Source organism: Scyliorhinus torazame, chromosome 16, assembly GCF_047496885.1.
Source record: "Scyliorhinus torazame isolate Kashiwa2021f chromosome 16, sScyTor2.1, whole genome shotgun sequence".
In the NCBI taxonomy this organism is placed as follows: Eukaryota; Metazoa; Chordata; class Chondrichthyes; order Carcharhiniformes; family Scyliorhinidae; genus Scyliorhinus; species Scyliorhinus torazame.
Genome location: NC_092722.1, coordinates 47,385,222 through 47,457,310, shown reverse-complemented (window position 1 = coordinate 47,457,310; position 72,089 = coordinate 47,385,222).

Genomic DNA, 72,089 nt, shown 5'->3' with positions numbered 1-72,089 from the left:
GAGCATATATTTAGACGGCAAAGATGTAAATATCATTCATCAACGAGATTCACCTTGTCCAGATGAGCTGCTCCAATGTTCTTTCAGCTCACAAGAGCTTTCATCAGACTTCGAACTAATGCCTGAGTCACCTTGAGTACAGCATATTGCTGGATGTCACTGGTAGAATAAACCTTTACTGCAGCTTATCTTATGGTCTCTAAAATGGAATTAGATCAAGGTTACATTTGAAGCTGAGTGAGGGTGTCATATATCAAATGATAGTTTATTCTTCCCGCAGGTGACGAAGAATGTGATTCTGTTCCAATCTGCCAGCCCGTTATCTCCGAACCATCAGCCAATTCTGTTACAGCAGTGTGTGATCCGACCCGCAGGCGACGAAGAATGTGATTCTGTTCCAATCTGCTGGCCCGTTATCTCCGAACCATCAGCCAATTCTGTTACAGCAATGTGTGATCCGAAGGGAATGTATTCTCATCTTAATTTATTTGGGTTCTGTTAAGAATTCAGACCATTCCTAATTTAATGTTTGTCGACCTTGTTCTTGGCCGAGTCATCAAAATGCGATTGAAACCCCTTCCCCGCAGTTAACCACATTCTGACTGTAACCCAATTATAGCTGGAAATTGTTTGACGAGGACAAACAATTAACCTGTTCCTATGACAATCCCTCATCTGCTACTCCAATGGGGGTGTTTAAAACCATTCAAAAGTCTACATTAAAACAGTAGATGGAGTGGTGCCTGAACAGGTTACATATGATTTATTCCACGAGATCAATAAGTGTATTTGTGGTGTAGAATTGAGCTGTACCATCCCAGATTTGAATTCCAGCTTTTGCTCACTTAACAATCTGACCAGGTTTCCTTGAAGCTGTCTTCTTCAATGTTAGGTTACTTAAGTGCTCAGATGGCACTCTCCTGCTGTTTTTGATGGAGGGGTCAGCCTGATTATTTTAACCTGGTAAGTGCCTCTGTTAGATAGGATATAAAGACATTTCAAACTGATGCCTGTCGCATGATTCATGTTCAGAGTCCAATTCAAAGTAATGTTTTCCCTTCGATTCCACGGTAAGGATGGGGCGAGGGGGGGTGGGGGTGGGGGCGCTGCGTGAAGGGGGGAGCGGTGAAATTCAACCCGGAATCCCATTCCTGATTGTTTTTTAGTCACTCAAAATGGTGAGTGTGTGAGAGAATGTGTGCAAGTAAGAATTACAATTGATGAATGGATCCATCCTCAGTTCTGATAGACCCCATGATGAATAGTTTAATATCCCACACAGGACCTATGGGGTGGGAAAATATCTCAATTACCCAGTGTATATGAGGTCGGCCAGTAAGGCACCGACCAAAAAGATCCCGGTAGAGGTCGACCGGGAAGCGTGTGTATATATATATATATAAAAATTGTTTGTAAATAAAACTTTATTCTTAGTTTTATTCGCTGTGGACTCTGTTGTGTTTGATGTCTAGCAAGGAATCCACAGAGCTGCTTGTGACTTGTCCAAACCAGGATCTTTATTAATATACACGTGGTAAGGTAATGATCAAATACAGAGCAAGTTATCATGGGTTTCTTTAGACTCCCCTGGAACTACCTCTATGCACGACTGTCCTCATGTACAGCTTACAACCTTCCCGGCATCACCGGATCTGCCCTGCCTTGTATCTGAGTGTCTTGTCACATGACCACTATCTCGAGACTACAGGGTGGATATGTACCGCCACCTGCTGGTTGGAGGTTGCACCAGCAGCTATCTACAATATTGTTTACAGGCATGTCACCACAGTCTCCCCGTGACCCTATTAAAAATAGCTGTCACTATTCACCCTCTGAGATTACATGATGTGATGACCACGTAAAAGGTGGTCTGTGAGCTAAAAACCTATGTATGTGTGTAGTGCCCTTTTAATTGTGAGTGGTTCAATTTAAAAATAACACAGCAGACAAGCTCTATTCTTAAACAAGATAAAGGATAGTTTACCAAAATACTACGGCTGATAGCTTTTTAAGTAAAAATCTATTTGCCAAAATATGGATGCAAAGATTAAACTGCATATGAAGGAAAAAAGATATTTAAAGATGAGATTTCAAATCAATCTCTTGAGATATCATTGTGGGCCCGTTGGTCACACTCCTTTCCAAAATGAAGGGGTTGAAACTTGAGATTCAGTTTAGCAGCTGCATCGGCTTTTGAAACCGAGTGAACTCAAGAGGTAAAGCAAATGCTGGACGAGAGAAAAGACTCTTTTCCTTACTGGAAGCTGCAAGTACAAACACTTGAAGATTGCCTGGTTGTTCTCAGAAGACCAGTGAAGGTTTTCTGGAAACCTTGCTCTGCTGCTCCCAATGGCAGGGAACTGCAGCTCTCGTATGTAGCTCATGGCTGGTTCAGCTGAGAGCTGTGTACTGGTATTGTCTCTCACACTACCATACAAAATGGCTTCTTACCGCTCCTTTATACAGTTCAAGAATGCAAAATGGCTGCTTTCCCAAACTATTGAATCATGCTTCTATATTAGGTACTGGGTAGCTCAGGTCTGGGGGAGTAGTCCCACCCATTGCCTATAGTCAAGGTAAATAACCTTTAAAATGTCTCAGCTGATGTGTTAGGCAGGTTGGTTCGATGTGGACTGCATTCGATCAGGGAAGTTAGAAACAGACGTCTAACACAGGAGAAGATCCAACACTGTTTCATTCAACTAGATGAACTGCTGTACATATTCAGCCATGGGTCAACACTATACTGATCTGACTAGTGACCTTGTAGTAGCCTGACCATACTTACTAGCTACCGCATGGCGTTTGTGCTTGCTAGCTCGTGGACTCTGACTGTCTCAGTAGCTGGGTCCCGAGAGAGCGGGAAATCTAGTGCCCTCTGGCTTTATAGTGGTAGTGTCCTGTCTGGTGATTGGCTGTGCTGTGTTGTGTGCTTACTGGTCATCCTGTGTGTCAATCACTGCCTGTCTGCACTTCATTATATACATGAGTGGATATTATGACATCAGCTATTAACTTGAATGGCTCCCATTCTTCCAGGCTTGGTGAAGGTCATAACCCCCATGAGAACCAAGAGGAAACCATTATTGATCTCTCCGTGGGACTCATGGAGTATGAGCTTCCCAGATAGGGGACGGAGGCCACCCATCTGCAGCTTGTTATGAAGAAAGATAAAAGCAGGCCCAAAGCAGGCCTGGTGTTGTCGAGACCTCCCAGCATGGACTGTCCTGGGAGTGACATGCTGCCTCAGCAGGTCTTTGTAAATAGTTTAAATAAAGTTATGTTCATTTACCGCTAGCTTCCTCTGAGTCATTAAAGTGAGATAGGAATTAACTATTCACACCTTCAGGGAAGCCATTGTTAATTAGTTTCTGTTTACCCTTGTAGAAATACCTATTGGATTTCAAAAGTCTCCACCCTTCTGGATGTCTGCTTGCAATCCACTTGCAAGTCTTCTAGAAGCTTGACAGACATTGAAGTTGTAAAAGGACAGGTGACTAGAGCAGCTGTATTTTAGGCACCTTGGGCGAAATTCTCCCCCAACGGCGGGATGTCCGCCGACTGGCGCCAAAGCCGGCGCCAATCAGACGGGCATCGCGCCGGCCCAAAGGTGCGGAAGGCTCCGCATCTTTGGGGGCCGAGCCCCAACATTGAGGGGCTAGGCCGACGCCGGAGGGATTTCCGCCCCGCCAGCTGGCGGAAATGGCGTTTGTTTCCCCGCCAGCTGGCGCGGAAATGCGGCGCATGCGCGGGAGCGTCAGCGGCCGCTGTCAGTTTCCCCGCGCATGCGCGGGATCGTCAGCGGCCGCTGTCAGTTTCCCGTGCATGCGCAGTGGGGAGAGTCTCTTCCGCCTCCGCCATGGTGGAGGCCGTGGCGGAAGCGGAAGGGAAAGAGTGCCCCCACGGCACAGGCCCGCCCGCGGATCGGTGGGCCCCGATCGCGGGCCAGGCCACCGTGGGGGCACCCCCCGCGGTCAGATCGCCCCGCGCCCCCCCCAGGACCCCGGAGCCCACCCACGCCGCCTGGTCCCGCCGGTAAATACCAGGTTTGATTTACGTCGGCGGGACAGGCAATTCCTGGGCGGGACTTCGGCCCATCCGGGCCGGAGAATCCAGCGGGGGGTCCCGCCAACCGGCGCGGCCCGATTCCCGCCCCCGCCCAATCTCCGGGAGCGGAGACTTCGGCGGGGGCGGGATTCACGGCGGCCAAGGGCCATTCTCCGACCCGGCGGGGGGTCGGAGAATGACGCCCACTGTGTCCATTTAAAAGAAAGCTTAGCCATTTTACAAAATCTATAACATCACAACTGCATGTTTGTGGCAAAGTAAAGAACACCAGAGAACAGTCCTTGGCGCCTTACCCCAACAAATATTGGTAGCTTCAGGAGAAGATCGGAAGAGAAAGTGATCCATATTGCTCTCGACTTCTTTTCTGAGGGGCCGCTCTGAAACCCAAAAGGCGGCGGCAGGAAGGGCCTCAGCCCACAATCGGCACATGTAAAGGTAGCATTATCCCTCACAGCCGCTGGTATGAGCGGCTATAAACTGACAGATCGACACAGACGTTCAAGCACTGCACTCACTGAGACATTCCCGCAGCAGGCCGCGGCATTGCGGCTGAAAACCACTGCTCTAATAAGACCATAACCATAGTAAATGTAAATAAATGTGATGATTTTGAGCAATCGATTCAGCTGGGAAAAAATTGGGTGTGCCGATGTCTCATTGAAGCGTGATGTGTTACTGAACCATTTTGGGGACCACTGATCTAGCAGCCTGAGCAAAGATCAGGTGGGGCGGATTCTCTGATCCTGGGGCTAAGTGTTGATGCCCGTTGTAAATGCTGGAGCGTTTTATGACGGCATCACCTGGCCCCTAGGATCAGCGAAACTGCGCCGCACAGGGGGCCAGCATGGCACTGGACAGCCTCACGCTGCTCCAGCTGCCGATACGGGCGTCAGAACGGGCGCCGTGGGTCTGCACAAGTGCGCTACGGCCGGCGCGTGTTCGCGCATGCGAGCTATGGCCGGCACGAGTTCGCGCATGCGCGTGGGTTGCCTTCTCCGCACCAGCCCCGACGCAACATGGCGGAGAGCTACAGGGGCCCGGCGCGGAGGAACGTAGGCCCCCACCAGGATAAGCCCGCCCGCCAATCGGTAGGCTCCGATCTCGTGCCAGGCCACCGTGGAGGCCCCCCCCGGGCCGGATCCCTCCTCCTCCCCATCAGGCCGCCCCCTGCAACATGAACGCTGAGGTCCCGCCGGGTAGGACCAAACGAGAATGGCGCCGGCGGGACTCAGCCTAACTTGGCGGACACTCGGTCCATCCCGCGGGGAGAATCGCGTTGAGCAGCCCCCGGCGGACCAGCGTCAGAGCGGCATCGCGTGAATCGTGCGCCCTCACACCCCCGGCGATTCTCCGATCTGGCGCGGGGTCGGAGAATCCCGCCACAAGTACATTTTCCTCAGGATGTGTGTTATTTTGCAATGGTTGATATTTTTTTCTGGTTCTATTATGACTTACTATTTAGTCATAGATTACAGTCCTGTGAGTGCCGCATGTTGGTTGATTTAATCTGACAACCTCTAGATGTGTAAATAATGTTATCATGGCTAACTTCAGAGTAAATCATTAAATAGCCTGGAAACTACTTGAGGCAAATTACTCTACAGTTTTCTCATTAACCTCTGTGACTGTTGTTCTTTCCTTGCCTGCCTAGTTTTCTCCCACAACCCAGAAGAAAGCAGCAATATGTGCTTCAAATGGTAACTTGACAGATATCACCTACTTAAAAGTGTTAATTGATTAGGATCCCCCAGTGTGCTCCTTGTGAGTTCAAGTAATGAGGTTTTCCGGTATCTGGTACCAATGGAAAGGGATTTTGCAAAACTTACACAAACATATGAATTAAAAGCAGAAGTGGGCCACTCTGCCCCTCGAGCCTGCTCCGCCATTCAATGAGATCATGGCTGATCTGATTTTAAATTCAACTCCACATTCCTGCCTACTTCCAATAACCTTTCAGCCCTTTGCTTATCAAGAATCTATCTCCGTATGCCTTAAAAATCTTCAAAGACTCTGTTTCCACCACTCTCTGAGGAAGAGAATTTCAAAGACTCACAACCCTCTGAGGGAAAACAAATTCTCCTAACCCCTCTCTTAAATGGGCGACCACTTATTTAAAGCAGCGACCCCGAGTTCCAGATCTCCCACAAGAGGAAACATTCTCTCCACATCCACCCTCTCAAGACTCCTCAGGATCTTATATGTCTCTTACTCTTCTAAACTCCAGGGGATACAAGGCTAAACTGTCCAACTATTCTTTGTATTACGGGCCAGGGTTTAGAGAACCCCAAAGCATATCATGGAGTTCACCTGACCCACAACTTTTAATAGATTTTGGTTATGGGGAGCCCAAGGGCCCACTTTACAGGTGTGGTGCAACAGAGAGCTAAAGTATGTTTAAACAAAAACAATGTTTAGTTTATTCTATGAATCCAGTTAACATTTTTAAACACACACAGTAAACATCGTAGCAACTATCAACTCAAATACTCCCCCAAAGAATACAGTACTCTATAAACTTAAACTTTCCTCACAACATCCATAAGACAAAATACCCTTTTTACAGAAAGACAACAGGTTTAAATTCTCTACTGAGAGCAGTTATCACTGTTCAATTAGCAAGTGATCGGAAGGCATTATTTTCATACAGAGAGAGATCAGAATTACACCTTGTTTCTCTGGATGCAGCCCCAATCTGCAAAACAAAACAAAACCTACCCTGTAGCTGACAGCCCAAAGCAAAAGTAAAAAAGACAGATAGCCCAGCTCCACCCACACTCTGACATCACTACAGCTATTTGACAAACACCATTTCTTTTTTTTTTTTAATTTAGAGTACCCAATTCATTTTTTCCAATTAAGGGGCAATTTAGCATGTTCAATGCACCTACCTTGCACATCTTGGGTTGTGAGGGCAAAACTCATGCAAACACGGGAGAATGTGCAAACTCCACATGGACAGTGACCCAGAGCCGGGATCTAACCTGAGACCTCGGCGCCGTGAGACTGCAGTGCTACCACTGCGCCACTGTGCTGCCCTCACAAACACCCATTTCTTAAAGGTACACCCACTATAGCTATTTGATAAACACCCATTTCTTAAAGGTACTCTCACAGGACATTGTGAGACAACCCACCCATTCCAGGTTATTAGTCTGGTAAACCTTCTCTGAACTGCTTCCAAAGCATTGACATCCCTCCATGAATAAGGTGACCAATACTGTACACATTACTTCAAGTGTGGTCTCACCTGTATAATTGAAGCATAACCTCAGTTCATTTGTATTCAGTTCCTCTCACAATAAATTATAACATCCTATTAGCTTTCCTAATTACTTGCTGTACCTGTGCACAGCCTTTTGTGATTCATGCATCAGGACACCCAGATCCCTCTGCATCTCAGAGCTCTGCAACCATTTAGATAATATGCTCCTTTTTTACTTTTCCTACCAAAATGAAAAATTTCACACCTTTCCATGTTATACTCCAATTGCCAGGTCTTTGTCCACTCACGGAACCTGCCTATTTCCCTTTGCCTCCTTGTGCCCTCTTCATATGTAGATACTACATTTGAACATCAGAATTAGGAGAAGGAGTAGGCCATTCAGCCCCTCGATTCTGATTCGCCATTTAATAAGATTGTGGCTGATCTGATCATGGCCGTAATTCCACACTCCTGCCTACCCCCTATACCGATGGGCAACGTGTAGCCTACCGTGGGGAACCTTATCAAACGCTTTACTGAAATCCATATACACCACATCAACTGCTTTACACTCATCCACCTGTTTGGTCACCTTCTCAAAGAACTCAATAAGGTTTGTGAGGCACAACCTACCCTTCACGAAACCATGTTGACGATGTCTAATCAAATTATTCCTTTCCAGATGATTATACATCCTATCTCTTATAAACCTTTCCAAGATTTTGCCCACAACAGAAGTAAGGCTCACTGGTCTATAGTTACCAGGGTATTGTCTCTACTCCCCTTCTTGAACAAGGGGACAACATTTGCTATCCTCCAGTCTTCTGGCACTATTCCTGTTGACAAAGATGACTTAAAGATCAAAGCCAACGGCTCAGCAATCTCCTCCCTAGCTTCCCAGAGAATCCTAGGATAAATCCCATCCGGCCCAGGGGACTTATCTATTTTCACCCTTTCCAGAATTGTTAACACCTCCTCCTTATGAACCTCAAGCCCTTCTAGTCTAGTAGCCTGAATCTCAGTATTCTCCTCGACAACATTGTCTTTTTCCTGTGTGAATACTGACGAAAAATATTCATTTAGCACCTCTCCTATCTCCTCTGACTCCAAGCACAACTTCCCACTACTGTCCTTGATTGGCCCTACTCTTACCCTAGTCATTCTTTTATTCCTGACATATCTGTAGAAAGCTTTAGGGTTATCCTTGATCCTACCTGCCAAAGACTTGTCATGTCCCCTCCTGGCTCTTCTTAGCTCTCTCTTTAGGTCCTTCCTAGCTAACTTGTAATTTGGTCCGTCTGTGTCCAAAGTGAATGTTTCTTTTGTTTTTACCAATTGAAGTTGATGATAGTTCTATTAATATATAGATGATTAACCACTTTCTCTGACTCATTATGAAATATTCATCATGTTTTAAATGTATTTAATCTTAGTCATGGGGCCATGGTTAGTAAACAAGCCTGACTTCAATCATGCAGCCCACTGGGATGAAGGAGGGCCACTCATGAAGCCCACTCACTAGTCTAGGCTGTCCATCACTATCCTCTTTTCTTTAACTCCCTTGTTACTCAAGAAAAATGGCCAAGATTTTATAGCCCATCCCACCCAGTGTATATCACAATCCTGTTGAATTAAATGGCAATTTAAATGGCTCGCCGCATCTGCTGGGGTTGACTCACCACAGCGGGTTCCAAAAACTCTGGCCTATCTACGACTGCCTTAAAAATATTTAATGACACTGCCTTTACTGCTTTCTGGGAAGGAGCGTTCCAAAGATTTACGGATTTCTGAGGGAAAATATTTTTACTCATCTCTGTCTTGAAGGGACCAAATTGTGGTCACCCCCGCGCCGTCGGTGAACCTGCGGGCATGTGTGTGCTGCCGACGAAGCGGAGGATTCCGCCGATGGAGAATCCCGCAGCCGGTCTCTCCCACAAAGAGAAACACCCCCTCACTGATCAGTCTGTCAAGTCCCCTCAGGATCTCGTGTGTTATAAATTCTCTGATTCTGAGGCTATGTACCCACGCTGGCATGGGAACGGTGGCGTTTTCCGCCAGAATAAATGGTATAAAATGACTACTGATCCTCCGTTTGGCTGGGCGCTAGCATGCCGGCAGCATAGAGCACCCGGTTCTTGCTGCTGATACGGCCCGGAGAATTGCCGGGTCCATGACCGTGCATGCGCATGGCGATGGACTGCAGCGGCCGCACCGTGCTACATGGCGGAGGCCGCTCACGGACCGGGCCGGCGAAATAGTGTCCCCCATTTGGCTGGCTCTCGCGCTCCGGACCATCCCCAACAGTATCCCCAGCTCCTGATATTGGCCCCCCTGCCTGTGGATTGGCCCACCCCTGACTGTTGAGGCACTGGACTGAGTCCGCAGCCACCACGGATGAGACCACAAGTGGCCGACGGCGTCGGGAAGTCGGCCGGTCGGGGGCGGAGCATCAGGGGGTGAGCCTCAGGCAATGGCCTGAGGCTGTCGATAAGTCATGTGGCGTACACGGAGAGTACGGCGCTTTGGAGGGGCAGAGCGTCATGGAAGCGGCGCCGCCCCTGATTCGGTCAGGAACTTTGGTTCTCCGGCCGATCGCCAAACGCGATTTTGGCATCAGCGACCGGTGAATCTAGCCCCCCTTATTTTTAAACCCCCGAGTCCTGGGATTGGATTCTCCGTCCTGCCAGCTCCGTTTGGTGGTATGGCAAGCCCCCGCCGGCAGCGGGATTCTCCATTCCTGCAGCCAGCCAATGGGGTTTCCAATTGTGGTCACCCCCGCGCCGTCGGTGAACCTGCGGGCGTTTGTGTGCTGCCGACGAAGCGGAGGATTCCGCCGATGGAGAATCCCGCAGCCGGTCTCTCCCACAAAGAGAAACACCCTCTCACTGATCAGTCTGTCAAGTCCCCTCAGGATCTCGTGTGTTATAATAAGATCACCTCTCAGTCTTCTAAAGCCCAATGGCTACAGGCCCAGTCTGTCTAACCTTTCCTCATGAAATAACCCCCTCATCATAGGGATCAGTAAGTGAACCTTCACTAAACTGCGTCTCAATAAATAAGGAGACCAAAACTGTCGACCAATGTTTTTCAAACTTTTTTTCCGGGGACAAATTTCTACCAACCGGCCAACAATCGGGACCCAACCCGGCTGACCTTCGCGACCCACGCAGGCCAACCTTCGCGACCCACGCAGGCTGACCTTCGCTACCCACACCGGCCGACCTTCGCGACCCACGGGGGCCGACCTGCGCGACCCACAATTTTCGCTTACCTTGTTTGTTGCAACCAAAAATGGAGGAAATGGTTTTTATCATAGGATTTACAGTGCAGAAGGAGGCCATTCGGCCCATCGAGTCTGCACCGGCTCTTGGAAAGAGCACCCTACCCAAGGTCAACACCGCCACCCTATCCCCATAACCCAGTAACCCCACCCAACACTAAGGGCAATTTTGGACACTAAGGGCAATTTATCATGGCCAATCCACCTAACCTGTACATCTTTGGACTGTGGGAGGAAACCGGAGCACCCGGAGGAAACCCACGCACACACGGGGAGGATGTGCAGACTCCGCACAGACAGTGACCCAAGCTGGAATCGAACCTGGGACCCTGGAGCTGTGAAGCAATTGTGCTATCCACAAGGCTACCGTGCTACCGTTTTGGGTCCCTTTGGCCCCAATGGTCCCTTTGTCCGTTTGGTCCCTTTGGCCTCCCCGAACTTGACTGCGACTATATAAAAACAAATGCGGCCGCACTGCGCACGCGTGCCCGAATTTCTTTTATCTGTTTCTGGCCATCTTGAAAGCCGCTCGCAGCCGGCATTATTAAAAGCCGGCTGCTGCGGCTGCTGCGCACGGAATTGCGCGATCGGGAGCGCCGTGACGGATGGCTCCGCGACCCTCCCGACACCCGCCCGTGAACCACCCACGGGTCACGCCCCCGTGTTTGACAATGCCTGCTGTACTCCCGATGTGCTCTCACCAATGCCCTGGACATGTGTAACAAAACGTTCCTACTTTTATATCCCATTCCCCTTGCAATAAATTACAACATTCTATCTGCCTCCCTCATCACTTGCTGTACCTGCGCACTAACATTTGGGGATTTGTGTACCAGGACACCCAGATCCCTCTGTACCTTTAGGTCCACAATTCCCAACTACAGGTAGGCAATAAATGCTGGCCTTGCTAGTGACACTCATGTCCCAAGAATTAATGAAAATAAACATTCCAAATCTATTTGCTGCACTCATTCCCAACAATGTTCCATGCAAGGACACATGTTTAGGTCAGATTCTGAGAGATCGGCATCTGTGAACCGGAACTTGACATTTACATTCTGTAGAGTAAAGGGTTAACATCGGAAGCATCCATGATGCTGATATAATGATGTCAGATCACATGTGACTGAGGAGAGAGATATGGAGGTCCGAACGCATAAATACTCAAATAAATAGTTCTGGTTAAGGAGATTATGGACTCGAGCAGCATAATTCTAGGCGACGAGACAATCCCCAAACTCCAACTAAACCTCTGCCACACAATAAAGCACATTCCTTCAACCTGATTCCCTCATTTTGGAGGCAGACGCAGACCCCAATTTCTGTGTTATTAATTCAGCAGCAAGAGGACGGAAATAGGATATAGACATTCCATTGTGAAGGGTTGGCGTTTTGCTGACATCAGGGGCAAGATTCTCCATTCCTGAGTGTTCACCCCAGCGCAGGATTCGTGGACTTCTACGACAGCAAAATTGGCAACTCACCGGGACCAATTCACCAACCGTTACGGGGCTAGCAGCGGCGCCACATGGAACACGACTGATCCCAATGGAAAACGGTGTCTGATTTGCGGGATTCGGGATTGGCACTCGAGAGGCTGAGAAACGTTAGCCGCATATAACACTCCACTCCCCACACACACCATCCCAGCCAACAAGATGGCGGCCAGACAAGTGGCACCACTATTTGGCGATGTTGAACTGAAGACCCTGCTAGACGCCATAGAGGAAAGGCGGCCACCCTGTACCCTGGGTGGGAAGGAGCCTGCAAGCCGCCACCGTTCACCGGGCCTACACGCAGGTGACAGACTTCGTTAGCGTGTTGACCTCGGGCAACACTGCGTGGACCAATCAGAAGTGTCAAAAAAATTGCACCACCTTCTCAGGGCTGCCGGGGTGAGTAGTCAGCACTGTGCCCCTAGCACCAACACACCCGTACCCCACCTCACCCCACCCTCCCTGGGGTGGTGGTCGAACACCCACCCTGCACCACCCCATCACCACCCCCACACCACCGCATCACCACCCCCACCCCCACACCACCGCATCACCATCCCCACCCCCACACCACCCCATCACCACCCCCACCCCCACACCACCGCATCACCACCCCCACACCACCGCATCACCACCCCCACACCACAGCATCACCACCCTCACACCACCGCATCACCATCCCCACACCCACACCACCGCATCAGCACCCCCACACCCACACTACCGCATCACCATCCCCACCCCCCACACCATCCCATCACCACCCCCACACCACCGCATCACCACCCCCACACCCACACCACCCCATCACCACCCCCACCCCCACACCACCACATCAGCACCCCCACACACCACCGCATCACCACCCCCACCCCCACACCACCGCATCACCACCCCCACACCACCGCATCACCACCCCCACACCACAGCATCACCACCCTCACACCACCGCATCACCATCCCCACACCCACACCACCGCATCAGCACCCCCACACCCACACTACCGCATCACCATCCCCACCCCCCACACCATCCCATCACCACCCCCACACCACCGCATCACCACCCCCACACCCACACCACCCCATCACCACCCCCACCCCCACACCACCACATCAGCACCCCCACACACCACCGCATCACCACCCCCACCCCCACACCACCGCATTACCACCCCCACACCACCCCATAAGCACCCCCACCCCCACACCACCCCATCACCACCCCCACCCCCACACCACCGCATCCCCACCCCCACCCCCACACTACCGCATCACCACCCCCACACCCACACCACTGCATCCCCACCCCCACACCCACACCACCGCATCACCACCCCCACCCCCACACCACCGCATCACCACCCCCACACCCACACCACCGAATCACCACCCCCACACCACCGCATCACCACCCCCACCCACACACACCGCTTCACCACCCCCATCCCCACACCACCGCATCACCATCCCCACACCCACCCCACTGCATCACCACCCCCACACCCACACCACCGCATCTCCATCCCCACACCCACACCACTGCATCACCACCCCCACCCCCACACCACCCCATCACCACCCACACCCCCACATCACCGCATCACCACCCCCACCCCCACACTACCCCATCAGCACCCCCACACCCACACCATCGCATCACCACCCCCAACCCCACACCATCCCATCACCACCCCCACCCCCACACCATCCCATCACTGTGGTGTTGGGTGTTCTGACACACAGATGAGCCAACACGGTTGTATATGGTACAACGCTATTTTATTTAAACTTACTATGTACAGTTTTGTCTTGACACTCTGCACGTGGGGATTCCCTGTTTGTGATTTTGTAACAGCTCTTCTCCGTGTCTTTGTCCCCAGACCTACTGACCACCAGGTGTCGTGCTCGTGCTTTTTATGTGGTTGGTGTTCTTGTGTGTGATTGGTTGTGGTGTTGTGTGCTCTGATTTGCCTGTTGGTGTGTCCATCATGATGTGTGTGTTTGAATATCATGACATCCCCCCTTTTTACAAAGATATGTGCCTACGTGGTAATAAATATGATCGTGTCGTGAGTGCATCTAAGAGTGTGTCGTGTACAGCATGTGCATATGGCGGAACTATTTACATGGGGCGATGTCGGGTGCGTCACATGAACCAAGTTGTACCATAACATAACATGAATGCGAACGAGAGAAAAAAAAACTTGAACAGTTGTCCAGTCAGACGATATCTGGAACGATAAACAACAACAGGTTATCATGTAAAATTGTGCAACTTGTTAGACATATGAACGGTATTATAAGTCCAGTCTAATGGGCTTGTGACGAGTTCGGGTTGACCGCCTCAAGGGTGGATCAAGAACCACCGGCTGCTGTGCAGGCATGGCCATGGGTGGCGATGGAAAGGGCGTGATGTGCGGCAGCTCCACAAAGTCATCCTCGGAAGCCTGTTGAGGATCTGGCGTGTGCGTACTGTGTGGCTGTGAGCGTGGAAGTCGGCGAAGGGCGCGCCGATTGCGGCGACGCACTGAACCATCCGGCATGCGAACCAGGAACGAGCGGGGAGCCACTTGTCGGAGGACTTCGGCCGATGCTGACCAGCCACCATACGGTTGATGGACGCGTACTTTGTCTCCGGAGGACAGGGGGGGCAGGTCCGTCGCTCGTGTGTCGTACCGACTTTTCTGGCGATCACGCTGCATTTGCATGTTCCGAAGAACCGTCTCATGGTCTGTTGTTGGTGCCAGGATGGAAGGTACCGTCGTTCTGAGGGAGCGACCCATTAGTAGCTGCGCTGGCGAGAGACCCGTGGATAGCGGGGCCGATCGATAGGCCAGCAAGGCGAGGTTAAAGTCCGATCCGGCAGCAGCCGCCTTGCACAGGAGCCGCTTGGCGATGTGGACACCCTTTTCAGCCTTCCCGTTCGATTGTGGATGTAGAGGGCTGGATGTCACATGAGTGAAACCATATGCTGCGGCAAAGGACGACCATTCACGGCTGGCGAAACAGGGTCCATTGTCTGACATGACAGTCCTTGGAATGCCATGGCGAGCAAATGTTTCCTTGCAGGCCCCAATGACTGCGGACGACGTCAGATCATGGAGAGGCATGACTTCCGGGTAGTTTGAGAAGTAGTCTATAATAACGATGTAATCTCTGCCGAGCGCGTGAAATAGGTCAACACCCACCTTCGCCCAGGGGGACGTCACCATCTCGTGTGGTAGAAGCGTCTCCGGAGGATGCGCCGGCTGAAACCTCTGACAGGTTGTGCAGTTGAGCACCATGTTGGCTATGTCTTCATTAATACCCGGCCAATATACCGCCTCTCGGGCCCTTCGTCTGCATTTTTCGACGCCCAAGTGGCCTTCGTGTAGTTGATGAAGAATCATCTGGCGCATGCTGTGCGGAATAACGATCCTGTCTAATTTCATAAGGACCCCGTCTATGTTGGTAAGGTCATCTCGCACATTATAAAACTGGGGGCACTGCCCTTTGAGCCACCCTTCCGTCATGTGGCGCATCACTCGCTGCAGAAGGGGGTCAGTCGCCGTCTCTGCGCGTATGTGGGCCAGACTAGGATCATCAGCTGGCAGATTTGCTGCTGTCAGAGTTACGAGTGCCTCAATTTGACGCACGAACCCCTCCGCATCTGGTGGTGTGCTCACTGCTCGGGAGAGAGTGTCCGCCACGATGAGATCCTTCCCCGGAGTGTAGATCAGTTCGAAATCATACCTCCTGAGTTTAAGTAAGATGCGCTGGAGGCGAGGGGTCATGTCGTTCAGGTCTTTGTTAATGATGTTGACCAGGGGGCGGTGGTCAGTTTCAACCGTAAATCGTGGCAGGCCATACACATAGTCGTGGAACTTGTCCAGTCCAGTTAACAAGCCCAGGTATTCTTTTTCTATTTGCGCGTAGCGCTGTTCGGTAGGGGTCATGGCTCGTGAAGTATATGCAACCGGGGCCCATGACGACGTGCTGTCTTTTTGCAGGAGTACCGCTCCAATACCAGATTGGCTGGCGTCTGTTGAGATCTTTGTAGGGCGAGTCGTGTCAAAGAACGCCAGCACTGGTGCCGTGACCAGTTTGTGCTTGAGCTCCTCCCATTCCCGCTGATGCGATTGGTGCCAGTTGAATTCTGTCGATTTTTTTACGAGATGGCGCATATTCGTTGTATGAGAAGCCAGGTTGGGAATGAACTTCCCAAGGAAGTTGACCATGCCCAGGAATCTTAGGACAGCCTTCTTGTCAGCCGGCCGTGGCATGGCTGTGATGGCGCTAACTTTGTCTGCATCGGGACGGACCCCTGACCGTGAGATGTGGTCCCCGAGGAATTTCAGCTCCGTCTGGCCGAAGGCACACTTCGCACGGTTGAGACGCAGGCCATTTTGTCGTATGCGGGTGAAGACACGTCGTAGACGATGCATGTGTTCCTGCGGAGTGGTGGACCAAATGATGATATCGTCCACATATACACGTACCCCTTCGATGCCTTCCATCATCTGCTCCATAATGCGGTGGAAAACTTCAGATGCTGAAATGATGCCGAATGGCATCCGGTTGTAGCAGAATCTGCCAAAAGGGGTGTTGAATGTGCATAGTCTTCGGCTGGCCGGGTCCAATTGGATCTGCCAAAATCCTTTGGACGCATCCAATTTGGTGAATATTTTGGCTTGCGCCATCTCGCTGGTGAGGTCCTCTCGTTTCGGGATGGGATAGTGTTCCCGCATGATGTTGTCATTCAGATCTTTAGGATCTATACATATGCGGAGCTCGCCAGAGGGCTTCTTTACACAGACCATGGAGCTGACCCATGGCGTGGGCTCCGTGACCCTGGATAGGACCCCTTGGTCCTGAAGATCCTGCAGTTGTAACTTGAGGCGGTCTTTGAGTGGCGCAGGAACCCTGCGAGGTGCGTGAACGACAGGGATGGCGTCCGGTTTGAGTCGAATCTTGTACGTGTATGGCAATGTCCCCATGCCTTCAAAAACCTCCTGGTTGTGAGCAAGGAGGGAATGGAGATTTGCGTGGAACTCAGCATCCGGGAAGTCGGATATCTCATCTGGAGAGAGACATAATGCGCTGTACCAGGTGAAGGACCTTACACGCCTGTGCGCCCAGTAACGAGTCTTTTGATGAGCCGACAACTTCGAAGGGGAGTGTGGCCATGTGCATCTTGTGAGTTACCTGTAGCTGGCAAGATCCTATGGACGGGATGACGTTCCCGTTATAGTCAACCATCTTGAGCCGGGATGGCGTGATGGGTGGTTTGACCTTCATGGCCTGGACTGCAGAATATGCAATCAGGTTGGCGGATGCGCCGGTGTCCAGACGGAAGGTGACGCGCGATCGGTTGACCGTCAGGGTGGCACACCACTCATCGGCTGGATTGATGGCATTGACCTTGTTGACATCGATGACGGAAACGCGGAAGGCATCCTGGTCATCTGCATCACTTAACTGGAAGTCTTGATGCGTGGGCTGGACGGTCCTGACTTGTCTGCGAGATTGTCGGGGATGTGCCGGATCCATGGGTTGAGCCGAACGACAGTGGGCAGCGTAGTGGCCCATCTTGCCACATCTGAGGCACTGTCGGTTTTTTGCAGGACATTGCCCTTTTAAATGTAGAGCTCCACAATTGCCGCACGTCATGACGTCACGGCGTTCGTTGCGCCACTGCGCATGCGCAGTGCGATCTTGCGGTGGGCGCGCCTGCGCAGTGCGTCCCTCGATGTGGCCGTTATTTTTGGCGCGCACCAGCGCGGGAGACCGCGAAAAGCGCGGGAAGCGGCCGCTGTCGTCCGGGCCGTGGGTCGGGAAGTAATCGACGGCCTGGATGCGTTCGACGTCGTGGGCGGCCTGGCTTGCCGATTCGACGGCTGGGGACCCCCTCCGTGCCAACTCGGACGCCTGAAATCGGGCAAAACGGCAGGTAGCATTTTCGTGGAGGACACAGGCTTCCACAGCAGATGCTAAGGTGAGGCTTTTTATTTTAAGAAGCTGCTGGCGTAGGCCACTAGAGGCAACGCCAAAAACAATCTGGTCCCTGATCATGGACTCTGTGGTGGTGCCGTAACCGCAGGACTGCGCTAGAATCCGGAGGTGCGTCAAAAAGGGTTGAAAAAGCTCCTCCTTACCTTGCAGGCGTTGCTGAAAGAGGTATCTTTCAAAACTTTCATTTACTTCAACTTTAAAGTGCTGGTCCAGTTTGAGGATGACCGTGTCATATTTGGATTGGTTTTCGCCTTCTTCGAACACCAGTGAGTTGAAGACGTCGAGGGCGTGCTGACCTGCGTAGAAGAGTAGCATTGCAATCTTCGTTTCATCCGAGGCACTCTGTTTTTCGGTGGCTCGGATGTACAGGTCAAATCGCTGCCTGAAGAGCTTCCAATTGGTACCTAGGTTCCCCACGACTTGCAACGGCTGCGGTTTGTCGGTGCGGTCCATGTCCAGAATGGCAGGTTAGTTGGCAGGTATCGATCCACTCCTGTACCATGTGGTGTTGGGTGTTCTGACACACAGATGAGCCAACACGGTTGTATATGGTACAACGCTATTTTATTTAAACTTACTATGTACAGTTTTGTCTTGACACTCTGCACGTGGGGATTCCCTGTTTGTGATTTTGTAACAGCTCTTCTCCGTGTCTTTGTCCCCAGACCTACTGACCACCAGGTGTCGTGCTCGTGCTTTTTATGTGGTTGGTGTTCTTGTGTGTGATTGGTTGTGGTGTTGTGTGCTCTGATTTGCCTGTTGGTGTGTCCATCATGATGTGTGTGTTTGAATATCATGACAATCACCACCCCCACACCACCGCATCACCACCCCCACACCCACACCACCACATCACCACCCCCACCCCCACACCATCGCATCACCACCCCCACCCCCACACCACCCCCACCCCCACACCACCCCATCACCACTCCCACCCCCACACCACACCATCACCATCACCACCCCCACACCACCGCATCACCACCTCCACACCCACACCACCGCATCACCACCCCCACACCCACACCACCGCATCACCACCCCCACCCCCACACCACCACATCACCACCCCCACCCCCACACCACCACATCACCACCCCCACACCACCCCATCACCACCCCCACCCCCACACCACCACATCACCACCCCCACACCACCCCATCACCACCCCCACCCCCACACCACCCCATCACCACCCCCACACCCACACCACCGCATCACCACCCCCACCCCCACACCACCGCATCACCACCCCCACTCCCACACCACCACATCACCACCCCCACCCCCACACCAGCGCATCACCACCCACACCCCCACCCCCACACCACCCCATCAGCACCCCCACACCCACACCATCCCATCACCACCCCCACACCACCGCATCACCACCCCCACCCCCACACCACCGCATCAGCACCCCCACCCCCACACCATCGCATCACCACCCCCACCCCCACACCACCCCATCAGCACCCCCACACCCACACCATCCCATCACCACCCCCACACCCACACCACCGCATCACCACCCCCACCCCCACACCACCGCATCACCACCCCCACACCCCTGTTCCACTACCACCAACCTCGCACCCTCTTTCCACCACGAACCCCCCTCCTCAATCCCCCCCCCCCGCCCCCCCCCTCCCACCCGTGATGCAATCATGCGTCTTGTCTTGACTGGTAATGACGTGGGCCCTTCTGGTGTCCCCCGACCCCAAACGCAGTGGCGAGCAGTGAGGACAAGGACACAGACATGGATAGGAGCCCTCGACCTACATTCCGCGATACCCTGGAGCTTGAGTCCAGGGAAGATACTGATTTCCCATCATAGCTGTCTCCAACACCCTCCACCATCCTAGAGACACTTACCTCAGTTGGGCACTTTAGTGAAAAGTCTCCTCGGACATTCTCTGGTGCGCACCACACACGTGCTGCGGTACATCAGGTGGAGATAGAAAACCCCGAAGGGGGGCGGTTGGTGGAGGGCGGGCCGACCCCAGGAACTAGCTGCCGTCCAGATGGGTTTTGGGCTTCTTGAACGGACGGTCCCATCGATCGTGGAGGTGCAGTCGCTGAAGGGGTGTCGGCGAGCATCCAGCACCTGCAGCTGCAGTTGGAGGTGTCCAGCCATGTGCAGGAGCAGGAGATTGTGCCCACCATGGATGCCACCCATGCCAACCCGCACGGGTGGCGTCTCCAGTAGAGGCCTTGGGGGGCAACGGTTTTGGCTATGGATCAGTATGTCCAAAGCCTGGGGCAATCTGTGCAGGCACTGGTCGAGGCCCAGGACAGGGCCACCCTATCACAGGCAGCCATGTACCAGAGCCACCCGGACATTGCAGCGGCGCTCCAGAGCGTGGCCCAATCTCAGCGGGTCATGGCTGAGAGTGTCGGCGGCAGTGCCAAGGCACTGGCCAATGTGGCACAGGCAAAGAGGGAGGTGGCGCAGTCAATGGCTGATGTGGCACAGACTCAGAGGTAGTGGCGCAGTCAATGCGTGATGTGGTGCAGTCCCAGATGGAGGTGGTCCACTCCTTGTGCCCCATGGCTGCGAGCATGCAGACCCGAGTCGAGACAAGAGCAGACCTACAGGACTGGCAGTGCCAAGTGGCGGGGGCGCCTCAGGGGTTAGGTCGGCTTGTATCCCGTCCCATGGAGTCGCCCGGGAGTCATCGAGCACCCCGAGGGAGGAGGAGGTGATGGGGCCCGTGCCGGTGACTCCCACAGGGGAGTTGCCAGAAAACAGCAGCGCCTCAGAATCTCCCCCTCCCTCCTGTCCCTGGTGCGTCACATGGGCAGCGGGCAGAACAAGGCAGACACCCGAGCATCAGCCGGACCCATCCAGGCCCGGTCGCCCCAGAAGACAGCTGCTAAATGGGACCCAGGTCACAGGGTGAGAACCGCAGCAGGCCGCCTCCACTCTTGATGTGCTGCCTGGGGATCCACCGAGGTGTAGCGTTTGGGCCGTAAGGCCAGAAAGGTACACACAAGTTAGGATGGCACTGGTGTAGCACGGAAGATAGTGATAGGGGCTCGGGCAAAATCCTGTACATATATGTTCACAATAAACACCTGTGTGGGATGGGCGGACGTTCTGGGTGGCTTGGCCCAATTCAGACAGTGCTCACCACTCCGGTGTCCCACCCCCAAACCGCATCTTCAGGATGCCGAAGCACCACTCGATCACGCCACTGGTCACGGCGTTGTTGTAGCGGGTCTCCGCGTCAGCCTGTGGCCTCTAGATAGGCATCACCAGTCACGACCGCAGCAGATACCCCCTGTCACCCAGGAGCCAAACCCCCAGCCGAGGGGTGCCTTGAAGAGGCCAAGAACCGTCGAGTGCGTCAGGATGAAGGCGTTGTGCACACTGCCTGGATATCGGCCACAGATGTGCATGATGCACATCTCATGGCCACACACCAGCTGAACGCTCACCGAGTGGAACCCCTTTCGGTTTGTGAAGGTTGGCCTGACATCTGTAGGGCAACATGCATCCCATTGATCACCCCCTGGACCTGGGGCATCTTGGCATTGGCAGCGAACTCCACTGCCCAGGTATTCTGGTGGGCACGGTCCACATTGAACTGGATGCATCGTGCCGACCGGGCATATAGGGCCTCCAAGATGCTGTGATGCACCTGTGCACCGAGCTCTGTGACATCCCGGACAGATCCCCACTCGGCGCCTGGAAGGATCCCGTTGCATAGAGGTTCAGGGCGACCGTCACCGCGACAGCTACCGGGAGCGGGTGTTCTCCCCCATACCCCACGGTGCCAGCTGTGCCATGATCTGGCAGATATGTTGCACTGCTTCACTGCTCAGCCGGATTCTTCCACGGCATGCCCGGTCCGGCAGATCCATGAATGACAAGCGCTACCGGTACACACGAGGCCTCATGTGGCGCCTCCTTTGTACCTCCTCCTCTTCCTCGCCCTGTTGGGTGGCTGGCTCTTCATCCTCACTAGCTGCCTCCTATTCCTCTGAGGCAGCCTCCGCTGCTGCAGCTTCCTCCTCCTCGAGCAGCTCCAGCTCGTACAGCTGCAGTTCATCCCCCAGGGCTGCAGCGGCTAGGAGAAAGGCCACCATTGTTGGTTAAATTCCAATATCCATTGCCTGCAGGGGATGAAAGTCAGACGTGTTAGCATGGTGCGTACCGCTGTTCCCAACCAGGTCCAATGGGCTAGATGGTGGCCCCAGTTGGCACTGCGGACCCTGCCCCTGCATGTCCCCCTCCGCCTCCTTCTCCCCCATCTTTGCACCCCGACCCCATCTGTGCCCGGTACCATGAGGGACTCTGGCCTTGGGCCCATCCCTACTGCCAGGCATACCATTGGATGGCACTGCCATGCCAACGGTACGCTCCGCGGACCCCCCTCACCCACTCCCGTAGGAATTACTGTGGGCGTTGACCTTGGATGGGACACGTGCTGCCCCACTGCTGAGTGGTGGGTGTTTAGGGCGGGGGGGTTGCAGGTATGGCGGAGGGTGGGATGCACGGCGTGGTGGGACGGGCGGGTGGAAAGCCGGTATGGAGTGGAGGGTGGGGCGGGTGGGCACCCATACGCCAGTGTCACTCTGCAGAACCACGGGCAAAGGTAGGCGGTCAGTGGGGTGTGCAGCAAAATGGCTGCCTTGTAAGCCGTGGCAATGGCAGACCATGCCTGGACACCCCTGTCCTTTGGGAAGTCACCCCGGCCACACGGCACGTCCCCTGGTCACCCCCCTCAGCCAGTCCAGCCTGTGTCAGGACCCTCTGCATGTCCTACCTCCTCTCTCTCCCTCATCAGCCACGGCACTGTTCCCCCATTTTCAAAAGCACAAGTGAACCTTGTCATCGGGAAATCCCCCTTGTGGAGGCGGAGAATGGTGTAAGCCCCGGAGAATACCGGGTCAAGCCCACTAATGATATGCAAACGGCGTTTACTGTACGCGCGGAGTGGAACGCATTGACGCCGCTGTCGATGCATCGGAGAATTGCGATGATGCATGACCCAACGCCCGTCCAATTTTGGCATCCAGGACCGATTTTGCTGTCAGCTGATGGAGAATCCCACCCCGGGAATTTGGACACTTGATGACAAAATGTCTTTGATGGGCAATGTCATCTGGTGCGGAACTAACCCAAACTAAAGATCAAGATATTCCCACCTTTGAATTCTGTCTTGAATTCATTGACCTTAGCCATGATGCGCAATCAATTGCACAAAGACGCAGATTGAGTACAACTGTGGCTTTATTGCAGTCAGATGTGTGGCCTCCTGCTGCAGCTGGCGAAATGGCAGGGCACTGGAGGTCATGCATATTTATACAGATCTTAGTGGGCGGAGCCAGCCGGCAGGGGCTACTGGCGAACCTGTAGTGCAGGTCCTACCTCGCATCCCCTAATACAGTGGTTCACCACAAGCCACAACTGTGATCGAGAAAGACATAACGGGAGTGAGGGAAGGAACAGAATCCCGAACAGCTCCTGCTTTTAATTCCTACCTTACTCTAAAGTGTATGTGTATCAACTGTGCCGTCTTATCATTGTCAAATATTCTGCCAATATGAACTGTCTTATCTCACATGCAGAAGGGCTACAGGGAAAGAAAGGGGTAGATCTTGTCCTTGTTTGGATAATGGAAAGTAAGATGGCAGTTTTTACTTCCACTGAATTCTACCATTTGCTTTACACTATTGTACAGTAAAGAGCTAACCCACTGTGTTTTAGGGTGCTGGTCATTGTGGGGAGAAGGCAGGGGTATGGGGATGAGAAAATATCAGCCATGATTGAATGGCGGAGCAGACTCGATGGGCCGAGCAGCCTAATCCTGCTCCTATGTCTTATGGAACCAATGCCCCCAGCAATGTCAGCATAGAAAGGAAAGTGAGTGGGGTAAAACATTTATAGGATTGACCGGCTATTCCTGCTGGCGGGATCTTCCCGTCTCGCCGATGGCAACCACCACCACCCCCCCACCCCCACCCCCCACCACCCCCACACCCACACCCCCCCCTCCACACCCCCACCACTGTGGGTTCCACGGCGCAGAGGGTGAGAACGACGAGAAACCCCGTTGACAGCAGTGGGATCAGAAGATCTTCCACCAGCCAATGGCGGCTGTATCCACCATCGCAGAACACACCGCACTGGGGGGTTGGAGGGGAAAATCCCGACCAAGCCAAGTGACAATGCGGTGATATTTCTTTGCCTTGAAGTCAGATTGAATTTTAATGTACTTAACTTGTCTCAAGTTCCCTTCTCTATTATTTCAATAGAGGCAGCATCCCATTTATTTTAAGTGAGCTACCTCCTGCATTAAGATAGCAAGCTAAAATGTCTCACATGAACACTTTAAGCATTTATATGCTAATATACAAGTTTAATTGCAAGTTAGTTATCTCAAGTCAATGCCAGAATGCCATACCATGCTAGCCAATTTTGAGCTGGTGTATTTTCTGAATTACTTGAGACTTAATTGCCCAAAGCTACTGATCTCCTGGGAATGATCCACTGGGATGGTGATCCTATTGCTCCGCCACACTCAATATACACCAAGCATCCTTTGGGATTTTTACTAAGAGCCTGGCCTGCAGGAACATAGACACACCTCTTCAACAAAAAAAGCACAATGACCCATCTATAACCGTATAAATAGACCCTGTATGCAGAAGATTCTGCCAGTGAAATTAGAATAATCATGAACCATGTCTTCAGCCCAAAGCCATTGTTGCCCACGAGCTGATCTGAAGTGATCCATTCGTTGCTGTGAAGCCATCTTATTCACAGATAACTGAGTCAGAATTTAGTCATGCTTCAAGCTGGATAATTACATTTTTGGCATCACATGCCACTCGAATATTCATTGAATAAAGGTTCATTATGATTTAAATATGCCAAAGAGCGGTGTACAGACTTCCATATCTCTACATGTGTGCAGCTGATAGCTCCCAATGTTACTGACAACTTGACAATATTAACACTGTTGAGTGCCCAGTGCCAGTCAGCTACTACATCCCCATGTCTGGAAATTATCACAGCACATTCTTCTCAACTCATTCCTATATATTGAAGCTTTTAAATGCTTTTTCCCCTTTATTATTCACTTCCTCCTACAATCTTTAAAATGCACGGGCTAAATTCGCCGCCCCTCGATGCCGGAAACGCAAACTGCGAATCGGGCACCTCGCCAAAATCGAAGTTCGCGCCCAGTGCCGAATCGACCGCCATGTGCCGGTCCCTCACTGGTGGTGATAACGAGGTTTACGCCCCGTGCCGGCGGTGGTATGCAAACCCTCCATTTACATTTGTTTACATGTCATTAGCGGGTTGGACACCACATGCTCCGGGCCCCCACAATTCTCCCCCTCCCCTCTCAGGCGGAAGTCAAGCGGGCACGGATTATTACAGGTATTTGCAAACGGGCACTGGTCGTCATGGCTGCTGAGGGGGAGAGAGAAGGTAAGCAAAGTTTTAAAAACTGTTAGAAATTGTACCGCTAGCTGCGGGTGGCTTCCAGGGCCAGGCGGAGTTGCGAGGAGTGACTTGGTGGCTGATCTATGGATTTGGGATGTGCCCCTTGGGATCGGGGTGGCCTGGCTCAGACTGCCATTGCTGCAGTAAACGCAGGTTACAGGCCCCGGCTGTTCACTCTGCTGACTGCTCACTGTGTCCTGCGAATGTTCACAGAGCCTCTGGTCATTTGGGAGCCCACCCAGGACACCCCTCTGGAAATCCTCAGACCCCAGCTGACCAATCAACGGGATGGGTGTGGCCAAGCTCAATCAGTGGTCCGCCAGGTGCTGCCACTCCTCAGTTCACTCATCAGAAGCACAGCCCCACTGCAGGGGAAGCAGGGGAATAGCAAAGTCCACCCCAAACAAAGGACACATGCACTGTGGCATTTGACAACCTCGCTGGCACACGGGAGAGGCCTCACCAATCACACTGTCAGCCAGCCCACTCCACACGACCACCAGCTGTCTCCAAGCCCTGCCTGTCCACCGCGCTCCCATCCAAAATGCCCCCTGACAGGTTGTCACAACTTGTCTGTCACACCCAGGAGCCACGTCACACTGCAGCTACACTCCCAACAGATGCACACTTCCCTGCCTCACTCCCATCCGTAGGACCTGACCACACACAGGTCTCTAAGCATGGGGGTGGTGGTGGCACATAGCGACCCTCTCCACTGCACAACCAGGTGACATCTTCTTGTCGGCATAACACACAGCCCACCCAATGAGGAAACCCACAGTAGACCCTGCTGGGGAGACAAGACAGGGGCCAAAGAGGCGATCGGGGCCATGGGTTGAGGCAGTCACCGGTACCCCTGTTGCCAGGGACATGTGGTGAGGATAATGGCTCCCCACATTACAGGACCGGTGTCACTCACTGATGGCGACAGGATGGAAGGCAACAGATCGGGGGGAACGGCTGAAGGGTGGGGGTGAATTTGGGCGAGCATGTTAGTGGGCGGAACTGAAGCGCAACTCAGGGTCCCCTTGTAGCCTGTCAGACCCGGGCAAGGGAATACGTGTGTTGCTAACATGTCTTCTATTTTCCCCTCCTGCAGAAGATGGATTTCGGACTTTAGCCAGGAATTTTCGGAGTCCACCTGGCCGCAGCTGCCATCGGGGATGCATGCAGGCTTGAGGCATTGAGCCTGCTCAGAGAGGACCCTGCACAGATGGAGACTGCCTCAGAAAAGCAGAGGCCAACAGGTCAAGGAGGAGGAGGTGCAAAGGAGGCGTCACATCAGGCTACGTTTGCACCTCCAGCGCCTGTCCTTTGAGGACCTGCGGATCGCGTGAGCCTCCAGAGATTCTGGTTATCCAGGGAGACTGTATGCCACCTGTGTCAGATTATGGTGCACCTGGCACCTCAGGGTGTGGAGGAGGACACCTGTTCCCGGTGGCCCTTAAGGTCACCCTGAACTTCTCCGTCTCGGGCGCCGAGCGGGGACCTATCTGGGATATCATAGACGTCCATACACAAGTGCTTCCACATTATCCTGGATGCCCTATTTGCCAGGGCACATGACTATCACCTTAGATCTGGACCACAATGTCTGGAGAGAGTGATTAGCCGTCATCGCTGGCATGCCCCAGATCCGGGGCTGATAGACGGTACACATGTTCCCCTACAAGCCCCGTCGCATCTGGGAGTCCACTCTATCAAAAGGAAGGGCTTCCATTCCATGAATGTGCAGTTGGTGTGTGCCCACCAGCTGGACATCTGAGCCCGATACCCGGGCAGCACGCACGGCTCTTACATACTGGTGCACCTGTCGGTTCCCGGCACCCTTCGAGGTGCTCCATCGGGCGAGGGGTTGGCTATTTGGCGACAAGGGTTGCCCAATGACGCCTGTCCAGCAGCCCCAGACCAAGGCAGAGAACCTCTACAACAGTGCATATGCAGCGACCAGGAGCAACATCGAGCAGTGCATCCGTGTCTTAAAGTTGCTGTTCCGGTGCCTGGACCGCTCCGGTGGTGTTCCCCAATATAGCCCCAGGAGGGTGCCGAACATCGTGGTGGCCTGCTGCATCCTTTATAACATCGCAGAGCAGACTTGCCGATGCAGTTTCTCCCCTCATTTGCTCTCTCATTCGCACCGTTTTCCCCCCACACTCCTTCTCAACCCCTCACTCTCCTTCTCTACCTTTCACACACTCTCTCTCCCCTACACACTCTCTCCTCCTCGCACGCACTAGCCGGGATTCTCGATTCAAGTCTGCCCCGCTACCGCAGCCGGCGAGGGCGAAGAATTTGGCTCAGCCTAATTTGCTAGTCACTGCAGTGGGACCGTTAAATCTCACTGCCGTACGCGGACAGAGAATCCTGCCCACTGTCTCTCTCCCTCACACTCTGGGTGAGATTCTGTGGCCTCCCCACAGCGTGTTTCTCGGCAGTGGGGGGGGCGGGTGGACTGTCATTGGCTGGCAGCAGGATTTTCTGGTCCCGCCACTGTCAGTGAGATTTCCCATTGAATCCACCCCAAGCTGGCAGGAAACCCATGCCGGGGGTGCGCCATCGTTGGGAGAGGAAGATCCTGCCGCCGTGAACGGATAGAATATCTTGCTCTGTGTCTATCGCCCGGTCACTCTCTCACAATCTCCACTCTCTCACTGAGACATTGGTGAGCTCAGATCCGGCTCACCCTGGGCCTCTCTCCGGCTCACCCGGGCCTCTCTCCGGCTCACCCTGGGCCTCTCTCCGGCTCACCCGGGCCTCTCTCCGGCTCACCTGGGCCTCTCTCCCGCTCGCTCGGGCCTCTAACCCGCTCGCTCGGGCCTCTCTCCGGCTCACCCGGGCCTCTCTCCCGCTCGCTCGGGCCTCTCTCCCGCTCGCCCGGGCCTCTCTCCGGCTCACCCAGGCCTCTCTCCGGCTCACCCGGGCCTCTCTCTGGCTCGCTCGGGCCTCTCTCCGGCTCACCCGGGCCTCTCTCCCGCTCGCTCAGGCCTCTCTCCCGCTCGCTCGGGCCTCTCTCCCGCTCACCCGGGCCTCTCTCCGGCTCACCCGGGCCTCTCTCTGGCTCGCTCGGGCCTCTCTCCTGCTCGCTCGGGCCTCTCTCCCGCTTGCCCGGGCCTCTCTCCGGCTCACCCAGGCCTCTCTCTGGCTCGCTCGGGCCTCTCTCCCGCTCGCTCGGGCCTCACTCCGGCTCATCCGGGCCTCTCTCCCGCTCGCTCGGGCCTCTCTCCCGCTCACCCGGGCCTCTCTCCGGCTCACCCGGGCCTCTCTCTGGCTCGCTCGGGCCTCTCTCCCGCTCGCTCGGGCCTCTCTCCGGCTCCCCGGGCCTCTCTCTGACTCGCTTGTGCCTCTCTCCGGCTCGCTCGGGCCTCTCTACGGCTCACCCGGGCCTCTCTCTGACTCGCTTGTGCCTCTCTCCCGCTCGCTTTGGCCTCTCTCCGGCTCACCCGGGCCTCTCACTGACTCGCACGGGCCTCTCTCTGGCTCACCCGGGGCCTCTATCCGGCTCGCTCGGGCCTCTCTCCGGCTCACCCGGGCCTCTCTCTGGCTCACCCGGGGCCTCCCTCAGGCTCGCTCGGGCCTCTCTCCGGCTCACCCGGGCCTCTCTCCGGCTAACCCGGGGCCTCTCTCCGGCTTGCTCGGGCCTCTCTCCGGCTCACCCTGGCCTCTCTCTGGCTCACACGGGGCCTCTCCCCGGCCTCTCTCTGGCTCACCCGGGGCCTCTCTCAGGCTCGCTCATGCCTCTCTCCGGCTCACCCGGGCCTCTCTCCGGCTCACCTGGGCCTCTCTCTGGCTCACCCGGGCCTATCGCCGGCTCACCCGGGCCTCTCTCGGGCTCACGCCTCTCTCCGGCTCACCTGGGTCCTCTCTCCGGCTCAACCGAGGCCTCTCTCCGGCTCACTCGGGGCATCTCTCTGGCTCGCTCAGGCCTCTCTCCGGCTCGCTCGGGCCTCTAACCCGCTCGCTCGGGCCTCTCTCCGGCTCACCACTCTCTCACTGAGACATTGGTGAGCTCAGATCCGGCTCACCCTGGGCCTCTCTCCGGCTCACCCGGGCCTCTCTCCGGCTCACCCTGGGCCTCTCTCCGGCTCACCCGGGCCTCTCTCCGGCTCACCTGGGCCTCTCTCCCGCTCGCTCGGGCCTCTAACCCGCTCGCTCGGGCCTCTCTCCGGCTCACCCGGGCCTCTCTCCCGCTCGCTCGGGCCTCTCTCCCGCTCGCCCGGGCCTCTCTCCGGCTCACCCAGGCCTCTCTCCGGCTCACCCGGGCCTCTCTCTGGCTCGCTCGGGCCTCTCTCCGGCTCACCCGGGCCTCTCTCCCGCTCGCTCAGGCCTCTCTCCCGCTCGCTCGGGCCTCTCTCCCGCTCACCCGGGCCTCTCTCCGGCTCACCCGGGCCTCTCTCTGGCTCGCTCGGGCCTCTCTCCTGCTCGCTCGGGCCTCTCTCCCGCTTGCCCGGGCCTCTCTCCGGCTCACCCAGGCCTCTCTCTGGCTCGCTCGGGCCTCTCTCCCGCTCGCTCGGGCCTCACTCCGGCTCATCCGGGCCTCTCTCCCGCTCGCTCGGGCCTCTCTCCCGCTCACCCGGGCCTCTCTCCGGCTCACCCGGGCCTCTCTCTGGCTCGCTCGGGCCTCTCTCCCGCTCGCTCGGGCCTCTCTCCGGCTCCCCGGGCCTCTCTCTGACTCGCTTGTGCCTCTCTCCGGCTCGCTCGGGCCTCTCTACGGCTCACCCGGGCCTCTCTCTGACTCGCTTGTGCCTCTCTCTAGCTCGCTCGGGCCTCTCTCCCGCTCGCTTTGGCCTCTCTCCGGCTCACCCGGGCCTCTCACTGACTCGCACGGGCCTCTCTCTGGCTCACCCGGGGCCTCTATCCGGCTCGCTCGGGCCTCTCTCCGGCTCACCCGGGCCTCTCTCTGGCTCACCCGGGGCCTCCCTCAGGCTCGCTCGGGCCTCTCTCCGGCTCACCCGGGCCTCTCTCCGGCTAACCCGGGGCCTCTCTCCGGCTCGCTCGGGCCTCTCTCCGGCGCACCCTGGCCTCTCTCTGGCTCACACGGGGCCTCTCCCCGGCCTCTCTCTGGCTCACCCGGGGCCTCTCTCAGGCTCGCTCATGCCTCTCTCCGGCTCACCCGGGCCTCTCTCCGGCTCACCTGGGCCTCTCTCTGGCTCACCCGGGCCTATCGCCGGCTCACCCGGGCCTCTCTCGGGCTCACGCCTCTCTCCGGCTCACCTGGGTCCTCTCTCCGGCTCAACCGAGGCCTCTCTCCGGCTCACTCGGGGCATCTCTCTGGCTCGCTCAGGCCTCTCTCCGGCTCGCTCGGGCCTCTCTCCCGCTCACCCGGGCCTCTCTCCGGCTCGCTTGGGCCTCTCTCCGGCTCACTCGGGCCTCACTCCGGCTCATCCGGGCCTCTCTCCCGCTCGCTCGGGCCTCTCTCCCGCTCGCTCGGGCCTCTCTCCGGCTCACCCGGGCCACTCTCCTGCTCGCTTGGGCCTCTCTCCCGCTTGCCCGGGCCTCTCTCCGGCTCACCCGGGCCTCTCTCTGGCTCGCTCGGGTCTCTCTCCCGCTCGCTCGGGCCTCTCTCCGGCTCGCCCGGACCTCTCTCTGACTCACTCGGGCCTCTCTCCGGCTCGCTCGGGCCTCTCTACGGCTCGCTCGGGCCTCTCTCCGGCTCGCAAGGGCCTCTCTCCGGCTCTCTCGGGCCTCTCTCCGGCTCGCCCGGGCCTCTCTCCCACTCGCTCGAGCCTCTCTCCCGCTCGCTCGGGCCTCTCTCCAGCTCGCCCGGACCTCTCTCCCGCTCGCTCGGGCCTCTCTCCCGTTCGCCCGGGCCTCTCTCCGGCTCACCCGGGCCTCTCTCTGGCTCGCTCGGGCCTCTCTTCCGCTCGCTCGGGCCTCTCTCCGGCTCGCCCGGACCTCTCTTCGACTCGCTCGGGCCTCTCTCTGGCTCGCTCGGGCCTCTCTCTGGCTTGCTCTGGCCTCTCTCTGGCTCGCTCAGGCCTCTCTCCGGCTCACCCTTGCCATCTCCGGCTGCCTTGCACCACTCCCTCCAGCCTCGCTTTCCGGGCCTTGGAACATCCCTTACAAACTTACCTTCCCACTGATTGCTGCTAGTCCAATCACAGGCTAGTTTCTCTCTGGAGAACCAGCTTGTGATAGGCTGAGTAGCTTGACAGCATTTTTCAAATCTAAGTCAATTAAATGTCCAACAAGTTTGGCAGGCCTATCCCATGGGCTGTAAATTGGGCAAGCCTGTTCTGGACCATAGCTGGAATACCGTGTCCAGCATTGGTGTCCAAAGGAGCTCCATCAGATTAATCCTTGGGATGTGGGGACTGTCGGAGAGATTGAGTAGACTAGATCACTGTTCTTCAAAAATATTTTTCCCAGGTCCCAGTTTTACCGACTGGCTAACCATCGGTACTCATGCCAGCTGACCTTCACGACCAGTGCCAGTTGCCCTTTGCAACCCCGGCCAGCCGATCTTCGCGACCCACACAGGCCGACATTCATGGCCCACCATTATTTCTTATCTTTAATGCAACAGGTGAACCTGCTTGATCCTCACGATCTCACTTACTTTGTCATTCAATGTTACATTTCTGCTAAGGTCTTCAGCTGGCGATTTAAGTTCTTGCTGTATTCTTTGAAAAAAATCAAGAGGTTTGTCCTCAAGCTCGTCATGCCTTTGAAGTTTTGAGGGTTTTAAACATTCATTTACCAGTAGCTCCCTGTATATAACACACATGGGCTTTGCATCCTGATTTTTAATGGCACAATTAAGGAACCTGTGGTGTTCTTTGTCATTCTTATTATCAGGATGGATGTTGTAGTGTTCACAAAGACCACAGAAGCTAAGTTCAATAACAAAGCTAACATTTATTACACTACTTATTAATGCATGACCACTTATTCCTATAGTAAACAATAAACTGGTAATCTACAATCTAAACTCTACTAACACTAGTCTCTACACTCTATCTATAACTGTACTCTGCACTCTCTCCAGCCCTCTCCCAGAAGCTTGAGAGTCAGTGTTTTATATAGTTCTGCATCTAGTTCCATATAGTGGTCAATTATGATATTGCATTAACCCTTTATATTCTAGACATTCTACATAATGTTACAAAAGCAGCACTTCAATAAATTATTTGTAGACTGCTTTGTACCTGACTTTAGATTTTCTTTATTGGATGTTCACCAGAAACCCTCGAGCTCTGCATACAGCTCACACCAGCACTGCTTTGTCCTTCCCTGGACTCTCCTGGGAAGTTCTCTCCAGTAGATTCAGTTGTGAGATCCTGACCTGTTTGTGACTCTGGCCCTCTCTTCCTTCCCCTTTGAGCCTGCTCTGCCATTTAATGAGATCATGGCTGATCTTTTGTGGACCCATCTTCAGCTCTTCACACAGTTCTGTTGCTTGCTTGTTGGCAGCTACAAATGGAGGAATCTTTCCTTCGTGCTTTTGTGCCCAAATCACGGACGTACAGGGCATGTGGCGTCAGTGTACGAGCCACGCTCATGACTTGCTCTCTGCCACCATTTCTGGTGGGAAGAGTCCATTGTTTGTATTTAAAGGCCAGTCACGGCCAACAGTCTCAAAAGCCAATCGCGGACGTTGAACGCTTCTCCTGCGATCAGGAATGCCGCTAATGATCGCTCCATGACCCTCCCAACACACACCCGCGACCCATCCGCGGGTCACGTCCCTGAGTTTGAAAAACCCTGGATTGGACACATTCTGTAGCATTCAGAAGAATGAGAGGTGACCTTGTTTAACTCTTAGTGGGTTTTTGAGGATAGACGTTGAGAGGCTGTTTTCCCTGGTTCGAGAAACTAGAGCTAAGCCTCATGGCCTCAGGATAAGGGGTGGGCTATTTAAGGCTGCAGCCACTGAGATGAGTAGAAAGTCTTCACTTAAAGGGTGGTGAATATTTGGATTATCTAGTCCAAAGTGATGCGTATGTTCTGTCAAGGAATATATTCAAACTTGCGATCAATAGATTTTTGGGCTGTGAGGGAAAAAAGATCTCACCCCCACAACCCAAAAAGATGTGCAGGGTAAGTGGATTGGCCAGGCTAAATTGCCCCTTGGAAAAAAGAATTGGGTACTCTAAATTTATTTATAAAAAGCAAGGGAAACAAGAGATATGGGGATTGGACAGGAGAGTGGAGTTGATGCTAAAGTTCAGAGAGGATCTTATTGAATGGAAAAGCAGGCGCAAGGGAACGTGTGGACTAGGTCTGCTTCTATTGCTTCCGTTCTTACAAGCTTCAATGTAGGGTGGTCAGACTTTCTGCACTGAGCCTAAATTCCTCTGGCTCTAGGTTTGAAAATATAACATGATAATAGGCTAATAGCTGATAACATTTGCAATGTTGCAAATTCTGCTGTTTCCGTGTTCTCGTTCATTGTGTTACTGTGCTTACTGCCGGTTGTAAGGTATCAATGCTGCCTCAACGATCACTGATACAACAAGAATGTCAGGCTCTCCTGGGAACTGCTTAGAGACAGCAAGGATAAAAATCTAAAGTAGGATTATTGAAAATAAACAGAGGGCCCATCAATTCTTGAAAGGGAAAAGACAGGTTCGCGCTTCATGTGGAGGATCTCCAATCAAAATGTGAAACTATCTATGTTTACTTGTGGTTAACATTCGAGTAGCAGAAATAACAGTTCAACCTTATTGCCCTTGATGGGAACCGACAATGTTTTTGTGCACCCAAAAACTGAAGTAATTCATTGTATGTGAAGCATTTTCACAGGACATAATGAGATAATCTATAAATACGTACCTTTCATCGCACAGATGCTGCTGAAACTGCTTTTGTATTTTTTGGTATTTTCATTTATTTTACAGGGCTGGAGGAGTAAAACCTCAAGTTTCTGACTAACTACGCATTCAATTGGAATGTGGGTTATAGAATCAGAATTGCACAACACAGATGGAGGCGATTCAGCCCATTCCACCTGTACAGGCTCTTTGAACAAGATACGAAGGGAGGAAGTACTTACCCAATTACCCTTGGACAATACCTTCGCCATATCTCCAGGGACATGTGCAGAAGAAATGTCTCCTCATGTTGCCTCTGGTTCTTGTGCCCAGCACCTTAAATGTGTGTCAAATAAAATGTGATATTAGGACGGGTTTTTACGAGTGTCTTAAAGGAGGAACTTTTCTCCAGAGAGAGACAGAGACATGTAGGGAGGGAGTTCAGAGCTTAGGGCCTGGGCAGCTGAAGCCAAGGCTGTAGTTTGTTCATTTAAAAATCATACAGTACATTAGGCCCACTTCAAATGACACATGGCAGGGATGTAATTATGTGCATTAACTTCCACTGGGTTGCACATTAGATCTGCACCATCTGCAGTATATCCTGTACCCACCAGCTATTACTATGACTCAGTGGCTAGCAGCCCAAATGACTCTGAATGCAATTTAAATGTGTGTAACAATTCACAACAGAGTTGAACACATTAGAGTACAGATTGCACCGAGCTCCTTGCCAACTGTTCACCTTAATCTTTAACTGAAGCCCCTCATCAGTGTGAAACATAGTTGTAAATGGTATGCAGTATGAGGGTTACAAGTTTGCTGCTTCAGAACTTTAGGGTTTAGTTTTTCAATGGTTTGTGGAAATCCCTCCATCACACCACTGCCCCCTCCCCAAACGCTCCCACCTTCCCTTTCATGGTCAGCAGCATACCAGCCAAGACGTAACTGTGCAGCTTGCTCACCAAATCATTTACAACAGTGTTTTTCTACATTTTTTCATGGGAACCACTTTTGCCAACTGGCCGACCTTCGTGACCGACGCCAGCCAACCTTCGCGACCCACGCCGACTGACCTTAGCGACACACGCCATGTTTGCTTACCGTTAATGCAAAAGGGGAGACTGCTTGGACCTCGTGATCTCACTTGAATCAGGTTCAAAGAAGGAGAACAATGCGCATATCAGGTGCAAACATCAGCCAGTTATTTTTATGGCGTCTTCATGTTTATGAAAACAGAAAATCCGACCTCGCACACGTAGGATGTTGTGATGGGCAATAGCAACAAAATGTGTGTTTTGCTCAGCACTGGATACTCCTGGGAGATGCTACACTAGAATGCTGACAGCCTCATGGGCTTTTGGAGTGTTTTAATGTGCATTTACAGCCGTGTAGCCTTTTAATTTGGAGTTAGCTGTAAGTTAAAAACTGACTCCGGAGTCTCAACCTCAAAAGGAATTTTTCACTCACCACTCCTCTATCAACATCTAAAACTTCTTCTCTCATTTACCAGTATTTACCTGTATATAACACACATGGGCTTTGCATCTTTATTTGCATTGGCACAATTGACAAAACCATACCTCAAGAAATCATCTTTATACTGCTTTGTTCCTGAGTTAAGTTTCTTCTTCATAGGCTGTTAACTAGAGGTCCTGGAGCTCTGTACAGAGCTAACACTAGCACTGTCCTATCCAGCCCTGGACTCTCCTGGGCAGCTCTTTCCAGCAGATTCTGTTGTGGGATCCTGTCCAACACGTAAACTGCCTGTTTGAGTCTCTGACGGTCTCTTACTTTTAAGAAAACCATTCATCTTCACAGTTCACTTGCCTTGCTTGCCAGCAACTGGAAAATGGAAGCAGTTCTGCTCTTTGATCTGGCGATAAAAGCAAGTACCTGCAGGGCGCTTGATATCAGGGCACACGACCTGCTCCCTGCTGCTGCTTCTGGCCGGAAGCTTCCACATAGCCTCGCCCATAAGAACGGGGCTGAGATGGGATTCGAGGGACCCAGAAAGGTTTGTGGGGGATGGAGGCTGAAAGCCATGGGTGGTGCTGAAATCCATAGCGGAGGGGGTGAAAGAGGGATCTAATGATCAGGTCAGTCTTCCAAAATGGTGCCCCGATCTGAGGAACCGGCCCTGCTGGCGAGATAAGCTTGTCAGTGCAGGACTGCTGCCACAGTGTGGCCTCAGCGGGGAGAAACTCCCCGAGGCCCAAAAAACTGGCAAAGTGCCGGTGAATAGTGGTATGAATCTCGGTGCTGCAGTCGCCAAGAAACACCCCGCTAAACGCAGCCAAAAGTGGTCTTTAACATTTGTCCACTGAATCGTGCCCCTTAATATAACAAACACCAATAAAACTCTATTTTTATTTACCCTTTCTAAAATGCTTTCAGGTGACTCATGTTGTGGCAGCCCAACATCAAATAGCTTCCATTTACCTGGCCATTACCACTTATTACTTAAAAGCTAATTATGAGCACAATTTAATGGCTGCAGTGCACCTGGCACAGATCCAGGCATGTTGGTTAAATTGTGGGAGAGGCCGAAATTGCAAATCGGTTCACGACCTAACCAGCTTGCGATCGCATCCAAATGTGACAAGACACCAAATGATACCAATTAAGACCAATTTTCATGAACGAGATAGAAGCCCAATCGAACTGCCTCCCTGGCAGGGTGGTACTGTGGCACCCCCAGTGCCACCCGGGTACTGTGGCACTGCCAACCTTGTACCCTTGGCTGACAGTGCCAAGGTACAGGGGATCAGGCCTGGGTTCCGTGCCCTAATGAGGTGGGGTGCAGGGGGCTCAATTACCTGTTTATTGGTGAGTTGGGTCATTGGGGTGGTCCAGAGGCCACAATGGGGGGTCTAGAGGTGGCGGCCCGACCTCTTCCTGCATTGGCAAGCGGAGCTCATTAGTGCAGGAAATGGGACTAAGTGCGGCCTCAGCGAGACGTTCCTGGCTGAGGCCCAGAAATGAAGCCGGGTCCCACTTAATAGCGGGGTCATTCTCAGCCTGCCAGCATCGGGAAACACCTGGCTAAACACGCTCGATGCTCTTGTTTCATTTCCGTTAAACCGTGACCAATATCTGCCAGAAAATTGAACTGATTAAATCATCACAGAGACTAAAAATACGACACTGATTTAAAACTCTACTCTGATCCTTCCGTAACGTGCAAACATGCAGAATCATCTACTGTAGTATCAATCCAGGAACAGAATGATCACTAGCTGTTGTCTTTGCTGCAAATAAATACTATGGAAATAAACTAGCTCACATTATTATGAATCTGCTCCAATTGTCAAGGTCAGTGTTGTTTTTTTCCTATACTCAGCAGAATTCTTCCTAATTTACAATCTTATAAAAATCACTTCAGTAATTATATTGCACAGTTTATTTATCTAACCCCATTAAGACTGTATTATATTGCAGAATGGAGTGAAGGGATTATTTATTGTATGTAAACAAAAATAGATTATTTATACATATGAACTGTCTCATCATAATTCCACGCTGCTTTGCTTCTGAACACCCCCAGCTTGTAAAATAAGATAAGAAGCTCCCAATGAGGCAACTTGAAGTGACAAACACAGATTCTAGATGTACTGCTATTTCTTTGTTATGGATGCTGGAATTAGAACATCTGCCTCACCAGTAGTGGTGCTTGTGCGCTTTCTAAAGGGACCAATGGTGCAGTGGTGCCCAAACTGAGGGTCACGACCCCAATTTTTTAAAGTTCCATTGAGGGGATTTGCTGGCTCGGCCAGTTTTTATTGCCCATCCCTAATTGCCCCGGAGAATTGGAATTGCAGTAACAGCGAATGGGGTCGCGAGAAATAAAATCTCATTAATCTCCTGCCCCCTTATATTGGCCTGGCAGTGGGAAGCAACCGATCACAAGACAAACCCCTGGCATTGGAAGCTCTGATAAGCGGCAGTGGCTTTGATCAGGCATGCTGCAATGTAATTATGTGTCCACATAAATACCTCAGGGGCGGGATTCTCCGTCCCACCAGACCCCGTTTTCCTGTGCGGCACATCCCCTCCGCCGACAGAGAATCCAGCCCCAGAGCTTTCACGGAGCAGCGGGATTTAGTGAACAGTGGCAACCCAGTCACTGAGGTCCTGGGATTTTCAGCACCAATTTCAATACTTATACGATATATTACATGTTGATCTGCTACGCGAGCTTTAATAATTAGAAGCCGAATGTCACTATGTTGCTTTATTGCTGTTTTGTTTATGTTGGTATCTGAGGTCACATTTATTTTCACGTGTCAACAGGGCCATTAAGGAAAATAGTTTGGGCAGCATTGCAATAGTGGGACTCATGCAGGGTCTAATGGGACACTTGTGGGATTCTTTGGGCACAGAGATAAAAATTGGAATCACCGAAGTGGCTTGAAAATAATAAAGTCAAAAATCTTAAATTGCCCTATTTTGCATTCAGTTAGTGCACCAGGAGGAGACATTGAGGTGACTGAGTTAAGGTTTTCATAATTTTTAAGAGAATCAGCAAAATTGACTCTAAAGGTGAATGACTCACCATGATAGATGGTTCAAGCACCAAAGGCATGGGTAAGACTTGCAAAACTAAGAAGAAGAGGCAGGTCAGGCAGAATGCTTTTTAACTCTGTTTTTTAACAAATAGAATAATGGACCTTTACCAGGGAGGGCCTTCAGAGCGGAAAAGATAAATAATTTTTACGGGGAAATAAATATGACTTTCATAAAATGGAGTATTTGAATAGTAAGATGATGGAGTGGGTGGGATTGGCCTATCATCAAGGGGTCAGGCTTGTTGAATATATTTCCCGTGCCCTTTCTGATCATACTTCATATGGGCTAAATTAATGGGGATTGGGTTATCACCCAGGGAACAAGCTACATGCTAACCAGTTACAGAAAAGTGTTCATAAATGCCGTGGAGAAGTTGATGTTATTAGCTACTGCACTCTCAGCCAGACTGGGGATCTGAGCCAGGTAATTGCGGGATAAGAAGTTTTGTTTTATTTATTTGCTGTTCTTCAAAAAGAATGGAAATCCGTGTTGCAAGGTTACCAAGGTGAGTTCAGTTAACGAGACGATAACAACAAGCTTATGTTGCAGGAGCATAAAGGTTGAGGAAGGTGATTTAAGTTCCATAGGTTTGATGTGCTGAGAAAGGAGATGTTAAAATTAACCAACAAAAGCCTGATACACTACAACTGAAGTGCAATGAATGTCTTCATTCATATCATTTTTTTGTGCTCCAACCTGAACTGACTTCTATTTTCTCCAATTTTTCTGACTCTTTTTTGCGTGCAACCTTTCTATTGAAATAACTATTAGATATGTTTCACTCCCAATTGTGAAACTTGCTGATTATCCAATTAGATAAAATAACAGCAAAGTCCTCACCTCTGCACAATTTAATGGCATCAGATTGATGTCAATGGCTAGAAAACAGGAAGAAGAGAAGCAGAAGCATTTTGAAGCGGTTTACAATTGTTAAATATACCCCACAATGCACAGATACTGCACAACACACAACGGCCCTGGCCGTATTGCAGAGGCACGCTCAATGGGGTAGAGGAGTTTTGGATGAAAAAAGCAGAATGTAGATGTTTCCCAAATGCTCCATAGGAATTCTTGGAGTTTTTTTCCTCCAGGTTTCCCTCCTAATTGTCAGACTATCAAGTGGTAAGGTGAGAGAAATTGTGGTGGGGGTGTCTGATCACGAACAAGATGGTGATCATGATGGGGGTGGGTGAGGGAATTTGATCACGGGGCAGGAGAAATGGATGCTGGCCAAGGGAAAGGGAAAGATCATGGTGGGGGATTGATTGGGGCGGGGGGGTGGGGGGGGTGGTTGTTGGAGGTAATGTTTGGGAGGCAGATCCCATTATTCCTTCAGGGTAGACACAGGATTATCTTGTTGGGCCTGGAGGAATCACTCCTACCCACAAGCAGTGCTGTAAAGGCACTAACCAAACCAACCAAGACCTTTTTGTCTCCTTTCACCTGTTGAGTTTCCCAAGGTTCAGGAAAGCTGGCCTACTTTGGTTAAAAATCCAATCATGGTTACAATGAAGGCTCACAGCCTCCTTACAAAATTTCAGTGTCAGGACCACCTCTTGTAAACTGGCTATTCCCAGTTGGGATTTTTACCTCCCACCTATCCCATTACCAGTCGCTCACCCCTTATCCCGCCTCTGCTAAAACTAGATACGGGTGGGTTCAAGATGGGATTTGGATCTGCTTTGTTTAACCTCCCACCTGAACAAAGTCAACCCAATTTTGGAGATCAATGTTATCCCCGACGTCATAGAATCAAAGACACTGCTGCATAGTGTTATGGGTCAGGGCTTGGACACTCCAAAGTGTATTATGGAGTCCACCTGACCTATAACATTTTGCTGAATTTGGCTAGGATGAGCACAAAAGCCTTCCCTTCAGGTGTGATTCATCAGTCTTCCCAGACACTTTAATCAATCAAGCTTTATTCTAAGAACTTAGTTAATATTTATATAAACACACAGTAAGAATCTTTATCAATTACAAACATAAAGACCCCACACAGCTACAGTAATCTGTGTATAATACTTAATGAATTCCCCCTTAACTTTTCCAATTCAAAAACAAAATCCCATAAACCAAAACCCCCTTCAGAATAAGACTGGCTTTCCCTGAGATTCCGACCCTGTCTCACCAGCAGGTTTAAACCCTTCCGGAAAGCAAACTATATCTTTTAAGTTACCAAAACTGCTCAATGGGTTTTTTTCTGGAACAACTCATTGAAATGAAAATAGAGAGAGACAGGCCAAAACACTTATTTTCTCTGTCTGTAGTCCACAGCAGTCAAATCTGAAAGCAAAAGTAAAACCACACAGCCACAGCTCAGCTCCACCCACAAAATGACACCACTGAAGCCATGTGATAAGACAAAAACCTTTCTTAAAGGGACACTCCCATGACAATATCCCATAAACCAAAAACCAGGAGGGGACATGAGAAGTCTTTGGCAGGTAGGATCAAGGATAACCCTAAAGCTTTCTATAGACATGTCAGGAATAAACGAATGACTAGTGTAAGAGTGGGGCCAGTCAAGGACAGTGGTGGGAAGTTGTGCTTGGAGTCCGAGGAAATAGGAGAGGTGCTAAATGAATATTTTTCATCAGTATTCACACAGGTAAAAGACAATGTTGTCGAGGAGAATACTGAGATTCAGGCTACTAGACTAGAAGGGCTTGAGTTTCATAAGGAGGAGGTGTTAGCAATTCTGGAAAGTGTGAAAATAGATAAAACCCGTGGGCCGGATGGGATTTATCCTGGGATTCTCTGGGAAGCTAGGGAGGAGATTGCTGAGCCTATGGCTTTGATCTTCAAGTCATCTTTGTCTACAGGAATAGTGCCAGAAGACTGGAGGATAGCAAAAGTTGTCCCCTTGTTCAAGAAGGGGAGTAGAGGCAACCCCGGTAACTATAGAACAGTGAGCCTTACTTCTGTTGTGGGCAAAATCTTGGATAGGTTTATAAGAGATAGGATGTATAATCATCTGGAAAGGAATAATTTGATTAGAGATAGTCAACACGGTTTTGTGAAGGGAAGGTCGTGCCTCACAAACTTTATTGAGTTCTTTGAGAAGGTGACCAAACAGGTGGATGAGGGTAAAGCAGTTGATGTGGTGTATATGGATTTCAGTAAAGCATTTGATAATGTTCCCCATGGTAGGCTACTGCAGAAAATACGGAGGCATGGGATTCAGGGTGATTTAGCAGTTTGGATCAGAAATTGGCTAGCTGGAAGAAGACAAAGGGTGATGGTTGATGGGAAATGTTCAGACTGGAGTCCAGTTACTAGTGGTGTACCACAAGGATATGTTTTGGGGCCACTGCTGTTTGTCATTTTTATAAATGACCTGGAGGAGGGCGTAGAAGGATGGGTGAGTAAATTTGCAGATGACACTAAAGTCGGTGGAGTTGTGGACAGTGCGGAAGGATGTTACAAGTTACAGAGGGGCATAGATAAGCTGCAGCGCTGGGCTGAGAGGTGGCAAATGGAGTTTAATGCAGAAAAGTGTGAGGTGATTCATTTTGGAAGGAATAACAGGAAGACAGAGTACTGGACTAAGTGTGGGTGAGCAGAGAGATCTCTGTGTCCATGTACCTAGATCCCTGAAAGTTGCCACCCAGGTTGAGAGGGTTGTTAAGAAGGCGTATGGTGTGTTAGCTTTTACTAGCAGAGGGATTGAGTTTCGGAGCCATGAGGTCATGTTGCAGCTGTACAAAACTCTGGTGCGGCCGCATTTGGAGTATTACGTGCAATTCTGGTCGCCGCATTATAGGAAGGATGTGGAATCATTGGAAAGGGTGCAGAGGAGATTTACCAGAATGTTGCCTGGTATGGAGGGAACATCTTATGAGTAAAGGCTGAGGGACTTGAGGCTGTTTTCGTTAGAGAGAAGAAGGTTAAGAGGTGACTTAATTGAGGCATACAAGATGATCAGAGGATTGGATAGGGTGGAGAGTGAAAGCCTTTTTCCTCGGATGGTGATGTCTAGCACGAGGGGACATAGCTTTAAATTGAGGGGAGATAGATATAAGACAGATGTCAGAGGTAGGCTCTTTACTCAGAGAGTAGTAAGGGTGTGGAATGCCCTGCCTGCAACAGTAGTGGACTCGCCAACACTAAGGGCTTTCAAATAGTCATTGGATAGACGTATGGACGATAAGGTAATAGTGTAGATGGGCTTTAGAGTGGTTTCACAGGTCGGCGCAACATCGAGGGCCAAAGGGCCTGTACTGTGCAGTAATAGTACATTCTATGTTCTAACAGAAGGAGGTTATTTGACTTGACAAATTTTCTGGGTGATCGTGTGAGTGGTGGTGAGGGCGGTATGAGGGAGGAGTGGGAGATGATGGACACCGCATTCATTTAGCAATGTGGAGAAGGTCCCAGAGGCTAGGACAGTTCTCTTCAGAGAGGACAAAACAAAAGGGAAGATTGAATATAAATGCTGATAATTCTGAAGTGTTTTGATGGAGGAAAAATTAGTTTTTACTGCTTGCAGGATCAATAACCAGAGTACACTGAGTTTAGGTTGTCAACAACAGAACCAAAGTGGAAACAAAGAGACTTTTTTAAAGCAGCGAGTTGCTACGATCTGGAATGTGCCGCCTGCAAAGGTGGTGGGAGCAGACTCAGTGGAAATTTTCACAACAATATTGAATCAACACCTGAAGAACAGATCAATTGGATTGTTCTTTCAAATTGCCAGCCGAGACACAATGGGTCAAAAGTTCTCCTTCCATGATGCTTCACTCAGGCAAAAATGAGAGGGAAACAGCACATGTCAATTTTTCAATTGTTGTACTTTACCAATTCTGGAGACCAAAATGCCGAGAGAATGCAGCACTGCACATGGAAGCAGATGGCCAAAGATGGGAGCATTTAATAAAAGGTACCGTAATTGACTTCCGGGTGCGGCGATGACCAGCTGAGTCGCATGTTTCGGCAGCTCCCGGTGAAACGGACTTTTGGGCTCTTGATAGGAGCCCCAACGGCAATTTTGACGGCTAAAAACACTGTGCGGTAAACCAGAATGGAATCCCCCCTGGATACGGATGGAAAAAGGAGGAGAAAGTGGCCGGATTGCAGTGGATCCTTTAGAACAGCGGCAAGGAAGGCAAGCAAAAACCAAGATGGCGTCGGAAGGTGGCAGTTTAACATGGGGCCCTGAACAACAAGAGTTCTTGAAATGCTGTGTGGAAGAGCTCAAAAAGGAAATGAAGAAAGAGCTGTTGGCCCCGATACTACAGGCGATCGAAGGGCTAAAGGAGGAACAAAAGACCCAGGAGCGGGAGCTTCGGGTCGTGAAGGCAAAGGCAGCCGAGAATGAGGACGACATACAGGGCCTGGTGGTGAAGACGGAGACGCATGAGGCACATCAGAAACGATGTGTGGAAAGGTTGGAGGCACTGGAGAACAACGCAAGGAGGAACAACCTGAGGATTCTTGGTCTTCCTGAAGGTGTGGAGGGAGCGGACGTCGGGGCATATGTGAGCACGATGCTGCACTCGTTAATGGGAGCGGAGGCCCCGGCGGGTCCGTTGGAGGTGGAGGGAGCATACCGAGTGATGGCGCGAGGGCCGAGAGCAGGAGAAATTCCCAGAGGCATAGTGGTGAGATTCCTCCGTTTTACGGATAGAGAAATGGTCCTGAGATGGGCAAAGAAAACTCGGAGCAGTAAATGGGAGAACGCGGTGATCCGCGTTTATCAAGACTGGAGTGCGGAGGTAGCGAGAAGGAGGGCGAGCTTTAATCGGGCCAAGGCGGTGCTTCATAAAAAGAAGATAAAATTTGGAATGCTGCAACCGGCAAGACTGTGGGTCACATATCGAGGGAGGCACCACTACTTTGAGACGGCGGATGAAGCGTGGACTTTTATTGTGGAAGAAAAATTGGAATGAGCGGGATATTAAAAAGAACGTTTGAACAGAGTGGTGGGGCAAATGTGGGGGGCAAAGAGGGGGGTTAAAAAGGGGGGAAAGAGGAGTTTTATGTACTAATCCTGCGATGTGGTAACTTTTCTCTCTCCCACAGGTGGTGATGGGGGGAGGAGGGGAGGTGGAGGAGATGGGGCGTTGGCCATTGGGGGCGGGGCCAAGGGAGAAGCACGGGCTTGGTTCCCGCGCTATGATAATCATGGCGGGAATAGAGAAGCAGGAAGGAGGGGGCATCACACGGTGCGAGCCGAGGTCACGGGGGGAAGCCGAGGTCGGCCAGAGTTTGCTGACTTCTGGGAGCAACATGGGGGGAGTAATTACGCTAGCGGGGGATCTAGCGGGGGGGGGTGGGAGGGGGGAATTACTGGGTTGCTGCTGCTGGGGAGAGGGGGGAGCTGGTATGGGAGGGGATGGGCGGGGGGGCACTGCCTGGGGGAGATACAGCTGCGTGGGAACCGGGTGAGGAGCTGGAAAAAGGTGATGGCTAATCGACAAGGGGGGGGGGGGGGGTAGGAAGCCCCCCAACCCGGCTGATCACGTGGAACGTGAGAGGGCTGAACGGGCCGATAAAGAGGGCACGGGTACTCGCACACCTTAAGAAACTTAAGGCAGATGTGGTTATGTTACAGGAAACGCACCTGAAACTGATAGACCAGGTTAGGCTACGCAAAGGATGGGTGGGGCAGGTGTTCCATTCGGGGCTAGATGCGAAAAACAGGGGGGTGGCTATATTAGTGGGGAAGCGGGTAATGTTCGAGGCAAAGACTATAGTGGCGGATAACGGGGGCAGATACGTGATGGTGAGTGGCAAACTACAGGGGGAGACGGTGGTTTTGGTAAACGTATATGCCCCGAACTGGGATGATGCCAATTTTATGAGGCGGATGCTAGGACGCATTCCGGACCTAGAGATGGGAAAGTTGATAATGGGGGGAGATTTTAATACGGTGTTGGAACCAGGGCTGGATAGGTCGAAGTCCAGGACTGGAAGGAGGCTGGCAGCAGCCAAGGTACTTAAAGATTTTATGGAGCAGATGGGAGGTGTAGACCCGTGGAGATTTAGCAGACCTAGGAGTAAGGAGTTCTCGTTTTTCTCCTATGTCCATAAAGTCTACTCGCGAATAGACTTTTTTGTGCTGGGAAGGGCGTTGATCCCGAAGGTGAGGGGAACGGAGTATACGGCTATAGCCATTTCGGATCACGCTCCACACTGGGTAGACTTGGAGATAGGGGAGGAAACAGGAGGGCGCCCACCCTGGAGAATGGACATGGGACTAATGGCAGATGAGGGGGGGTGTCTAAGGGTGAGGGGGTGCATTGAAAAGTACTTGGAACTCAATGATAATGGGGAGGTCCAGGTGGGAGTGGTCTGGGAGGCGTTGAAGGCGGTGGTTAGAGGGGAGCTGATATCAATAAGGGCACATAAAGGGAAGCAGGAGAGTAAGGAACGGGAGCGGTTGCTGCAAGAACTTTTGAGGGTGGACAGACAATATGCAGAAGCACCGGAGGAGGGACTGTACAGGGAAAGGCAAAGGCTACATGTAGAATTTGACTTGCTGACTACGGGCACTGCAGAGGCACAATGGAGGAAGGCACAGGGTATACAGTACGAATATGGGGAGAAGGCGAGCAGGTTGCTGGCACACCAATTGGGGAAAAGGGGAGCAGCGAGGGAAATAGGGGGAGTGAGGGATGAGGAAGGAGAGATGGAGCAGGGAGCGGAGAGAGTGAATGGAGTGTTCAAAACATTTTATAAAAAATTATATGAAGCTCAACCCCCGGATGGGAGGGAGAGAATGATGGGCTTCTTGGATCGGCTGGAATTTCCCAAGGTGGAAGAGCAGGAAAGGGTGGGACTGGGAGCACAGATCGAGGTAGAAGAAGTGGTGAAAGGAATTAGGAGCATGCAGGCGGGAAAGGCCCCGGGACCGGATGGATTCCCAGTCGAATTCTATAGAAAATATGTGGACTTGCTCGCCCCGGTATTGACGAGGACCTTTAATGAGGCAAAGGAAAGGGGACAACTGCCCCCGACTATGTCTGAAGCAACGATATCGCTTCTCTTAAAGAAGGAAAAGGACCCGCTACAATGCGGGTCCTATAGACGTATTTCCCTCCTAAATGTAGATGCCAAGATCCTGGCCAAGGTAATGGCAATGAGAATAGAGGAATGTGTCCCGGGGGTGGTCCACGAGGACCAAACTGGGTTTGTGAAGGGGAGACAGCTGAACACGAATATACGGAGGCTGTTAGGGGTAATGATGATGGCCCCACCAGAGGGGGAAACGGAGATAGTAGTGGCGATGGATGCCGAGAAAGCATTTGATAGAGTGGAGTGGAATTATTTGTGGGAGGTGTTGAGGAGATTTGGTTTTGGAGAGGGGTATGTTAGATGGGTGCAGCTGTTGTATAGGGCCCCAATGGCGAGCGTGGTCACGAATGGACGGGGATCTGCATATTTTCGGCTCCATAGAGGGACAAGGCAGGGATGCCCTCTGTCCCCATTATTGTTTGCACTGGTGATTGAGCCCCTGGCGATAGCGTTGAGGGGTTCCAAGAAGTGGAGGGGAGTACTTAGAGGAGGAGAAGAACACCGGGTATCTTTGTATGCGGACGATTTGCTACTATACGTGGCAGACCCGGCGGAGGGGATGCCAGAAATAATGCGGATACTTGGGGAGTTTGGGGATTTTTCAGGGTATAAATTGAACATGGGGAAAAGTGAGTTGTTTGTGGTGCATCCAGGGGAGCAGAGTAGAGAAATAGAGGACCTACCGTTGAGGAAGGTAACAAGGGACATTCGTTACCTGGGGATCCAGATAGCCAAGAATTGGGGCACATTGCATAGATTAAATTTAACGCGGTTGGTGGAACAAATGGAGGAGGATTTCAAGAGATGGGATATGGTATCCCTGTTACTGGCAGGGAGGGTGCAGGCGGTTAAAGATGGTGGTCCTCCCGAGATTCCTCTTTGTGTTTCAGTGCCTCCCGGTGGTGATCACGAAGGCTTTTTTTAAAAGGATTGAAAAGAGCATCATGGGTTTTGTGTGGGCCGGGAAGACCCCGAGAGTGAGGAAGGGATTCTTACAGCGTAGCAGGGATAGGGGGGTGCTGGCACTACTGAGCCTAAGTGAGTATTATTGGGCCGCTAATATTTCAATGGTGAGTAAGTGGATGGGAGAGGAGGAGGGAGCGGCGTGGAAGAGATTAGAGAGGGTGTCCTGTAGGGGGCTAGCCTACAGGCTATGGTGACAGCCCCATTGCCGTTCTCACCGAGGAACTACACCACAAGCCCGGTGGTGGTGGCTACACTGAAGATTTGGGGACAGTGGAGACGGCATAGGGGAAAGACTGGAGCCTTGGGGGGGTCCCCGATAAGAAACAACCATAGGTTTGCCCCGGGGGGAATGGATGGGGGATATGGAATGTGGCAAAGAGCAGGAATAACGCAACTGAAAGATCTGTTTGTGGATGGGAAGTTCGCGAGTCTGGGAATATGACCGAGAAATATGGGTTGCCCCAAGGGAATGCATTCAGGTATGTGCAACTGAGGGCTTTTGCGAGGCAACAGGTGAGGGAATTCCCGCAGCTCCCGACACAAGAGGTGCAGGACAGAGTGATCTCAAAGACATGGGTGGGGGATGGTAAGGTGTCAGATATATATAGGGAAATGAGGGACGAAGGGGAGACTATGGTAGATGAACTAAAAGGGAAATGGGAAGAAGAGCTGGGGGAGGAGATCGAGGAGGGGCTGTGGGCAGATGCCCTGAGCAGGGTAAACTCATCGTCCTCGTGTGCCAGGCTAAGCCTGATTCAGTTTAAGGTATTACACAGGGTGCATATGACTGGAGCACGGCTCAGTAAATTGTTTGGGGTGGAGGATAGGTGTGCGAGGTGCTCGAGAAGCCCAGCGAATCATACCCATATGTTTTGGTCATGCCCGACACTACAGGGGTTTTGGATGGGGGTGACAAAGGTGCTTTCAAAAGTAGTAGGGGTCCGGGTCGAACCAAGCTGGGGGTTGGCTATATTTGGGGTTGCACAAGAGCCGGGAGTGCAGGAGGCGAGAGAGGCCGATGTTTTGGCCTTTGCGTCCCTAGTAGCCCAGCGCAGGATATTGCTAATGTGGAAAGAAGCCAAGCCCCCGGGGGTGGAGACCTGGATAAATGACATGGCGGGGTTTATAAAGCTAGAGCGGATTAAGTTCGTCCTAAGGGGGTCGGCTCAAGGGTTCACCAGGCGGTGGCAACCGTTCGTCGAATACCTCATAGAAAGATAGATGGAATGGAAAAACGAAGGCAGCAGCAGCAGCCCAGGATCGGAGGGGGGGGGGGGGGGGGCGGGGGGGGGGGGGGGGGGGAGGAACCAGAAGGACTCTCAGGGTTGTTAATATATACTGTATAATATGTATAGGTCGTTGCTACAGATAATTATATATTGGACTGTTAAATTATATTTTTGGAGAGTGTTACTTGTGATAAGGCAGTTGCCAATTAGGGTTAGTTTTCATTTTTGTTATTTATTATTGATTCATTCATTTTTTGTTTATAAAATAGGTCATTATTATTTGTGTTGTTATAATATTGTGTAAAGGATGCACAATGTACTGTGTTGGTTGACCAAAAATTTTCAATAAAATATTTACAAAAAAAAAGGTACCGTAATTCTACACCGGTAGAATTTCTAAATTCATAGCTTTAGGCCTCTTTCCCACAGCAGGAGACCACCTTCCCATCCTTGTCCCACCAAGGTTACGGACCAAACTCGGACAGGAATGACACCAGGGAATTGCCCAATAGTGGCATTGACACCGGACCATTTGTCACCATCAATTGGCTGGCATTAGGACAGGCATGTTGCCAGCTCAACGTCACGATCTTGGCAAGGGGGACGTTCTAGCTATCAAGTCTGCTGGATGTATTTCTACACATCTAGTTTAATTCCCACACTCCTTCCCACCTACTTCAGTATTTCAGCATCTACCAAATTGTTTAAAAAATAAACAATTCATGGACTCTGCTTCAAGAGTGGATTCTGGCAGATTTTCACATTTCACCCATCCTCTGTGTAAAGAGATTGTTTTCTAATCAACTTTTATATTTACATTTCTTTTCCCTCTGGAATATTTTTGCCAGCAAGATGTAATTTCCCCATCGGTGTTATCCATTTATTTTACTAACGGGTGATTTGCAGCATCACAAAACTACAATTGGAAAATATTCGATAATGTAAAGGCCGACATGTATTGTGAATCCCCCCCCCCCCCAACCCTCACCCCCACCGCCTCCAACCTTACCAGCTGCTACAATAGAGGCACTGCATCAATGTAAGTTATGCCTGCATTCCAACTTCCATATACTTTCTGTCCTTCTGCTCTTTAGAATGATTATCCTGTAGAGCATTTATAATACCCAAGGCATTTCAGAGTCTCAGCTCTAATTCTGTTCACTCTGGAACTGCACAGCATAGAACCATAGAATTCCTACAGTTCAGAAGGAGGCCATTCGGCCCATTGAGTCTGCACTAACCCTCCCAAAAAGGATCCTACCTGGGCTCACTTCCCATACCCACACCTGCACATCTTTGGACTGTGGGAGGAAACTGGACCACCCGGAGGAAATCCACGCAGACACGGGGAGCAAGTGCAAACTCCACACAGACAGTCATCCAAGGTCGGAATTGAACCTGGGTCCCTGGCGCTGTGAGGCATCCGTGCTAACCACTGTGCTACTGTGCCGCCTGTGTACTTGGAGGAGTTGTTGCTGACATGGGGAATTCTAATTGCAAAGGATGGGCAGGATTCTCCAGTCTCGTCCGAGGCAGGTAATCTTAGCCCAGAACGAGGAATGGACGATTTCGGACAGAACGTGGGTTGGGTCTGGGGAGGTCGATTAAAATTGCCGGAAATTCCCACTCTTTTGGAATGAAGCTCTGACCTCTGGTTCGAATTCAGGTTCATTCGGATGAATAACCCAGGGAGATGTCACCCAGACCTGCACAATGATGGTCCTGTGATTGGTTGCTGGCTGTGTATTAAGAGAATCGTATCCTTTTCTATTCTCAAATATTGCTGTCTCACCTTCCTGTTGGTAAAGTGTATACAGTCCAATCAAGCCCTGAGTGCATAGAAACCCAACAATATCTAGATGGCTAAGAGATCTGAACTTTGGCCCCTTGAGGTCAGTGAGGATGATGACGTCCTGTTGAGTCCTGGTAATTGAGGTTGTCCTTTTAATTCATGCTGTGAAGTACTGGCTAAGGGAAGCCACTGGCATGGCATAGTGCAGGAGGCCTCAAGAGTCCTGTGACAAAGAAGCACAGCCTCCTCCAACACTGCTCCTTAGTCAGGTCCAAGAGGGTGACTCTTGGCCTGCAGTCCCTGTGGGCTGGATGGAGTCCCCCGTGTGCAATCTGCCTCACTCACCTTCCGAGATGTTCAGGGGATAGCGGCAATGGTTACAGTTCCTCCTCCTCCAGCCAGAATAAAGAAGCAAGAATGGTTCCCACAATGAGTAGAGAAACATGAGGAAGGGCTGGTGAAGCAGCAAGCAGAAGATCCTGTGATCTAATGATCTGAAGCCACAAGCCCCCTTGTAAATGGCATCCCGGTCCCCGGTCCTGTTTGTTTTTACTAGAGCCCGCGAGACTGAGTGACCTGAGGTTATGATACAGTGGGGTTCTGTAAAATGTCATCAGAATGCAACTTAAGCCTTTCATCCCTGGAGAAGATGTCTGACACACGCCCAGAAACCAGTCAGTGCAAAAGGAGAGTGCAGGAACAGTGAAGGCGGCTATCTCCAGTTGGGATTTGTACCTCCCACCTATCCCATTACCAGTGGGCAGGCTGGGTTACAAATTGAGTCTGAAGTCTTACAAGGTAAATCAGCATGCTGCCCTGGTTCTCTTTCCTGAATGAAAAGGTGGACCTTGCATGCAGCTCAACCAGATGTTATGTTTTGCCTGTCCCTATAAAGGTCACACCAGCATTAATCTTCTTAAATTAGGCTCATTTGAGAGACCAGCAGCAAATTTCATTGACACTTTTGAGTCATTCAGGTTTATTGTGCCAGGTGGCAGATGCTGCTGTCAGGTGAACATGCTCTGATCTCTGGTAAATGCAGGAACACTAGCTTATTCATTTTGACCTGTGAAATAGCCAGTTTTCCAAAGGTCGTGAGTCCCGCTGATTTCCCATGCATGACTCTCACACCGGCTGTCAATAGCAAGGGCAGGCGTGGGAGGTTCTGCTCTCTGTACCATCATGTGCAGTTTCTCAGTAATGGTTTTCAAAGAAGACTGTCAAACACCTGAAGGAAAAGGGGAAATTCCTCACAATCACTGCATTGAATGCAAGTTTATGTTTATGGTTTTTAATTGGCAATGTGTGGGACAAGGGCCGGGATTCTCTGACCCTACACCAGGTTAGAGAATCCCCGGAGGGGGGGGGGGGGGGGTGGGGGCGCGAATCCCGCCCCAACGCCGGCTGCCCTATTCTCTGGCGCCGTTTTCTGGGGGCCGGCGGGATTCCCGCCACGCCGGTCGGGGACTGTTGACAGCAGGCCCCCCGGCGATTCTCCGGGCCCCAATGGGCCGAGTGGTCATCAGGTTTTGGCCAGTCCCGCCGGCGCAAATTACTCACCTCATGCACGGTGGGACCTGGCAGGTAAGTGTGCGGGGGAGGTCCTGGGGGGGGGGGGGGGGGTGACGCAGGGGGGGATCCAACCCTGGGGGAGCCCCCACGGTGGCCTGGCCCGTGATCGGGGCCTACCGATCTGCGGGAGGGCTGGTTCTTTGGGATGCCTTCTTTCCTCCTCGCAGGGTCCCTGTAGGGCTCCGCCATATTGCCCGGGGGCCGGCGCGAAGAAGGGAACCCCCACGTATGCGCGGAAATACGCTGGCCGGTCTGCGCATGCGTGGAAATACGCCGGACCCGTCCGCGCAAGCGCGAGATCACGCCGGCCGTTCCACACATGCGCGAACTTGCACCAGCCCTTCGGTACCGGCTTGAGCGGCGCCAACCACTCTGCCGTCAGCCTAGCCCCTGAAAAATTGGGGAATTCCTAACTTTCGGGGGCTGTTGACGCCAGAGTCGTTGGCCCCGGTATTCCCACCGGCGTGGGGACTTAGTCCCCAGAAGGGAGAATCCCGTCCATGATCTTTATTCTGTACACCTTCTCGAAAATTGACCATGTGCGGGGTGTGTTAAAACTAAGTGACCGATAAATGCAGTAACTTGCTCCGGAGCCAGCCACTTCACCGATACAAAGAGAACACGGGAGGACAACTCAGCTGTGGAGTGCACAATGTCAGGGTGAAAACCGCCATCAATGGGGTCATCAATCAATCTCGGGCGTCGCCAATATGAGTATGCCATTTCCCCCAATTTCTGCCTCCGAGGGAACACAGCCAGTGATGGAATCGACACAGAAGAAGCCATTGTGAACTTTATCTCCGAAATGTCTACAAATGTTGCTGACAAATTTAATCTTCTTGCTGGATTTTACTCTGGTGTTTCCCTGAAGACTTCTCTTTTTTAAAAATAAATTTAGAGTACCCAATTCTTTTTTTTTCCAATTAAGGGACAATTTAACGTGGCCCATCCACCTACCCTGCACAACCTTGGGTTGTGGGGGTGAAACCCACGCAGACTTGGAGAGAATGTGCAAACTCCACACGGACAGTGACTCAGGGCCGGGATTCGAACCTGGGTCCTCAGCGCCGTAGGCAGCAATGCTAACCACTGTGCCACATGCCGCCCCTACCCTGAAGACTTCTCTTGACAGGTTTTGTGATAGCTTCTGGACTGGTTATGCCAGTGCAAAGGAACAGGAAGAGGATGTGGGAGAAGCTGGATTGGAGGCCCTTTATATGTGCAACCTTGAAGAGCTGAGTTGTGTGGTGATATGGCTGTGCACAGTTCTGTATATAGTTAGCGATGCGACCTCCAGCCAGCTGGTGGCGATAGAGATCTATCATGTGGCTCGAGACACCTGGCAGTTGGGAGTAAGATGTACAAGAGGATAGGTCCCCTTAGAGTAGCTCCAGGAGAATTCACTGAATTCATTTAGTAGCCATCGTCTGCATTGTAGTTTGTCAGTTATCTTTCCAAGTGTTTGTAAATAAATCATCTTTCTAGTCAAACAATTAGATGTTCTGTGTACATCATTACCACGTCATAACACAGAACACAACAAGTTGTTCTGCACATTGGTACCCACTGCACAGAGTTTACAGGCCATTACTGCCTCAGAATGGTGTCCTTTCCTTCAAGAAGGCGACTTCAAAGTTATTCCCAATCCTGGTTGAAGACCTGCAGCCCCAAGTAAACAATATCGACTGTGTCAGTGATTGGTTTTATTCCCGACAGGATCCAACCCATTAGTTTTGGCCAACTTTATCACGGTAAACAGTCAGCAGCTTATGATTGTCCCAAGGAGATTACTCGGTCTGGAGTTTCCACTTATTGTGCTGTTTCTTCAGTACATTTCAGCTGAAATAAGTGTAGCCGGCACAAAAGATGGCAGAATGTTGAGCTCAAGTTTTTGTTACTGCTACTCGAGCTTTCGCCATCTTTTGCGCCAGTTTCTAAACATTCCACTGGAAACTGACCCCACTCACAAAATGGCCGTTTTACAGATGAATTCATTGCCACGGGAGTTTCTGCCAATTGAGTATATTTGTGAGCCTTTTGGATCTTTTGGGAGCAAGGACAGTCCCAGGAGCAATTAAAAATCTTTTGAATGTCATTTTCTCACATTTTAATTTCCTCAGAAACAGTCCCTAATATCATTAGGAAATGGTTCTGTACATTTTTGAGTCACTTTCGGGCATGTACAATCGGATTGCTCATGTGGTGGCTTGATACTATAAATGTTTTTTTTGGAGGTGGGTATCATGTTAGGTACACTGGTATAACACTGGCTGCAACTGGATGCAGCATAGATCAAAAAGATACTCCAGACCTTGAAGTTAGTTCAATAGATTTATTGAACTAATAGCACAGTTAGCACAGTTCTCTGTGAGTTCGACTCTCTGCTAACTTACTCTGTCTGACTGAACCAGACTAGCTCTTAGCCATGTGGCGGGGGGGGGGGGGGGGGGTGAGATTGTAACAACACCTTTGACTGACTCTCCAGATGTTCATCAGTGGAAAGAGGCGGAGTGTGAGTGCCTCGTATCTTTTATAGTCAGATCCCACCCCTGAATGTCCTGCCTGCTTATTGGTCATGTCGTGTTCTCTGTGTCCATTTGCTGCTTATCTGTACATCATTATGTGTGTGTCCGCATATCATGACATCTCCCCTTTTTTTAATGTTTGGATGACATATGTGAACATATTTACAAGAATAGGCCAATATTAACATATATACATGCAGTGGATGTGAACATATGTACATGTGAAAACAGCTGTCTAATGCGAGAACACAGAACATAACAAGCAGAACAAATGTTCATAAGGCCAGTCTCTGTGGCTTGCATCGGATCCTGGTTGACCGCCGGAGAGGTGGTGGTGGGGACGACTGCGCCTTGATGGGCGAGATTGAAGCCTGACTGGTGGCCTCGTGAGTCGAGGTATCATGAGGTGGGAAAACAGCAGAAGGAAACGGAGAAGAATGTGGTTGCGGGCAGGCAACTTTGCGCAGTGCCCGTCTGTTTTGTCGCACAACAGAACCATCAGCCAGACACACAACATATGAACAGGGGGCAGCCTGTCGAACAACAACAGCTGGAGCTGACCAGCCTCCATCAGGGATCTTGACCCGAACAGTGTCGGACGGGGATAACACGGGGATATCGGTGGCATGAGCATCATAGTCCTGTTTTTGCCGGTCTCGGAGTTGCTGCACCTTCTGCAGCACCGGGAGGTGATCCAAGTTGGGCACGTGTATGGCTGGAAGTGTCGTTCGCAGGTCCCTGTTCATCAGGAGTTGAGCCGGTGACATGCCAGTGGACAGTGGGGCTGCCCTGTACGCAAGCAGCGCAAGGTGAATGTCAGACGCAGAATCCGCGGTCTTGCAGATGAGCTACTTCACTATGTGCACCCCTTTCTCAACTTTTCCGTTTGACTGCAGATAGTGTGGGCTGGAAGTGACGTGTTTGAACTGATACAACTGGGCAAACAGAGACCATTCATGGCTGCTGAAGCACGGGCCATTGTTACTCATGACAGTGAGTGGGATACATGCCTGGAGAACGTCTCCTTACAGGCCTTGATGATGGTCCGAGATGTGAGGACTGAGAGCTTCACAACTTCAGGGTAATTGGAAAAATAATCAATGATTAACATGTAATCACGACCATTTGCATGAAAGAGATCGATGCCAACCTTGGACCACGGAGAGGTTTTGATTTCATACTGCTGAAGTGTCTCCTTACTCTGCGCCGGCTGGAAGCGTTGACAGGTCGCACAGTTAAGGACCATGGTCGCGATGTCCTGGCTGATCCCGGGCCAGTAGACAGCCTGCCTGGCTCTGTGTCTGCACTTTTCCACACCCAGGTGGCCCTCATGGAATTGATGGAGCACCAAGCTCTGGAGACTGTGCGGAATGACAATCCGATTCAGTTTGAGGAAGATGCCATCAACCACCATCAGGTCGTCCTTTACATTGAAAAATTGAGGGCACTGCCCTTTTTGCCAGCCATTGGCGAGGTGTTGCATAACACGCTGCAAGAGGGGGGTCTTTGGCTGTCTCCTCACAGATACGAATCACCTTCTCATCAGATGCCGGGAGATGCTGGCACACAGCTGCGCCTGTGACTCAACCTGTGACTCAATTTGCCAGATGACGTTCAGTGGTTCACTGGGCACGGTGATGGAGCGGGACAGTGTATCAGCAATGATGAGCTCCTTGCCAGGTGTGTAGACCAGGTCAAAGTCGTACCTTCTGAGTTTGAGGAGGATGCGCTGCAACTGAGGCGTCATGTCATTAAGGTCCTTGTGGATAATGTGAACCAGGGGCCTGTCATCCGTCTCGACTGTGAATGTCGGCAGGCCGTAGACATAGTCGTGAAACTTGAGAATGCCAGTGAGAAGACCAGGCATTCCTTCTCGATTTGTGCATACCTTTGATCGGTGGGCGTCATTGCCCTTGATGCGTAGGCAACCGGTGCCCAGGATGAGGTGCCATCGCGTTGCAGCAGGACCGCACCGATGCCATCCTGGCTCACATCTGTCGAGACTTTTGTTTCCCTGTCAGGGTTGAAAAATGCCAATACAGGCAGTGGTGAGCTAGGCTTTCAGCTCGAACCACTCTGCCTGATGGGCCGCCTTCCACTCGAAGGCAGTGGACTTCTTCACTAGGTTTCGTAAGACCGTGGTGTGTGAGGCCATGTTTGGGATGAACTTGCCCAGAAAATTGACCATGCCCAGGAAGCGCAATACCGCCTGTCGTGTTGGGTGTTCTGGTCTACAAACAGGTCAACACGACTGGAGATGGTGTAACTCTATTTTATTAACAACTCAACTGTAATAACATACTGTAAGCTTGGGTACGTGCATTACCAGCTTATCTGTGGACCCTGTCCTATCACTATCTAGGTGAGGCACTCAGCACATGGTGAATGTCTGAGAGGCAGGCTCTGAGCTCTGAGCTCTGTGCTCTGAGCTGGCTGCTGCTAGAATGAGTGGGAACTCTGGTGTCCCCTGTCTTTATAGTGCATGTGCTCTCACTGGTGATTGGCTGCGATGTTGTGTATGCTGATTGCTCCTACTGTATGTCCATCAGTGTGTCAGTGTGTGTGTGATTGCACCATGATATGCTGATGTATATCATGACACTGCCTTCTTGTCTTCCGGGACCTTCATGGCTGCGATGGCCTTGACCTTGTCTGTGTCCGGGCGCAGGCCCTGCTGAGAGATCTGGTCTCCTAGGAACTTGAGTGTCGACATGCTAAAGCAACATTTGGCCCTGTTCAGCTTCAGGCCATTGGCATGGACACGGCAGAATACTTGCTGAAGATGGGAAACATGCTCCTCAGGGGTCGTGGACCATATGATGACATTGTCCATGTACACATGAACCCCTTCGATGCCCTCCATCATCTGCTCCATGATGCGATGAAATATCTCCGATGCCGAGCCGATGCCGAATGGAATACGGTTATAGCAGTACCTGCCAAATGGTGTGTTGAAGGTGCAGAGCCTTCTGCTGGACTCATTCAGCTGGATTTGTCAGAATCCATGTGACGCATCTAACTTCATGAAAAACTGTGGATGTGCCATCACACTGGTGAGTTCCCCCCGCTTCGGGATGGGGTAGTGTTCACGCATTATATTCTGGTTGAGCTCCTTGGGACCAATGCAGATGCTCAGGTCTCCAGAGGGTTTTTTAACCACCACCATCGAGTTGACCCAGTCAGTCGGTTCGGTTACCCTGGAAATGATCCCCTGCTGCTGCAGCTCCTTCAGCTGTTCCTTCAGGCGCTCCTTCAGCGGAGCCGGGACCCGGCGTGGTGCATGGACCACTGGCCCGGCATCAGGTCACAGTAGGATCTTGTACCGATATGGCAAAGTGCCCATCCCGTCAAACACATCTGGATACTGAGCGAGGATGTCGTCAATGCCAGCTTGAAGATCCACGTTGGAGGATGTCGTTGAATAAACCCGCTGCACCAGGTTTAGCTTTTTGCAGGCATGCGCGCCCAGTATGGATGCCCTGACTGGCTTGACAATTTCAAACCTTAGCCGTGCATGGGTACTTCGGTTGGAGACGAGTAGATGGTGTCATGATATTCAAACACACACATCATGATAGACACACCAACAGACAAATCAGAACACACAACACCACAACCAATGACAGAAAGATATAAAAGCACAGACACGACCCCCGGTGGTCAGTATTAGCTGCAGAGGAGGACCAGGACAGATCGGTTACCAAACACACTCAGGGAGACAGCACGTGCAGAGTATCCAGAACGAACTGTGTTATAGGAGTTAAAATAAAATAGAGTTGTACCACATACAACTGTGTTGGCTCATCTGTGCACCAGAGCACCCAACGCCACATGGTACAGGAGTGGATCGATACCTGCCGGCATACCTCCGTGTACACAGACAACCAGCAGTGCCCAGGCAAAATGATAGAGCTCCCGGTTCCGCAGCCGCTCCAGTGCTACGGCGATCTCCGCAAAAACTGGCGGCGATTCCGGCAATGGTTCGAATTGTTCCTGGTGGCAGCTGAACTCCAAGACCTGGATGATAGCGAAAAAATTGAATTTCTCCTCACCATCGCCGGTGCAAGGGCAAGAGAAATATTCACAAGGTTCAGGTTCTTCAGGAGGCAGCAAAGGTACGATTACCAGGCAGTCCTGGACAAATTCTCCAAGTACTGTGAAGAAAACGCAATCCAATCGGCAAGTAAAGGTAAGAAAAGCTGCAGTACTCACCTCGTGGCTGGGATCCCGGAGCCCGAATTCCCAGAGGCCGAAATCCCGGGCCTGAGAGAGGGCTGGGTCGAGGTCGGCGGCCATCTTGCTAAAGGTATCACGCTAGCACAGTTGCGCGAGCAGTGCGCAGAACCGGTAGTTTCGTTTGCGCATGCGCGGGATGCTGCGCATGCGCAGTCAAGAAAACGGCCATCGGTAAAGGAACAGCGATCTGAGCATGCGCAGTCGCTTCCTACGTGCTACATACCGAGCGTCAGGATGTCAGAGGCCCCAGACTGCACCAATTTAAAGGGGAAATGTCCCAAATCCAATTTAAAAGGGAAACGTCCCAAATCAAAAAAAAAAAAATCTGTTAAAGCTGTAAAACAACCTTCCCTCACCTGGAATGACAGCACATTGCCGCAAATTGACCCAGGAGATGAATTTGACCTCCGAAGAACCCTCCGACAAGCAGTTACCTACGCTCAAGCCGATGATTCCGACCTCGAATACTTCGATGACGATCTTTACAGTGTTTCCGGACCTCGCGAGCCCAATGATAGCTCCGTGGTCCTATACGACTATGACTCGGACGAACCTTTCGTGTTGCACATTGGCGGCCCCCACATTGAATCCGACGCAGATGCGGATTCATTTTTCGGATTTGAGGATCTTCAATCCAGCAGATATGACGTTCCAACTTATCAGTACCAGATGATGCTGCAGCCTGACATTAACAGACAGGGAGCGGTGCAAGCACACGGAGAGCGCCCTGCTGCCACACAGAGCGTGGTCCACGTCCCGCTCAACGTTCCCGACTCTATGAAAGAAGACATGCAAGACTCCAGAGCGCAGTCTTCGCATGAACCAGAAGTGACTCCAGTGTCACAAGCTTCCACAGCAAGCTCGTGGACAGACTCCACAATTGCAGAAATGCAAGACTCCAGAGCGCAGTCCTTGCACGGACAAGAAGTGACTCCAGTGTCACAAGCCTCCACAGAGAGCTCGTGGACAGCCTCCACGATAGAAGCAACGCAAGACTCCAGAGCGCAGTCCTTGCACGAACAAGAAGTGACTCCAGTGTCACAAGCCTCCACAGAGAGCTCGTGGACAGCCTCCACGATAGAAGCAACGCAAGACTCCAGAGCGCAGTCCTTGCACGGACAAGAAGTGACTCCAGTGTCACAAGCCTCCACAGAGAGCTCGTGGACAGCCTCCACGATAGAAGCAACGCAAGACTCCAGAGCGCAGTCCTTGCACGAACAAGAAGTGACTCCAGTGTCACAAGCCTCCACAGAGAGCTCGTGGACAGCCTCCACGATAGAAGCAACACAAGACTCCAATGTGCAGTCCTTGCAGGAACACGACCATGAGGGTCTAGCAACCTCTCCTGACCAACCAGCGGCAGACAATGCAAGTCTACCATGCTCCACTACACAGCAGCATGACCATGACGGTCTCTCATGCTACAATGAAGGGCACAGCGCTGAAGACTGTTCAAGCCCAACTGAAGACAAGCCAAAGGAATCGCCTCATCCAAGCCCGAAGAAAAAAGGTTTATGCGCTGCCCTTCAGGATCATTATAGCCGAACAGAGATTAATAATGCTGCACAGCCACAGAAGGATGCTGAGGATTTGCTAACGAAATTAATTGAATGTTTAACTTGCAAGGAGCAGACTGAGAATTGCCAGTGTTTTAGTACGGATCGAAAAAATGGACAAGACATTGATCCTCAGGTAATGGAAATAACACAACCCGAATCATATCTACAGCAGGGACAAATGTCTCCCTTCAACACAACGCCGCAAAATCCCAACTTCGGAGACCAGCAGTTAGTCAGTAATGACTCTTCAAACCTTGAGGGGAACATTAATTGCATTGAACCTATACACACTCCACTGATAAATGAGCAGAACATTGGAGCAAGAATCCTGAGGACACCGACATCGAGTAGCCAGATAACGAATTTAAAACCCACAGCAGTTTCAAGGTGAACCAGTGTGACCTCAAATCTCCACAGCTGAACCGGCTTGAGGACCAGCCTGTTCTTGAGGCGGTCACCCATTAGACTGGACTTATAACGCTGTTCATACGTTCAAAAAGTCAATCACTTCTGTATTATAACCTGTTGTTGTTTATTGTTCCAGATATCGTCTGACCGGACCAATGTTCAAGTTTTTTTTCTCTCGCATCCAAGTTTTGTTATGGTACAACCTTGTTAGTGTGACGCACCCGACATCGCCCCATGTAAATAGTTACGTCATAAACACACGCTGTACACAACACACACACACACTCTTAGATGCACTCACGACACGATTATATTTATAACCACGTAGGCACATATCTTTGTAAAAAGGGGGGATGTCATGATATTCAAACACACACATCATGATAGACACACCAACAGACAAATCAGAACACACAACACCACAACCAATGACAGAAAGATATAAAAGCACAGACACAACCCCCGGTGGTCAGTATTAGCTGCAGAGGAGGACCAGGACAGATCGGTTACCAAACACACTCAGGGAGACAGCACGTGCAGAGTATCCAGAACGAACTGTGTTATAAGAGTTAAAATAAAATAGAGTTGTACCACATACAACTGTGTTGGCTCATCTGTGCACCAGAGCACCCAACACCACAGATGGTAGGACCCCGGTGCCGTGATGGCATTACCGTTATAGCCCAGGAGCTGGCAGGCTGCTGGAAGGACCTTGGGGGGGCTTCTTGATGCGTTTGAAGTCTGCCTGTGAGAGGAGGTTGGCAAAGCACCTGTGTCCAGCTTGAACAGGATGGAGCAGCGGTTGACCTGCATCACCGCACGCCATTCGTCCTCCGACTCCACAGTGAGGATGGACTGAATGCGAGATGAGTTAGGTGTGGCATGTTCACGTGTAGTAATGATGCCCACTCGGTAGGCGGACTCCAGGCACTCGTCCTCTGGATCCGTTGTACTGTCAGGATCAGAATCCTGTAATCGTCGTTGCACATTCTGGACGCGTCGTCGTCGGAATTGGGAGCACTGGCATCTGACTGGTGGTGCAGACCTGCACAAGGCTGCATAGTGTCGAGGCTTCCCGCAGTTTAAACATCGCCTGCCTCTTGCAGGGCAATGTCCCTTTAAGTGGCCGTTGCCACAGTTCGGGCACGTCATGACGTCGGCGTTGTGACGTGATGTACGTCGTCGCATATGCGCAGTGTGGTGGGCAGACGTCTGCACCTGCGCAGTGTGGGTGTCGGCCGCTTCGATATCCCGTTCGCATCGGGCATGCGTGGGGCCCCGGGAAAAGCGTGCGATGGCCGCTGTCTTCAATGCTGAGGCGCTGCATCCCGGAGATGGCCTGCACACTCACTGCCTCGTGGGAGGCAGGTTTCTCATTTTCAGCCGATATGTATTGGGAATACCGACTTTTTGCTTTCTCATGCACTGTGCATGTTTCAATCGCGACTGGCAGGGTCATATGCTTGATTTTTAAGAGCTGCTCTCTCAGAGGATCAGAGTGAACTCCAAACACGATTTGGTCTCTGATCATGGAGTCAGCAATATCACCAAAGTTGCAGGACAGCGCTAGCAGGCGGAGGCTAGTTAAGAAGGCATTGAAAGATTCATCTTTACCTTGACGACGTTGTTTGAATATGTAGCGCTTGAAGATTTCATTGGTGTCCACTTCACAGTGACTATCGAACTTGTCCAGGATGGTCTGAAACTTTGTCTTGTCCTGGTCTTTGGTGAAGCTCAACGAGTTGAAGAGTTCGATGGCTTGATCACCAGCTGTCAAGAGGAGAAGCGCGATCTTTCTTGCATCAGGCGCACCCTCGAGGTCTGAAGCTTCGATGTACAGCAGAAACTTTTGCTTGAATATCCGCCAGTTGGCACTGAGACTGCCGGAGGTCCTGAGCTGGTGAGGAGCCTGAATCTTTCCCATTGTGTCGGGATACATTTGCTGGTCGTCACGGAACGGACTGAGATAAGCCACCTTAAATTAGTAGTCTCCTGGTATCATGTTGTGTTAGGTACACTGGTATAACACTGGCTGCAACTGGATGCAGCATAGATCAAAAAGATACTCCAGACCTTGAAGTTAGTCCAATCAGGTTCATTGAACTAATAGCACAGTTAGCACAGTTCTCTGTGAGTTCGACTCTCTGCTAACTGAAGTGTGGTTACTCTGTCTGACTGAACCAGACTAGCTCTTAGCCACGTGGTGGGGGGTGGGATTGTAACAACACCCTTGACTGACTCACTAGATGTTCATCAGTGGAAATAGGCAGAGTGTGAGTGCCTCGTGTCTTTTATAGTCAGATCCCACCCCTGAGTGTCCTGTCTGCTTATTGGTCATGTCCTGTTCTCTGTGTCAATTATCTGCTTGCCTGTATATCATTATGTGTGTGTCCGCATATCATGAAAGTGAGGGGCGGGGGTGGGGGTGGGGGGGTGGGGGTGGGGGGGGGGACCCATTATCAGCTGCAATTGAACTGCATCAAGTTGCCACTCAAATATGTCAAGGAAAATTTTTAAAAGCGAAATGTTTCCTTTTAAGTTCAATTGCGCTGGCCCCAACAAAATATATGTTCATGATATGCAAATATGTTTGAGCCAGAACTCCTGAGAAAAAATACTTCGCGAAGCTGGTGCAATTCGGGGTGCGGTTTGTGCCCACTTTACTAATTGCATTCAGCAGGAACTCTGTTGTGTTGCCTGCTGGAGGGAATCTTTGAAACAGAGGAGAGCAGTCAAACCCACAAAGTGACTGAGTTACACAGGTGCAAAGAGGATGTTATATGTGACCATGACAGTCCTTGCAGCTATTCCTTCAACTACGTTTGTGGGAAAAAAAATATTTTATTCGATAATCATTTAGCCAGTGTGTGAGGTCAGTCATCATTTCATGCATGTTACAGCCTGTTACCCAGGAAGCTGTCAATTTTCACTGACTGTGTCACAGTGCACCGTTCCAGCTTTGGCCGCCTGCAGCTATGCATGTGACATGTGTGACTACCTTTAAGAAATGTACCTTTAAGAAATGGGTGTTTATTAGTGATGTCAGAGTGTGGGTGGAGCTGGGCTGTCTGTCAGCTTTTTACTTCCATTTTAGGCTGTTTGCTGCAGGGTGTGTTTTAGTTTCGTTTTCAGTGTTGGAGCTGAAGCCAGACAGAGCAGGTGTACTGTTGATCTCTCTGCCATGAAAAGACTATCTCTTGATCATTTGGCGAATTCAGAATTATAAATGTTTTCAGTAGTGAATGTAAACCTGATGTGCTTCTGTTAAAGGGTGCTTCTTTTTATTTTCTGGATGTTGTTTGGGAAGTTATTAAGCATTACTTCGTGTTGTATTCTTTGGGGTTTGTATTTGAATTGATGGTTGCTAATATGTTCACTGTATGTTTCAAAAAGGTTAACTTGAGTTCATAGAATAAACATTGTTTTGCTTTAAAAATTACTTCTCCATTTCTGCTGTACCACCTCTGTAGAGTGGGCTGTGTGCTCCCCATACCACAATCCATTAAAGGTTGTGGGTCAGGTGACCTCCATGCTACACTTTGGGGTTCCCTAAACTCTGGCCCATAACCAATTGGGGGCTCGTCCGGGATAAAAGTCTATCTATTGGATTGGCATAGTGAACTTAAAGACAGTGAGGGGTGAGCATATTGTGGTTGCTTTTCAGGTGTGGTATTTTAGTTTAAGTCGGGAGTGTGTTGTGAACAATGGCTCTTTCAGAGGCTCAGAAGTTTCTGAGGGTGGAGACGGTCACACGCAGTACCTTACAAACAGAGACTAAAAGCAGACTGTTCGATTTGGCAAAAAATATTGCAGTTAACATTACCTGACAAAATGCGAAAAGATGAGGTAATTATGGCGTGGCTAAGCATTTAAAGTTGCCTGAGATACAGTTTGACTCATTGGAAATGGCAAAAATTCAGTTACAAATTAAACAAATGGAACATGAGAAAAAATTAAAGCAGTTTGAATACGAAAGAGAGAGGGAGGAAAGAGAAAAGGAGAGAAAAGAAAGGAGAAGAGAAAGAAGAGCCCTAGCAGAACAAAAAGAAAGACAAAGGGAGAGACAGATCAAAAAGATAAAGGGAGAGAGTTTGAACTTCAGAAAATGGCCATGAAACATGACAGTCAGTTAAAATTGGCAGACATAAAGGGAAACATACAGTTGGATGATAGTGATGAGGATAGTGAGAAAGAGCGTCATAGTCGAAGGCTTGGTGGAGATCTATTTAAATATGTCCAAGCATTGCCAAGGTTTGATGAGAAGGAGGTAGAAGCCTTTTTCATTTCATTTGAGAAGGTGGCTAAACAAATGAAATGGCCATAGGACATGTGGGTAATACTGATTCAAACAAATCTGATAGGAAGGGCTAGTGAAGTGTTTGCATCACTACCAGAGGATGTATCTGGGACGTATGAGGAGGTGAAAAAATCCATCTTATGAACTAGTGCCTGTAGCCTACAGACAAAGGTTTAGAAATTTAAGGAAAGAATTTGATCAAACATACATGGGGTTTGAAAGGCTCAAACAGAGTAACTTTGATAGGTGGATAAGGGCTTTGAAAATAAACCAAAAGTATGAAGCTCTCAGAGAAATTATACTTTTGGAGAAGTTTAAAAATGCAATTCCTGATGTAGTGAGAATTCATGTGGATGGGAAGAGGGTCAAAACTGCAAGATTGGTAGCAGAAATGGGAGATGATTATGAATTAGTTCATAAATCAAAGCTTGGTTTCAGACATCAGTTTCAGCCTGTGAGGGATAGAAATTGGGGACATAAGAAATACTCAAGTGGTTAAGGTAAAGGTGATCTGATGGGAGATAATAAGGAGAGTGTACCTCAGACTAAAAAAGAAATCCAGGACGGTGGAAAAGAAATGAAAAATATCAAATGTTTTCACTGTAATAAACTAGGCCATGTAAAGTCACAGTGTTGGTGGTTGAAGAAAAGCACTGGGAAGGCTGATGTGGTAAAACAGGATAAGACAGTGGGGTTTGTTAAAGTGGTAAAGGAAAGCCCAAGTGAAGCGAAGGAGGTGCAAAAGATTGTACAGCCTGACCAAGAGGTGATTGATAAGAAGGTGCCAGATCTCTTTAAATAATTTACTTGTGTGGGTAAAGTTTACTCATGTGTATCAGTAGGAGCAGGTAAAGGAGTCACAAATTTAAGAGATACGGGAGCTAGTCAATCTTCAAGGGAAGAGATGAGGAGTTATGTAGTCTGATTGCCAGAAAAGGTGGTGGTATGTGGAATTCAGGGTGAGAGGAGTAGCGTTCCATTATATAAGGTAAGGTTGGAAAGTCCAGTGAAGAGTGGTGAAGTGGTAGTAGGAGTGATAGAGAAACTATCTTATCAAGGAATACAGTTTATCTTGGGTAATGATATAGCTGGATCGCAGGTGGGAGTGATGCCCACTGTGATTGATAAGCCAGTGGAAAATCAGACAACTGAAGTGTTGAAGGACGAATATCCTGGGATTTTTCCAGATTGTGTGGTTACAAGATCGCAAAGACACAGGTTAAGACAAGAGGAGAAATCAAAGAGTGAAGATGAAGTTGAAGTGCAATTATCAGAAACGATTTTTGATCAGATGATTGTTAAAGAACAAGGACAGGTGAAGGATGAGGGGGATATTTTTAGTTCAGGAAAATTGGCAGAGTTACAACAGAAAGACGTAGAAATAAAACGGATGTATCAGAAAGCATACATGGAAGAGGAATCTCAGTGTATACCAGAGTGTTATTACCGTAAAAGTGATGTCTTGATGAGAAAATGGAGACCTTTACATATGCAGGCGGATGAAAAGTGGGCAGAAGTTCATCAAGTAGTATTTCCGGTAGGGTATAGAAAGGAGGTGTTGCGTGTTGCACATGAGGTACCAGTGGGAGGTCATTTGGGAATAAGGAAAACTCAAGCTAAAATACAAAAACATTTTTATTGGCCTTGACTACATAAAGATGTAGTTAAATTTTGTCAATCATGTCACACATGTCAAGCGATAGGGAAACCTCAAGCAGTGATAAAACCAGCGCCCTTAATACCCATTCCAGCATTTGAGGAACCTTTTACACGGGTCTTAATTGATTGCAGAGGACCGTTCCCCAAAACGAAAAGTGGGAATCAATATCTTTTGACTATAATGGATGTGTCTACTAGGTTTCCAGAGGCCATTCCAGTGCGTAATATTACAGCTAAAAGGATTGTGTAGGAGTTATTTAAATTGTTTACTAGATATGGACTACCCACAGAAATACAACCGGACAGGGTCGAATGGTCACACGGGATGTGAAACTAACAGTTATTGAGGAGTTTTCAATACCTTCAAGACAAAGGGAAATAATGCGATTTTCTTGGCATGAGTGGATTTGATTGAATATTTGTGCAAACGTTTTGTAGCATGATTGCTCCACTGATGGACTTGCTGAAGGAACCTTGAAAATTTCAATGGACAGCGGAGTTTCAATGGGCATTTGACTGCCTGAAAGCTGTGATAACCAATGCTCCTGTGTTGGAGAATTACAAGGGACTCTGTGATCAGATTGAACTAAAATATCTGACTTTAAAGAGATATGCCGAGGCGTAGAGGAATGGATGGATCGTGCAGAGACCTTCTGGTTTAAAGAGACTTCATAAAGACGGATTTCAGTTGGAGGAAAAAGAACGAAAAAAATGGACTATATTATTATACCTGTTTGCGTGTGTTGTTTTTTGAAATGAAAAAGTATATTTACTGTGTGCATTTCTTAAAGGATAGTGAAAAGGTGAAAAATGAAACCATCTTGTGGGGAGGTGTCATGTGAGAGTACCTTTAAGAAATGGGTGTTTAAGAAATGTACCTGTAAGAAATGGGTGTTTATTAGTGATGTCAGAGTGTGGGTAGAGCTGGGCTGTCATTCAGCTTTTTACTTTCGTTTTAGGCTGTTTGCAGCGGGGTTTGTTTTAGTTTGGTTTTCAGTGTTGGAGCTGAAGCCAGACAGAGCAGGTGTACTGTTGATCTCTCTGCCAAGAAAAGCCACTGGGCGGGATTCTCCGCTCCCAGGACTAAGTGCCCGCGCCATCGTGAACGCCGTCGCGTTTCACGACGGTGCAAACATAGCCCGGGCACAACCTATTCTGGCCCCCAAAGGGGGCCAGCACAGCGCTGGAGCGGTTCACGCCACTCCAGCCTCTTTACGCGATGCCAAATGGGCACTGCGCCAACTCGCGCATGTGCAGTTGGGGCAGCTCATTCCTGCGCATGCGCAGTTGGGCCGTGCCATCCTGCGCATGCGCGGGGAACCTCTTACGTGTGCCGGCCCCTCACCAACATGGCGCTGGGGTACTGGGGTGGCCGCGGAAGGAGGTAGGCCGGGGGGGGGGGGGGGAGAGGCCGGCCTGCCGATCGGTGGGCACTGATCGCGGGCCAGACCCCATCGGAGGCCCTCCCCGGTGAAGGAGCCCCCCTCTCCCCCTCAGGCCGCCCCCCCCCCCCCCAGCATTCCCGCACAGTTCCCGCTGGCAGCGACCAGGGGTGAACGGCACCGGCGGGACTGTCATTTTTTCGCCAGCCGCTCGGCCCATGCAGGCCGGAGAATCGGAGCTCGCCGTTTGGGGCGATTCTCCAAGCGGCCCGGCGCGATTCTCATTGCGCTGGCTTCGGGGGGGGGGGGGGGAGAATCATGTGCGGGTGTCGGGGCGACGTGGTGCGACTTGCGCAGCTCCCCGGCGATTCTCCCACCCGACGTGGGGGGATACCGCCCTATCTCTTGATCATTTGGTGAATTCAGAATTCTAAATGTGTTCAGTAGCGAACGTAAACCTGATGTGCTTCTGTTAAAAGGTGTTTCTTCTGTCTTCTGGGTGTTGTTTGGGAAGTTATTAACGATTACTTAGTGTTGTATTCTTTGGGGGTTGTATTTGAATTGATGGTTGCTAAGATGTTCACTGTATGTTTCAAAAAGGTTAACTTGAGTTCATAGAATAAACATTCTTTTGCTTTAAAAATTACTTTTCCATTTCTGCTGTACCACACCTGTAGAGTGGGCCGTGTGCTCCCCATACCACAATCTATTAAAAGTTGTTTGTCAGGTGAACTCCATGCTGCACTTTGGGGTTCTCTAAACTCTGGCCCATAACACATGTGAATGGTGAATTGTGATAAGCGACAACGCTATAGTCACGGCATGTGGGTTCATTAAGGAGGCAGTGAGTTATAGTTTGATGTTTTCACGAAACAACACTGCAAAACGAAATGAAATGTTCCCCTCCCCTCATTCGGCTGCCTCATAAAAACTTAATTCTCCAAGATTTCGTACTTTGCCTCCAATAACTTAGTCAATGTGATAAAGCATTCTATAGAATCGTATAAATCAGGGTTTTTCAAAGTGCGTGTCATAAATCGCCTGTGGTCGCGGGCAGGATTCAGGAGGGTCATGGAGCGATCGGTTGTGGCGTTCCCATGGTGTTCCTGATCGGGGGAGAAGTGGCCAAAAGCAGCTACTGGCTTTTATATTGAGAATGGCAGCCGCTGATGTCTTTTAAATTAAATAAATGAGGCTGGGTCGCGTCTTACAATCATAAGCGGCAGGGGAGAGCAGGTCACGTGCCTTGCATGCACACTTGATGACAAACTTCCTCCAGGTACGTACTTTTGGTGCCAAATCATGGAGCTAGAGCTGCTTCTATTTTCCAGCTGCTGGCAAGCAAGACAAGTGAACTGTGAAGATGAATGGTTTTCTTAAAACTAAGAGATGGCCAGAGAATCAAATAGGCAGTTTACCCATTGGACAGGATCTCACAACAGATTATGCTGCAGACAGCTACACAGGAGAGTCCAAGGCTGGACAGAGCCAGTATGAGCTCTGTACAGAGCTCCAGGGTCTCTTGTAACAGCCTACAAAGAAGAAACTTAACTCAGAACAAAGCAGTATAAAGATGATTTCTTGAGGTATAGTTTTGTCAACTGTTCCAATGCAAATAAGGATGCAAAGTCCATGTGTGTTATATGCAAGGAAGTACTGGCAAATGAGAGAAGTTTCAGATGTTGATAGAGAAGTGGTGAGTGAAAAATGCCTTTTGAGATTGAGACCCCAGAGTCAGTTATGAACTTAGAGCTGGCTCCAAATAAAAAGGCAACACTGCTGTAGCTGACCTGTAATATGACATTCAAAACATGCCAAAAGCACTTGAGGTTGTCAGCATTCTGGAGTAGCATCTCCCAGGAATATCCAGTGCTGAGTAAAACATGCATTTCGTTGCTATTGCCCTTCATGGCAACCTACATGTGCGATGTTGGATTTTCCGTTTTCATAAAGATGAAGACAGCACAAAGGAACTGGCTGAAGTTTGCACCTGCTATGTGCATTGCCCTTTCCACCTTTGACCCTGATTCAAGTGAAATCGTGAGGGCCAAGCAGGCTCCCCTTTTGCATTAAATGTAAGCAAACGTGGCGAGTGTCACGAAGGTCAGTCGGCGTGGGTGGGTCCCGGGAAATAATGTTTGAAAAACACTGATCTAAATTCCAGCACTGAATCATAGAATCCCTTCGGTGAAGAAGGAGACCTTTGGCCCATCAAGTCTGCACCGGCCCTTGGAAAGAGCACCCTACATAAGCGCACGGCTCCACCCTATCCCCGTAACCCAGAAACCCTATCTAAACTTTTGGACACTACGGGGCAATTTAGCATGGCCAATCTACATAACCGGCACATCTTACACATTCTCCCTACATCTGCTTTGATTTCCTCCGGGTGCTCTAGTTTCCTCCCACAGTCCAAAGTTGTGCAGGTTCGGTGCAGCGGGGAAGTGGGCCTACTTAGGGTGCTCTTTCAGATGATCAGTGCAGACACGATAGGCCAAATGGCATCCTTATGCACTGTAGGGATTCTATGGATTCTACGAGTTAGCACCCTTTCCTCACGCAGTGTAAATTGTTTTGTCCCTTTGAAATTTGGCATTCTTGCAGCCGCCCTGATAAGTGCAAGACAAAAAGCTTCAACAGCACGTCTCTTATTTCAGAAATACTCAAGGATGTGAATTTTAAAATTGGTTTGTTGTTGGACCGAGAGCCAATGTCGGTCATGAACCATAGGGCTGATGGGTGGATGGGATTTTGTGCCAGTTAGATTATGAATTGAGGTTTACAGAGTGTGCAAGTGGAGGCTGCCTGGGAGAGGTAAGAATGGCATATATGAGGGTTTCAGAGGCAGATTAGCTGAGGTAGGAGCCGGAAAGCGTTATGCCGGGGGAAATAGGTGGCCTTGAGGATGGAAAGGCACCTGCTCTTATCTCATTTCCCTGTCTATTTTCTCCTCACATTTTCCCTTTTTTCACATTTAATTTGAAATGATATTTTAGTTCCTGCCGCAACATCCATTTGCGCTGAAGCTTTTGAATTTCTACAATTTTCTGAGTGGAGTAATGGCTTTCTCCATTATTCTACTGCTGCTATTCCCCAATCGAGAGTCCCTTGTTAACTACTTACTGTTACCTCTCCTGAATTTTAATGAGGTTTCTATTGTTGCAATGTGTTACTAACAAGCAATCTAATCTATACAAAATGGATTTAGAAGATAAAGACCTATTTACAAAAATAGCTGTTATACCCAATGGGGATGAACTAATTATTATTTTGTTTCTTCAATGTCTTTTTTGATTATTTGTCTTTATGCCACCAGATAGTAAAATGATGTTTGGCAGGAGCTAATGGAGATGGGTAACATAATGAAAACAACATTGAGAGCCCAATGTACAGTAGGGGGATATTAAAGCAAAACAAGCATTAAGATGAATTGCAACAGAAATAATCGGGGTGTTGGCGAGCTTGTCTGCTATTGCATGACATTCCAAATGGCACTAGCTTTCTCAAATCTTGGGTAACTTCCTCCCATATGGACCTATCCCAGATTTCAACATCTGGTTGAAATTATGAGATTTATAAGATTGTAATACTTTGGGACTGTAGCTTTAAAGTTAGGGTAA